Consider the following 72,089-nt stretch of genomic DNA (forward strand, 5'->3'; position numbering starts at 1 on the left):
GCATGAATAAACTCTTGGTTACACACAAGTTCTTTTACCCTTGTTTACTTTGAACAACTTTTTATGATATTTAGTATATGCCACAGACCATTCTATGTTTACTGGGCTTGAAGATTATCATTATTTGTTTTAAAAAAGTGAAGTTATTAATGAAATTTTTTATTTTATTCATTTATTGTTAAATATTTATATTATTAATTATCAATATCATTTTTGTGGATTAAATTTTGTATTACAAATTGTTACATCACCTAATCTAAATTTTGTTTTGACAACAGATAAAAGCCTGATATTAATGCTATTTCAATTACAGAACCGACAAAGCAAAAATCATCAGGTACATCAAATTACAACAGGCAAAATGCTGCTATGTGATATACTTACCAGTACTTTTAAAGTCCATACTGAGTGAATAAAGACAGTAAGATAGTTATATCCCAGAATTTTAAAGCCTTCCTAAAGAATATAAACAAGATCTTCCTTTACAGCCAATAGTTTCAGCTCATGAATCTCCTGTAGAAGTACCGTTTTGATTAGAGACTGACTCATAGTTTCCATTTCATCTTAGTTGTACTGAGAATTTCCAAAAGCAAATCTAACCTACATAAAAGCCACTGTGTGTGTCACATCGTATCATGCTTGATTTTTCAAAATAGTAGAAGTCATACAGGTCAAAATACTTTTATTCAGATAGAATAACATGGTTATTGTCTACCCATTACGATTTTAGTGACTGGGGTACAAGAGGACCCATGACACCTTACAAGTGTAGCAAGTGTTCATATAATAAACTAAAGTAAAAGGTTAGTGTGGCATCACCTGGCTTAGCTTCAGGTATATACAATTTATTATGAAAGTGAAAGTATTGATTCAATTTTAAATTCAAATAGTTTCTGAATTAAGGTATTTTATGTTATATCAAAACATTTTTAACAATACACAAATGTCTTTAATCAATGGTGACTCTATATTAAGAAATAAATATTTTTTACAGTTTTATTGTCTTACACTTTTGGTACACAGACTAACAACAATATCAGGATATACCTTTGTTAAGTAACATGACATAAAATCCACTGTTGGAACCCCGTGCTACCAAAATGTACTGGCTTTTCTATATATTAAAAGTTGTTAATCTAACTACTGTTTATGAATAATTAATCTATGAATACACTACAAATTCATTTTGTGAACAATATTAATTTTGATTGGTTCACAAAGAAATTAGAGGATATATTTTTCACTAAGCATAATGTCAAGTGTAATTATATCCATTTATAACAATTGAAGAAGTCATACATGCTGTCTTGGAACCAATTAGCAATGATTTGATTATAGTGGAAGCATATGATCCATCATTTAACCTATAAGACTTTCTTTTCAGATGAGCCATATAAAATGGTTGTTTAAATTTTGAGAGGCATGATATGGGCAAAAACAATTGTTGTATATTTGTTGTTATTTTTATGCACTCACTATAAAGGAAACTTTTAACTTAGGGGGGATGGGAGAACAGTTTGATAACTCCTTTGGTAAGGAAGGCTTAGTTACATCAATGATATTTTTGCCAGCTGGAATGCTGACCTTAAAACCTTTATCAACAGACAAAATGACAACATCTCACCATTAAACTAGCAACAGAAATATCAATTAGTGACAATACACTGTTGTTATAAAAATGGTCTAATATACACTAGCCTATCCAAAGCACATTTCAAGAAACCAATCACATTTTGCCATACCTCACACCATCTACAAGACAAAAAAAGGGACACTGGACAGTTAAATTGGATTAAAAAATCTGCAGTGACAAGGACAATGAAGAATAGCCCACCAGAAACCCATACCTAACACTTTGACAAAGTGGTTAACCTACATCATTAATAATACAGTTGAAAAATGGAGAGTCAACTACAGTTTTCAAACCCAAAGCTTAACAGGGGAGAAAAAGCCCATGTAAAGATTAACTGACAGCTGCAAGAGAAACTGATGTTTTAAAAATAAAATACAAATTATGTGGTGCTCTATACATAATGAAGCAGGAAGGAAACTACACAATATTCAGAAAGCATATGAAACATGTATTCAACTTGAATGTAAGTAAAAATATCATAGCCAAATACTTCTTGGGAAAACAATCTACCATGCCAGAAAAATCTTTGAACATTAACATATTGTTGAAAACCAAGCAACCAAGAATTGGTTCATTGGGTGGCTTATTTAAAGGCTAAATGTAGATAATCATTCAATTTACTCTATTTTTGTAATAACTTGGTTTGGCTCAAACATGTATGTGGATATAGATACAAGTATAGTCATTTTAAATCCTTTAGTTCTTTGTTCTCTCATTTTATAAAACTCAAAATAATTTATCTCAGTTTTACAGAAACATTTATCTGTATATTTATATATCATCACCTTTATATGCAAAAACGACTCGTTTGGGTTGATAAAATATTTTACATAGAAGAGCGAACAACGTTTCGACCTTCTATGTAAAATATTTTCTCAACCCAAACGAGCCGTTTTTGCATACAAGTTTCTCAACAAGTGGGTTTCTCGACATCACTGATATCATCACCTTAGTTTCTGTATTCACAAGATGAACTCAATGGTTATTTACTTTTTTCAGGAAACTGAAAAAGATAAAAATATTGAAATACATTTATAATAGTATGATATATAAACATTAGAAATTTAGTGTCACGTGCAACATAATCTGAAGTCCTATTACTGAAATAGTTTTCTCCTGAGACTTATCACATCCATCTTAAATTTAAAATGTCAATCAGTATTGTGAGATGTTTTTACCAGTGGTACAATTTATTAAGGAATTAATCTAAAATGTATACCAAAATACAAGATACTACAATACTTCATTTATACATGTACTCCTGTTGTATTCAGAGTAGAAGCAAAATTATAAATTTTAGGAGTTATGAATGTTTGAAGCCTTCAATCTTTTGAGTTGCTTGTTGAAAAGTACATGATTTTAATTAGTTTTCTCCACTGATTTTCATAAACACTGCTCAAATACATGCTGTCCATAACCTATTAAAAAGCCTTTATCATATAACCCCCGAAACTTGTTCACTTTGGAAGTTTTGCATATGCAATCATAGTAAAATGTTTTCCTGTGTATTAAACACATGTATATACAGGACAATATTTATCAAGATTCAATTATGATCTTCTTTAAGCTTGTAAATTGCTATATTGTGAGTATTTCGTAAATGAATCTGCATGTTACCAAACTCTATGAAACCTTTTCCACATTCTGTGCATTTCAAAGGATATTCATGGGTATGTTGAGCAATTTCATGGCCTTGAAGAGCACTGCTACGTTTAAAAGTTTTACTACAGTAGGTACATTTGTATGGTCTATCTTCTGTATGTGTCTTGAGGTGACGTGTTAAGACATTATGATAAGCAAACGTTTTTTCACAGTAAGGGCAGCGGTATGGTTTCTCTTTGTTGTGAATCCTCATGTGAATGTTTGTGTGTCCACGCTGTGTGAATTTTTTTCCACATACCTCACACGCATAAGGTTTTTCTCCTGTGTGAGTAAGCATGTGTTTACGTAAGCTGCTTTGTTCAGTAAATCCTTTTCCACAAAGGTTACACTGATGTGGTCGTTCATTCGTGTGGATCGCAACATGATTACGTAGATCTGTTGATTTGTTTGTAGAATATTTACAATATGGGCATCTAAAACGTCGGTTTTCTGTTTCATTTCTATGTATTTTTCTATGTCCTTCCAATGTTTTCAAAGATGTAAACAGTCTTCCACACTTTTCACATGGGTACGAATCTGTAGATGAAACTTTTTCAATCTCATTATCTTTCTCTGGTGTTTCAAAAGATGTAGAAGGAATGTTTGGGTTGTTAGGATCATGTTTTGCTATGTAATGTTTCATAACATTATTTGTGCAAGAAAATCCTTTATCACACACAGAGCAGTGAAAACGCTTATCACCTGTGTTAGTGATCTTTCTTACAATTATTTCCTGGCTATTAAGTTTAACATTTTCACAAGACTGTGAAGAAGGATTTTTTCTTAGATGTACTCTCATGTGAGTAGCTAGACCAGAGCCTTTTCTGAACAAATTGTTACAAAGGCTGCATTTTACGAGCTCAAACTGAGCATGAGCTTCCTGATGTTGCCGAAGATGTCCTTCGGCTTTGAATTTTTTCCCACATTCCAGGCATCTGAAGGGTCGTTTATCTTCTTGGTAATCTTGGTGAGTGGCTGAGTGAGTTAAAAGCTTGAGATAGCTTTTAGAAGAAAAAACACATTGAGTACAATGATGCTCATCAGAACTTGAAGACCTGTTTTGTTCCTTATAAGTTGCTGAAGAATCCTCTGCATTAAATTCTCTTTCACAAAATTCATTTTTGCTTATTTCAATACCAGTTTCAGGCTGTACATCTAAATTCCTAGTTTCTTCATCCTCATGGTGCTCATTTAGTCCAAAAAACATATTTTCACAATCAGCATTTTTGTCCTTGTGAATATCATTGTGAGACTGATCTTCCATTAATTCCTCAAGTAGTATTTCACAATTAATATTACTGTTACAGCTGTTACCAAAATTCATGTGGTTCTCAACTTCATCTCCACTCAGGTATTCTTCATTAAAACTTTTTTCTTCCACCAAAAGCTCTTCATTACATGAAACACCAACAACTTCATCATCTTCCTTTCTGCCTACCCCTTTCTTATCTATAAGGCAGTATGAGAAGAAAGTGTATATATATATTTATATATTTACTTAAGTAGTCTATATATAATTCACAGAAGAAATACACATACTCTTATATTAAACAATTTTTAGTAATAAAAATTCAAACAGTATAATGAAGCTCCTCAGAACTTGAAGTACTATTCTGTTTAATACTAGTTACTAAAGATTCCTTTGTAATTGAACTTTCATACAACTCACTTTTTTGCATTTCAATATTGGTTGTAGACTGTTCACCTAAATCCCTAGTCTGTTCATTCTTCTCTTGATTCTCATCTAACTCAGAAAACTGACCTTCAACACAAGCATTTTTGTCAATGTGAATATGGTTCTGAGTCTGATCTTCCATTGGTTCCTCAAGCAGTATTTTACAGTTTACACTGTTGGTACAGCTGTTACTACAAATCACATGGTTCTCATCCTCATCTTCGCTGATGTCTTCTCCATTAAAACTTTTTGTTTCCAACAAAAGCTCTTCATTACACAAAACATCAAGAGCTTCACCATTTTTCTTCCTGTTCACTTGTTTCTCACCTGTAAGGCAGTACAAAAATACATATACATTGAAATAATCCATAAGTAATTCATAAAAAGAATACACCAACGAAAGTTTAGTAATAACATACAATAATTACAGGTAATATTACTGATGGGTTTGAACCTAAAATAACTAAGAAACATTTATAACATAAATTTTAGAGTTAACTAATATAGTGAGATCAGGGTTGTTACAAATAATAAAACTGACTGAACTCTCAAAAACTTGAATTGTAGACACACTGATGTGGACTATATATTGAGAAAAGTTGTTTTGTGTGTATATGAGAGAGAAAGAGAGTGGTCAGCAAGCCAATGAGAGAAAGTTCCATTTTAAATTTAATGTTATTCAATGAGAAGATCATTCCAAAAGTTGAAGTTGGTGAACACTGGGAAGAGGATTCATCACTGTATTATTAGGTTTGATGCTTTGCTACATGCTGAGATTGTAAAAAAATTCAGTTACTAATTTTTAGATAACCTAATTTTGTAGCCATAAGATAAGATTTACCATTGGTAAATTCTAATAGTGAAAGTAAACTGTGATGCAAGAAAGATTTGGTAAATTGAAATATAACAAAAACAACAACATTGCTCTTAATTCTTAATAAATACATTTCTAAAATGAAAAGGAAAATCAAGGAAGATGAAGTCTAATTAGTTTATTAAGAATATAATTGAGAAAATCTGAGATAAATAACCTAAATTTAAGAAATTTAAATTGACAAATAGGATGGAAGACTGACAGAACAGTGGAAATAATAGGAATTATGTTAAGGAAAGAAAAATTACAAAATGAAAAGAAGGATTTATGAGAACCAGCTGGCTGATGTTAAAACTAACAGCAAGGTAAACAAAATTTTAAAGTGGAAATTACACCTTTAAAAGAAGATGTTGTAAACTGTGAGATGGCTTTCTTTTTAACCATTTTATTATAATTAAGCTGAAACAAGTAGATATGATTCCTCTGAGGGTATGTAAAAATGACAGAGATGAAAAACATATAAAGGATTGAGACCAAATAAATGCCTTTGCAGGAGTTTTTGGGGAAGAAAAAGATGAAACATGTAAGTGACAAAACCTATTTCTTTTGTTTTTGGATAGATTAAAAAAGTGACAGTTGTCTGAAGATTGGGACAATTACCAAATTTAGAGTTCAGGCTGCCATAAATTCCATACATACTAACTTTGGGCTAGTGCAGTTCTACATTATTAAAATTTTTTTTAGATGCTACATGTGTTATTTGTTCTTTCAACTTGTTAAATATCTATTGTCACTGAATTTTTATTTAAGATTAGTAGCCTATCTCTCATGAATCTGATATTAAAATTAACTATTAATACTCATAATACTGTTTAAAACTCATTAATACTTCTCTTTTACATACTTATTTTTGTGCTGGGATTGAAATAATTACTTTTTAATGCAAGATTTTATGAAAATTGAAACAGTTTTGTTTGGGCAAAATGGCTTGGACTACTCACTGAGACCTTTTTCCTATGTACAACAGAAAAGTGTGAAGTGTTCTACATGTCAGACCTTTATGTAGTTCTGGTTTTGTTAGGTAGAGATTTTACTTTTTATATGTTTTAAGTTAAGTCATTATTTTCAACTAAATACATTAAAAATGCTAATCTATCACCCATGCAGAATGGTTAAGTTGCCCATGCATCATAAATGCTCTAGTAAATCAAATTATTTTTAATGTTGCAGTCTTTTATTTTCTTTCAATGGAATAATATAAAACAAAAAACACATACATCTGAAGTGTTTCCACAGCTACATTTTTAAACTTGAAGTCATGTCAGTTGTTCCTGGTGATAGCTCTACATTTACCTTTAACAATAAAGTACTAAAAACATAATCATAATGAAAATACAATTATAAGTGATATAGTTTTATTTTTGTAATACTGTAAACTCACTGAAATAAATATAGTATTTATATATTTACAATGTGTAATGGTTCAGTCTCGATAATGTAAAAATAATCAAAAACAAATTGGAATAGTACATTTCTCATGCTCTGGTTTGGGACCAGAACATAAAACATTTTTTATAACCCTGCAGAGTTGCTTAAATTATTTCTGTATTAAATAGGCTGATAAGAGTTGCCCTTGGAATTATAGACTAGTTAAACTTATAGAAAAAATTCTACAGTGTCAAATTCAATAAAGGGGGAACCGTGTCTTACTAATCTTCTAACCTTTTCTGAGAATGTTACTTGTTACATGGGTGATGGAAAAGATATGGTTTTTGGTATAATTAGGTTTTCAAACAGCTTTTACAAATTTATATTATGGCATTTCATATATAGCATTATCAAACAAAGCATAACCACTTGAGGCCTACAACCTCCAAAGTGGTAATGGGAACTTTGGAATTTATAGCACAGAAAGTTTACACCACACCCAAGTACAGAAAAGCAACTTCAATGAATTATTAAAAACAAATATAATAACCAACTTCAAAAAATCAAATGAAGTTAAAAATTAATTATCTCGGGCATAAAACAAAGTCACACACAAAGCTATAAAAAACAAAAGAGCACATAAAAACTCAACCATTATCATACAACAAGTGATGGTTAAGTACTGAAGTGTAGAGGAAGCATGCATCCTGTGAGCATTTCATGCTCGTATTGGTTAAGAGGTGACATAGGATGATTTGCAAGAGAAACATGTTGAAGTCTTCCAATTCCAATGACGAGGGATGGAAGGCTTGTGGCATGTGTAAAGAAAACGTTCACATATAGAAGGTAGGACTGACTGAGAATAGCTAATCTTGTGTTATGTATACAAGTTATCTCACATGAGTCTACAATTTATAATACACTATGTATTACTACTTCACATTTAGTAATCTGTTAAATGTTAATAATCATTAAATCTATGATATTTGCCAACAAGATTGATAGATATAAGTTTCTTTTCCATACAAATACAACTCGATGTACAAACAAACAAAAAATACAATTTATAAGAAGTTATTACAAATGATGTTTTATATACAAGAGTTTTACAAACTTACAGACAATACTTAGCTTTATACCTGGTCTAGAACTAAATATTTTATCAATGATCCAGGTCAACAACTAGCAAATTATTTCTAAGTTGGTACTGTCACACACCTCACTTAAGCTAATGCTGTCTCTTTGTTGGCTGGCCTAACACCAGGTACAAGCTGACTCCTTCCAGGAAAGATATTTAATGTCTTCATAGAAATAATAATGTCTGAAGTAATTCACTAAAACTGAATGGTTTGTAATGTTGAAAATCTATAATTTTTCTGGTCAAATTCGGTACTTTTCCAGTTAATAATTGCCAATCACAAAAATAGCTTCCTAGACCTATAGCACAGTGAATGTAGCTGTTACATGATAATACTCCTATTTCTCTTGGCTCGTAGGTTTTTACATACCACTTATGGAAGTTTCTAGAATTTTCAATAGTGATTAAGCATGTTTTCATAAACAACTACTGTTGATTGTTTCACAAATTCTCTACAAGTTTTGAGAACAGGTGGGACCTTCACAATACACAGTCCAGAATATACATCACATGCACAAAAAAAGAAAACTATACAGAAACAAGCATAGGCACTAAAATAAACATACAACAATAATTTGTTACACTTATGAGATGAGATAAGTACGGTACTGGAAGAAACCTGGTTAATCTGAATAAACACGAAAATAGATATAGAGGTAGCACTTAATAATGAATTTGATTGTGCAACAAAGAATATATCCTAAGTAGTCATTCAAACTTCTTCTAATGACTAGGTAAAAAAAAAAGAAAAAAGAGGAGTCCAAGCAGATAATATCTATAAAATCAGAAATTAGAAGTTATTAGTGTAGTTATCACAAAAACAGCCAAAGGTAACAAGGCTGTTGTACTCAAAAAACAAGATTATCACAGTTTCACACTCTTAAACATAAACTCTACCAAAAACTTTAATCATACTGTTAAATCTTTGTTGAACAACAACAAAAAAAACTACTTAATGAGCTTAAAGCTAAGTCATTAAGCATTATAAGTCCTCACTTAGCATAACTACACAACATGAATATCCATATTAGACCTGTTGCTACTTATATTAATGCTTCCACTTATAAAATAACACAAAGCTAGAAATATGTTAAAAATGTTATTGGTTTTAAACACAAGTTTGGTATAAAACCTTTTTGGAGCTCATTCAAAAAACAAAAATGTAGTGATACTGAATAACACCAAAATTATTTCTTTTGATGTTCATCAGTATAACTGTTATTGAATGTAAACAAATTGTATTTGATTTAATGAATATAGAAAAAGTAAACTATGTTCAAGCCCAGGAGCTACTTCAAATTTAATGACCAAATATATAAACAAAACTACGAGTTATGGCCCCCCCCTTACCTTTGTTTGCAGAAGTTTTCATTAATAATTCACAGAAGAAATTTTTAGCAATAACAATAATACAAAACATTAAATATTGGTACAGATATGTCAATGATATGAATTGTCTTTGGATGGGATCTACATGTTAAGTCGACAATTTTGTAACTTTTCTAAATTCTCAAAACAAATTTATTCAACTTACTATGAAATTTGGTGAAAACAGAAACATTAATTCTTTTCAAATCTTCAGAAAACTGATAACAAAAGTAAAGAAAAACAAATGGTTTAAGGTAAGCTATATTGGAAAACTTCCTCACACAATGACAAAGAAATCTAAGAACCAACCTTCTACTGTACAAATAATATAGAATAAATGCTGTGCAACACCAAAGACAGAACTGAAAAGCATAGCACTAATGTATTTACCAATTAATGTGTTAAACTGCAAAAGTGTATAAATAAGTCAAACAGAACATTCCACAGAAACAAGAATTCAAGAACACTCTTAAAGTTAGAAATTAAAGAAAATGGATTCATTCTTTGCATCATAAATTATCAAAACTAAACACCAAAATTTTACATATCTGTGAAAAAAGTAAAAACTATACACTAGAAATTTTAGAAATAAACAAGTCTAAAAACAAACCCAGACACAATTTTAAATGACAAAACCAACTCAAGTTTCTTTCTACTCCTGGTTCTTTGTTTAAACATATATGTAAACCTTGCTACAAGACATTTCGGTCTGTAACTGATGATGCCTTTACTGGCAAAACAATGTTCGTAATAAATTATGCATTTCTGAAATCTTCAATTGTCTTGTTTTTCTTCAATTCTGTAATTATGGAGTTTCACCAAGTACCAATGGTTTCAGGCAACAATTCTACATTACTGTTACATTTGTTTATCTTTAAGCACAAAGCTATATAATGATGGGTGGGGGAGGTGCGTCATGAATTGAGGATTTTGGGTTTAATTCCTGTTACCAATAAAATTGCTTCTTCTGTCTTTGTTATTGCAAAGCAACTAAGACTATCCACCACTGTCACTAATTTTGAACTGCTAGCTAGAGGGAAAACAAATGGCTGGCACACTCCTCCATCACTCTAGCTACTTAAGTTTTAAATAAAACATAGATTTCTTTTAAATTATATTTCATTTATAATTTACAGTTACCTAATTGCATTATTTGACACTTATGGGTTGAGTTATTTTAAGCTTACCAAATTGTAACCTATAATAAGTTAGATGTGTGAATAATACTGTGGCATTGCACCAAATTTCTTATTAGATATTCATGATTATGCTGCAGACCAAAGGCAAAAACTGAAAATATTGGTTTGCTGATCCACACTATGCTGATGAGTTTTGAAGAAGAGAAGCTACAGAAAACGGTACAGCAAATCAAATAATGCCTTATATCTCCACATTATGGATACCATCTATCATATGAAATCAAGGGTAATTTGAAAATTACTTATGAAATGTGAAAATAACAAATGAAAATAGGAAGATTAATAGCATGTTAAAATGATTCAACAGTTTAAAAATGGCTGAGAAGTAAAAAATTAATAAGATAAATATTAGATAATATACAAATTAGATTTATAAGTTTACTGACATACACTGATAAAAAATAATTAAATTTTGAATGACACACTGTGAAAGAAACTGTTACATATGTAAAAGAGTCAGACTTGCATGTGAAGAAGTAAAAGGCTAGTATAAAGCAACTGTGCTCTACTGAAGGGTTTTGAACCACAATTTCTTCTGTAGGTACCATAATAAGGGGGCTGCATTCTCCCTCCCAACCAAAAAACCACCTGTTTGTGTTACCTGAGCACCTGAGCTAAAGATTAGTCCCCTTAACGTGTAAATGGATATGAACACAGTTCAAAACATGGCATTCACTGTATCTATGAGCACAAAATCTGATGACAGAACCAAATTGCTAAACTCCCATCATATACGAGTGACACAATGGAAGCAATAGTGGTGCTATGTTACATATACATATGACCCCAGATGTTCTTGAGTACACCTGTCAAATTTGATTGTTGTTTCACTAACCTTTTGAAATGTGGGTGTGTTTTCTTATAGCAAAGCCACATTGGGCTATCTGCTGAGTCCACCAAGGGGAATCGAACCCCTGATTTTAGCATTGTAAATCCGTAGACTTACTGCTGTACTATCGGGGAACGCTTTTGAAATAGTTCAAATCTTTATTCTCAAGATTTGCATGTTTAGTGATTAGATGTCTTTTCAATTTGCTAGGAATCATGGTGTCCTTCGAAAGTTTTTTGCTGCAAACAACACACAGTGGTAGAGGACAGTCTCTCCCTAGTCCAAGACTCAGTAACTGTCCATATGCTTTCGACAAGCCTTTTGCTTAGAAATCTTACAAGGTGGTGGTATAAAATTGCTCAAATAGTATTAGCAAAATTGTCACTGTTGCTACTTACAAAGACATGTTTCTTGAAATGAATCTGTCTATTTTAACTTTAGAGATGCTATTAAAAAAGTACTAATAAGGCAACTGGCACTTTGGCACAGGTGAAAACATGGTTTTATAAATCAAACACATGTTCAAAACACCACTACATCAATCACTGTGTCAAAAAAACAAAAACTAAAGCCATACCAGAGGGACCATGCATGCACAAAATCAATAAAAGGTTGAATTGAGAACTGTATTAAAACAAGAGAAAAAGCTGAAGCCATGCTAGTGTCACTGGGCATATGGGAATTACCCACTTACTCTACTTTGTCATCTTGTGTTAAGATAATAAGACCACAATGGCCTAAATAAAATTGATTACTTTCTACAGTTATGCAGTGACAAATTTGGGAACCACTGATCTAAGCAATGCTTTGGTGATAGTAGCTAACAGAATTTTAGGGTGTATTGAATGTTTAAAATGTCACTTCTGCTGTTCATAAAACCATATTCAGGAAACCAACAGATAATTTGAAACTCTACAAAGATTTATTTGACCACGTGGAAGACAGTGTACACTTTGCAGTAATAACTTGTTCAAAACTGCTTAAAGGTGATTTTGGACAATGGATGTTATACCCATTCTGTATATATCATGTAGTGTGATTACGAAGTTCATTAGCAACACTAGAGAAAGAAATGTTGACAAAGTGGTAAATAAAGTACTCAAGATATCTAGGCAATGCTCTGGTAATAGTAGTTAAGCCAACAGAATTTTAGGATGATGAGTATGCAAAAAAGTCACTTACTACTGTTGTTTACAAAATTGCATTCAGGAAACCAATGGATATTATGAAGTTGTGTAAAACAATTTGACCATGTGTGTCACTTGTTCAAAACTACTTGGATATAATTTTGGACAATGTCTTTTATACCTATGTTATAGGTATCAAATTGTGTGATCATTGAACCATCAAAACATATCATATGTACCTTATTTTTTGCATGGTAAAATTGGTGTATATACAGATTTAAAACATTGTGTCTACCTGTTTCCTGAATGTGATTACCTTAATAGCAGAAGTGACTTTTGAAATATTTTTTAAAATAGATATATTGATCAAGTCGAGAAATTTAAGAATTTATTTACACATCTCACTAGTTGAGGTTGCTCACAGAGATTCCATCATATAACTTTGACCTCTATCTTAGTTTACCAGGTTATACAAAGAACCAATAAGATAAAAACCTGGGGATAGGTTAAGATCTCTTAACTTTACTATGTTGAGAAAAAAGATATGATCTAACTCAATTTTACATTTTTATTTAAGTATAAATAAGGTTGATTGGAGTTTTATAGCACAAAGCAACTAGACTATCTGCACCAAACCTGTAAAAAAAATTAAAAGTAAAGTAAAACTACTAAAATTTGTAAAAAGGAATCATGTTAAAACAAAATAAAGTTTAATTTTGAATTAAAAATTTAAATAGCATTAAATTCAATTTTTAAATCTAGTTTACAGCAGTAAGAGAGAAAGTAAAGTAATACAACTTTTAAAAGACTTTCTGTTGATATAATTTTAATTATTATAACTTGTCAAGATGACTAACGGGTAAGTTCAAACATCAGCGTTAGTCACCTGAAGTTGGCCTTTCCAGTCCTGGTTTTGAGTTATTTTATATCACGGCCATTTTCTAATTTCATGTTGAACTAATTTTTCTTTAATTCATAAAAAGAAATCACGTTAAAAAACAAAATAAAGTATAATTTATGAATTAAGCTCAGATAGCATTAAAAAGGCCAATGGCCTTTGAAAAAGTAAAAACATCTATAAGGTGGACAGTGCCACCATTGCCAATGACACCATCCAACGTCAGGGATAAACCCTGGGACAAAATATGTCTAAAACGGTGCTGTCGTTGAGAGTTATAACCTTGACATGACAGTAAAAAGTGAGCTAATTGTAACCTGAGTCACACAGACCACACATTGGTGCATCAGTCGCAGATAAAAGAAAACAATGAGTGAAAAAACTGTGACCAATGTATAGTCTAGTTAGGACAACTTCCTCTTTCTGATCCTTATGGCAACAAGATAGCCAAAGTTCAATAGAGGGTTTTATCGATAAAAACTTTTCACATTGCTCACTCCAAGTGAACTGCCAACTGGCATGTAGCCAAGCCTTGAATACAGGACTATAGTCCATGTATGGAAGAGGCACAGCTGTGATAGCGCCAGAGCAGACAGACTTAGTTGTGGTGTTGGCAAGCTCGTTCCGGCAAATGTCAATATAGCCTGGTATCCAGAAGAACTGTATATAAGTAGATGTCAAAGAGAAATGGGCCAGTCGATTTTGAATATCAGCAAGAACAGGGTGAGAACTAACGTGAAGTGATTCCAGGGCCGATAGGGAGCTAAACAAGTCAGTATAAATAGTACAGTTCATGTACTGCATAGCTTCTATGTGATCCAGGGCAAAAGAAATGGCATACAATTCAGCAGTCAATACAGAAACTGTAGAGGGGATTCTGTGTGCAACAACCAAACCACAACAAACTATGGCAGAACCCACAGAGCCACCTGATTTCAAACCACCCGTATAAGTGGAACGAAGTGTAGCACCATACCTATGGGGTGAAGTGGTGGATAGTAACTTTTGAGCCTCAGGGTTAGAAATGTTTTTAATTATTTTCAAATGCTGTACCTCCCTTTCATCCACTAACTTAGGGCAAGAACGAAAGTAGGATGGGTGAGAGCCATGACAATTAATGCAATGGTCTGTTTCACACTCATAGGCATCATGGTCTTTGCTACTATAATGAGCCCATGTTGAGGAATTACGGTATGATGTCTTTGAGCATCCAAACCACTGACACTGGAAAACATTTGAGAGGGTTTAAAATATATGACCATACATTGCAGTTAAGATAACCTGCCTTGATGGTCACAGATGGATGTGGGGATGTAAACCTCAAAATTAAGACATTCCTTGGCATCATAATTCCATCTTTGTGTGTGGAAATGTGTCATTGAAAAAACTCCTTGAGTGAAGAAACCAGCAACGATCTCTGACATGGGGATGTTCTTCAAATCCCTCTCAACAATAACCCCCCCCTGATGAATTCAAAGTAGCATAGGGAGTAACCTCAATGAGTATATCCCCAATGGTCTTTAAATGCAAGAGGAGTTCACTGTGTTTAGAAGTGAATGTTTCCACCAATATGCCACCTGAGCAAAACTTTCTGACTGGCTTAAGAGAGCCAGTAAGCCCTTCTAGTTTTTTCTGAATAAAAAAGGGAGACATATGCCCTAAATATCTGTCTGAAAGATAATGTTATATATTAAAATGAGGTACGGGTGTTACAGAGGTCGAAGATTGCTGTTCAGAATCTTTAAGATGTAGTTGTGAACCTATGGACTGTTTTTTCACTATTTTATTTAAATTTTTATTTGAGGGATCCATAATAAAGAAAGAATACTTTGGTGCCCACAGAGCCAAGCAAGGCCACTGTAGCAACGTCAGGGCTTTGTGAACACTATACCCAAACACCAACATCAGATACAATATCCACAACACCTGTTGAGAACATACACCACTGGTACTTGGTTGACCCTAACCCAAGTGGACCACCTGATTAACCCTGGGGGCCATCCAAGGTCGTCTCTTTAAAGAAATTCAAGGCCAAAGTGGTGTGTTGGGGTTGGACCCTCAACCACCAGGATCCTCTCCTCCCCTTTATGGGTTGCAATGCATGACAAACACGTGGGTGAATGTTTAGATCCCAGAGGAGGTAAACTGAAAGAACAGAACCTTCTCTTGGAGGTCCCCCCCCTCGCCACCTATAGGAATCCACACTGAGAGGATAAATAAGATGCCTTCAATTTTTCAATCCAAATTCTGAAGACAACAGTATGAATGGACACAAATTTAAAATAAAAAATAAAAAAAGGTTTTAGTCAGCCAGTTTAATTTTTCTAACAGGATGATTAATATATGGAGTGGTTTCTCATTAAAAGTAGTATAGTCAAGAACTTGAAGAGATTCAAAGGGGAATCAATGATTTCCAGAAATATAAATGTAGAGTTTAATTATATTTCTTTGTGTGGGAATATCTTGGGACATCCTTGAAGGACTAAATGGTTCCTTTTTGTTTGTATATTGTTTTTCTGTTGTATGCACATATAATAGTTGATTTGAATTATTGCTGGTAATACATTCAGATTTAAATTTAAACAACAGTTGGTACATAAAATAATTTTGTACAAAAATCTCATTTACCTTTGTGATAGATTCCCATGTGGCAAATGAGAAAACTTGATGAAATAAACACTTTGCTACATATTTCGCACTTGAGAAGCACTGAAGGATTCCCCAACAAATCTCTGTTTGTATCCTTGTCTTCAGAAACTGGCTCATTAGTAGATGAAGTTTCTGTTTCACTTGATGGGAATTCTTCCACTAGAGTGGTCATTTTCAAAAAACTTAGTGAACAGTTTTCATTTCCACATTAACTCATACAGCAAGTATTGTATATGTCAGCGAGGATGTGCTCTTTGGACGTCTCGAGTTTTCCTAAAAAGTGTTAAAATATATTTGTGGGAAATAGGTATTTTATAGTTGATACACATAATGATATTATTAACTGAATTTTATTGTTACACAGTAAATCCATTATAATTGAAGTATATTACTATAAACATTTGTTTATAAACTTTAGTGTTAAGCCTACAAAGATAGTGTTTCTAGATTGTTATCTAGATTATGTTCATTTCTGTGCTAAAATCAGCACACTGCAAAATGAGTTGACAAACAATTCAATAATTGTACATTCTTACTGTTCATTTACTTAAGGCATAACATATTTAGAGTAATTCTAATGTAACTTACTACTACCTGTTGTGTTCAAATACAGCAAGTTTAACAATTTTATTATCATGAATAAACATATTTCAAAATTTATTCAAAGCACCTGATATTTACATATTTATAGAAGTTAGTTGTATAATCTTTTTGAAATGGCAGACCTGTTACACTGCCATACCAACTTGGCACAGATAGATGCACATGCACAGGAATTTTTGTCACTGTGTCAGATAGATGTACATATTGGTAAATCTTAGATCATTATGTTTTTATTTTGTGAACTTTTAATGCAAGGCTATTTGACAGCTATTTCCATTATTATGTTTTTACAAACTTTTGTGTATTAACTCCTTCTTGAATATAGTAATAACTGTTTCCCCTTTCTTATAATACTGAGATATGAAATGATGTGATTGAAATAATATTAAAATAAATGCAAGTTAGATATTAAATAAAAACCCTATAACCCAAGTGCTTTTGAAGGTGGATCTTTCTTCTTTATGGACAGACTATCACGACTTTTTGAACCTATGTGTTTTCCTAACATCATGAATATAAGTAAGATAGTACTCATAGTAGTAGTACTAGATTAGCTAATCTATGCAAGGTATAATTTTCTTAAGCTAAAAATATACTTCCCATAGGTGCTTCCCTCTCATCATAAGACTAGTTGTTCCTATTTTGTGCCACTATCTATATGCAAACTTTTTTTTTTTTTTTACAATGTATGCCATAAGCCTTCCACATACTTTCCTACTGAAATTAAAGATTCCAAGATGTCTCTCATGCAAATCAACATGCTTCATCTCTCACTAAGAGGAGAACACCACCATCATGTGATGCATGTGACTCCCTCTTTGTGGCATTACCAAACTGTCACTTTGATCTTTGGCAGATGACAAGCACCAGAAGATTTTGGGGAGGATGGTAAGTGTGAGAAGTATCTATCAAGAAATTTTCAGTTTAGGAAAATCATAACTTCCAATATGGTACCTTCCTTTTCTCACAAAATTAGCTAAAATCCCACATTGAAAAGGAGGGGCTGGTGTGAAGGAAAAACAGATGTACTATTCAAAGTGTCCAAAGGATAACCATTTATATGAGAGAAACAGGTCAAATGATCTGAGAAGGAGCATTATACCATTCCTGAATAAAGTATCTTCTAATCGTTAACAGGTATGAACAAACGTGGTGGAAAAGGAAGGGTACAAATTTGAGTATAAGAGGCAGGTCAGGAGAGTGATCTCAATCACATAAATAAAGAAATCAAGGAAGGAAAATGTGTAAAACTTGAGTGAGTGAACTATATCAAAAAACCTTGCTATTGGGTAATGACATCCAGATAGGGGTAGGAAGAGGATCATATCCTTATCTCAAGCCCTAAAACTGTGGATATGAGGAAATTACCGACTATAAGGAATCTGAGAAATGGGATGACAAAACCTTCTGACAATTCTTTATGAACCAAAACACACACATAAAAATGCTCAAATGATGAACAAAGGCTATCACACTGAGAAAGGGAAGGTTGAGAGACAGGAATTGGTGAAATGCTTTGCTCCAAATGGACCATTGATTGATTGATTGATTTAGTGTTTTATGGCACAAAGCAGCGAGGCTATCTGTGCCAAACATCCGGTAAAAATGTAAAAATAAAGTAAATGTAGTAAAAGACATAAATGGAAATGAAGGTAAAACAAAAAAGTATAAAACCAATGTTGAACCTAGTCTACAATGTTAAGAGAGACAGCAGAGTATAAGAAGTTGTAAGGTATTTACTCTAGCAAAATGGTAATGATCATAACCTGCCAGGAAGACTAACAGATACGTTCAAGAACCACTGTCAGTCACCTGAAGTTGGCCTTTCCAGTCCTGGTTCCGGGTTATGTGTCATAGCAGCCAGTATCAAAATGTAAAAGAATAGAAGTTTTAAAAGACACATAGCAAAATCGTAATAATGAGTAGCCAAATGTCCAGTAAAAAAGATAAAAGTCAAGTAAATGGAGTAAAATTTGTAAAAGTAATTGAAGATAAAAGCAAAACGGCAATTAAAACAGAAAACGGCACAAAAACCAATGTTGACATCCAGTCAACAAAGTTGTAAAGGACTACCTGTAGTAGAATGGTAATGATCATAACCCGCCAGGAAGACTAACAGGTAAGTATAAAAACCACCGTCAGTCACCTGAAGTTGATCTTTCCAGTCCTGGTTCCAGGTTATGAGTCAATATGGCCAGTACTAAAAGGTAAAGTAGTAAAAGTGTGAAATGATATGCAGCAAAATTATAATAACAACTCGCCAGGACGACTAACGAGTAGTTCAAACGAATAGTTCAAACAGTAGCGTCAGTCACCTGAAGTTGGCCTTTCCAGTCCTGGTGTTGAGTTATTTAATATTCTGGCCATTGTCCAATGTCAAATTGAATGAGAGAGATTAAAACTGTAAAAAAGGAACCACAATTAAAAAGGTGTAATAAATAAATATCCAAGACTTAAATGAGATTAAAAAGATTAATGGCCATTAAAAAATTAAAAACGTTATCAAGGTGGACAGAGTCACCATTACCAATAACACTGTCCAATGTTACAGACTGACCCTGGAAAAAAATATGTTCAAAATATTGCCGTCGTTGAGAATTGTAACGATGGCAAGAAAGTAAAACGTGGCTGATAGTGTTTTGAGTGTTACACAAACTACACATTGGTGCATCAGTTCCAGATAAAAGAAAATGATGAGTTAAAAAATTGTGACCAATGCGTAGCCTAGTGAGAACAACTTCCTCCTTCCGAACTTTACGGAAGCTAGATGACCAAAGTCCAATATAGGGTTTGATTTGATAAAGTTTGTTGTCGCGTTGCTCACTCCAAGTGGACTGCCAGCTGGCACGGAGCCGAGCCTTGAAGACAAGACCATAGTCCATGTACGGAATAGGCATAGGGGTGATGGTGCTGGAGCACACAGATTTAGTTGCCATGTCTGCAAGCTCGTTCCCGTGAATACCAACATGGCCTGGTATCCAGAAAAACTGGATTGAAGTAGCTGTTAATGAGAAATGGACCAGTCGGTTTTGAATATCAGCGAGAATAGGATGTGAGCCACAGTGTAGCGATTCCAAGGCATATATAGAACAAAGCGAATCAGTATAAATAGTGCAGTTGGAGTACTGCTCAGCTGCAATATGATCCAGGGCAAGAGGTATGGCATACAGTTCAGCAGTGAACACAGAAGCTGTAGAGAGGATTCTGCGCGCAACTACTGAACCACAGCAAACCATAGCAGAGCCCACTGAATTACCTGATTTGGAACCATCTGTATAAATGGGAACTGAATGATTGTTTGAAAGATATTCATTGAATAAAAGACGGTACTTCCAATCTGGAGTATCTGCCTTTTTTAGGTGACTGAAAGAAAAGTCACATTTGGGGGCTGTAATAAGCCATGGTGGGAAGGGCTGACCTGCAGAATCTGCAATGTTATCCAAGGACAGACCCAATTCATCCAATTGCACCCGGATGCGAAGGCCAAATGGAGCAATGACAGATCGTCTGTTCTGAAAACGTACTGCCCACCAAGGAAGAAAAACACATTCCCAGGTGAGATGTTTTGGTAAGGAACGAAGTTTCGAAGTATATTGTAAAGATAGTTGCAAACGGCGAAGGTGTAGAGAAGGTTCATGAGATTCAATGTATATGCTTTGAACTGGAGAGGTACGGAAAGCCCCAGTGCAGAGTCGAAGTCCTTGGTGATGGATGGGGTCCAGCATCTTTAAGGCCAAGGGTCTGGCAGAGCCATAGACCATTGATCCATAGTCGAGTTTCGATCGAATAAGAGCACAATATACCTTTAACATTCAACAGCGATCTGCCCCCCAACTGGTAGAAGAGAGGACACGGAGGATGTTCAGTGCTCTTGTGCTTTCGACCCGAAGATGCTTTAAGTGTGGTATAAAGGTCAGTTTACGATCAAAGATAAGCCCCAAGAACTTGGTCTCCGGGACCACTGGCAGCAAAACTTCACCGATATGAAGTTCAGGATCAGGGTGAATACCTCGTCGACGGCATAAGTGCATGCATATGGTTTTAGAGAGAGAGAAATTAAAGCCGTTCGCCAGAGTCCACTTCCGTACACGATTGAGGGCAGTTTGTAGTTGCCTCTCAATATATCTCATGTTTGACGACTGACATGAGATGTGAAAGTCGTAGACATACAGCCCATTCGCAACAGTGAGAGAGAGTTGTTCAGTGATGGCATTTATCTTTATACTGAAAAGTGTGACACTCAATACACAGCCTTGAGGGACTCCAAGTTCCTGTACAAAAGAACGGGAAAGTGTCAAACCCACACGAACTTGGAATCTCCTGTCCATTAAAGAATTTTTAATAAATATGGGTAGATGGCCACGAAACCCATATGTATGGAGGTCTCGCAAAACGCCATACCTCCATGTTGTGTCGTAAGCCTTCTCTATGTCAAAGAATATTGATACAAGATGTTGGCAGTGGAGAAAGGCTTCTCTGATAGATGTTTCAAGACGAATTAGGTGGTCTGTGGTGGAGTGCTGTCGACGGAACCCACACTGGGTGGGCGAGAGGAGGTTGTTTGATTCAAGGAACCAAACAAGACGAGCATTAACCATCCTTTCTAAGGTCTTACAGAGACAGCTCGTCAAAGCAATTGGACAGTAGTTTGAAGGAATCTTGGGATCTTTCCCTGGCTTAGAGAAAGGTAATATAATAGCCTGGTGCCAGGCATCAGGAAAAACATTCTCCTGCCAGATCCGGTTGAAGACAATCAGAAGGACATCAAGAGAAGCAGGAGATAGATGGTGCAGCATGTCATAATGAATATCATCAGATCCAACAGATGTACTGGCAGACCAATGAAGGGCCATTTTCAGTTCCACCAGGGTAAAGGGACAATTATAGTCAAAGAAACAGTCAATTCGAAAGGAAAGAGGTGATTGCTCTGCCTGAGTCTTGATTGATGGCCAGGAAGGTGGAGGAACAAGCAGAAGTGCAAGATACCCGGCAAAAGCTTTCACCTAGAGTGTCGGCGATGCTCCGGACATCAGTCACCTCCTGACCATCAGAGAGTAAGATTGAAAGGGGGACAGAATTGTAGTGCCCATTAACCTTTCGAATCCTGTCCCATATGATCTTGGAACTGGTGGTAGAAGATATGCTAGTTGTGAACTTAATCCAAGATTCCTTCTGGCTTTGACGTCTTACCCACCTAGCATGTGCACGGGCCCGTTGGAAAGCAACATGGTTTGAAAGTGTGGGATATCTATGAAAAGTATCCCAGGCCCGTTTTTGAGCCTCCCGTGCTAAGTGGCAAGCAGGATTCCACCACGGACGAGGATATCGTGGAAAACATGTCGAGGTTTTAGGAATACACTGAGCAGCTGCTTGTATAATACAGTTAGTTACCGCTGCTACACAGTCGTCTATTGATGGCTGATTTACGATGGCAGGATCAAGTTCTGCGAGAGCAGTGAAAGTGGACCAGTCTGCCCGATTTAGCTTCCACTGGGGCACGCGGGTAAGGTGGCATCGACCACGGCCAGTCTCTCTCAAAAAGATCGGAAAATGATCACTGCCTATTGGATTACTGTCAACCCTTCATGAAAAATGGGAGAATAATGAAGGGGAGCAAACCGAGAGATCAATAGCGGTAAAGGACTGACTAGGTGCATGAAGTAAGTGGAAGAACCAGTATTGAAAAGAGAAAGATTGTGATCAGAGAGCATCCGCTCTACAGATCGAACCCTCCCATCAATAACAGCACTTCCCCAGAGGGGATGATGTCCATTAAAATCCCCCGGGATTAGAAATGGAGACAACAACTGTTCAACGAGAGCATCAAGGTCTGATTGATCATATGTCTCTCCAGGGGACAGGTACAGAGAACAAACAGTGATGGTATGACCCAAGGAAACACGGATGGCTACGGCCTCCAAGGTTGTGTCAAGTGACAAAGACAGGGTGGACACATGCTGATCAACCAAAAGTGCCACCCCTCCATGTACTCAACCATCACACAACCTGTCATTTCTGTACAGAGAAAACTGCCGAATGGAGACTGTATCAGCAGATTTGAGAAATGTTTCTTGTAAAGAAAGACAAACAGGATGGTAGGAAGCAATCAGCGCTTTGATATCATCCAGATTAGAACGTAAACCTTGACAGATCCATTGTATCAAGGTGGTTATTTTTAAGAACGGGTGGGTGAAGTGGCTGGGGAACCCTTCAGTTTACGACCACATCTTTTTTCTTTACTGTCTTTAGTCAGAGGAGGTCTATCAACCTCCATGGATCCTGCCCTGGGTTGAGTGGGCAGGTTTTTGTTATTGGAAGGGGAATCCAGTGACTGAGGACGCGAACGAATAATTGTTTTGTCTCTTGTGGTGGGAGAAAAAGATGTATCAGAAGAAATGCCTGTATTTGAAACTGAAGGACGTGGATCTTGAGGTTTGTTGGAAGGTATGGGAGGAACAGAGATGGGTGTGGAAGTCGATTCATCAACATTTTTAACCACGGAGGTCAAAAGGCTTTTCATTTTTTTTGAAAACGATTCTCTTGGAGGCACAGAGATCTGTCTGCACTCCCACTGTAGTTGTGGAATGAAGTGCAGCAGCATATGTCCGAGATGGAGTGGTGGACTGCAATTTCTGAGCAATTTAATGTTATGTATCGTTTTCAAATGCTGCACCTCTTTTTCCTCCAACCATTTTGGGCAAGAATGAAAGTAAGAGGGGTGAGAACCATTGCAGTTGACGCAATGTGGGTTCATGTCACAGTCATAGGCATCGTGGTCCTTGCCTCCACAATGAGCACGTCAGGGAACCACGACAAGATGTCTTTGAGTGGCCGAATCTCTGACATTGGAAACATCGAAGAGGGTTTGGAATGTATGGCCGAACACTGCAAATGAGATAACCTACCTTGATGGTGGCAGGTGCAAGTGGTGAAGTAAATGTTAAAACGAGGGTATTTGTTGGCAGTGTAACTCCATCTTTGTGAGTGGAGATGTGCCTCACTGCAGAAACTCCTTGAGTGGAGAGACTAGCGAGAATCTCTGACTCGGGAACGTTCTTCAAATCCCTTTCAACAATAACTCCTCGTGAAGAATTCAAAGTAGCATGAGGTGTAACCTCAATTGGTATATCCCCAATTGCCTTTGAATTCAAGAGGAGTTCACTGTGTTGGGATGTGGATGTTTCAACCAATATGTCACCAGATCGAAGCTTCTTTACTGACTTTGGAGAGCCAGCAAGTCCCTCTAGTCCCTTCTGAATAAAAAAAAAGGGGACATTTGCCCTAAAGGTTTTTCCGAAAGAGAATGTAATATAAGAAAATGAGGTACATGTGTTACTGATGTTGAAGATTGCTGTTCAGAGTCTTCAAGACGTGGTCGCTTACCCATTGACTGTTTTTTTACAATTTTATTTAAATTTTTTGGAGGATCCATAGGAAAAAGGAAAAGTTTCGGTACCCACTGACCCCACCCACCATGGAGCCCTACAAGGGGACGCACTACAAAGTCATGCAAGGACAATGCAGCAACGCCAGGGTTTCGTGAGCACTATACCCAAACACCAGCATCAGGTACAATGTCCACAACACCCATTGAGAACTTCCAACACTGGTACTTGGTTGACTCTAGCCCAAGTGGACCAGCCGATTGACCCAAGGGGGGCCACCCAAACGCCGCCCGTCTACAGGAATTCGAGGCCAAAGTGGAGTGTTAGGGTTGGACCCCTCAACCACCAGGATCCTCTCCTCCCCTTCACGGGTCGCCACGCACGGCAAACACGTGGGTGGATGTTTAGATCCCAGAGAAGGTAACCAGACAGAACAGAACCTTTCCTGGGAGGTCCCCTCACCACATACAGGAATCCACACCGAGGGGACCAAATGGACCAACAGAAGAGAAAGGATTGACTGTTGTTGAACCAAAGCAAACTTCTATTCCAAAGGCTCCAGAACTGTATCAAAAACATAACATTTTAAAAATGAGACAACATGAAGGCCCCATTGATAAAGAACCAGGTATGTGAAAATTTGGCATCATGATGCGAAAGGTCCCAACGACAAAGAAACCATGTCTGCAGGGCCAGAGCCAAAGATGACAGGTGGGCCAATATGAAAGTGAGGAGGAAGAGAACATTTCTAGAAAATTCCTTAGTGTATAGTGAAGAGCCTTGAATAGGAGGTGGATCAAGAAAAGGGACTGCAACATAGTTGTCATGGTAAGATGAAAAAAGGAATACCAGGCACCTGCTAGCTGAATGACAGATTTACAAAAAGGCAGAACTGAACCCCACAACTGTTGGTCAGGATAAGGACAGTCCACCCTATGATAACAAAACAGAGTGATCTGAGGCCTGAGTAGGCCAAATGCCATTACTGGAAGCAAAATGCTCAGCATGAACCCAAACATGAAGGGACAGGGAAAATTAAATAAGGTTGGTAGAAAGAATAATGTCAAATGGCAAGACTTGGGTAATAAAAATAAGAGCAACAGACAAAACATCATATACCATAAAAATAAAATCCAGGTTATGGGAAGGTACGAAAATTTCAGGGGAAGAAACAATTGAAATCCTCAGGAGGAAGAGAAACAATAAGAGAAGACAAAGTTTGTCCCATATAATGCTCAGTCTCCCTGTGAATAAATGTTAATAAATCCCTCTACAAGTCACCTACAGCTATGGCCTGTACAATGGCATCAGACAAATGAGATAGACACAAAGCCATATCATTAATTTCAAAATTCATGGTTGACACTGAACAAATAAGCAAAAGATTTGGTGGCAAAACATGGGTAAATAAACGCTTTCAAAATGAAAGTTAAAATTTCTTGAAAATAAATAAAGTAGAAGTTAAATTATGGTAAACTACTCCATAGCAGAACTGGAACAAAAGAAAGATGTCTGAATTTAAGCACTGTCAAACAAGAAGTGATGGTTCATCACTGGTACACAGAGGGAATCATGGCGTCATATGATGGTGTTGCTTTCCCATTGGCGGGAAGATGATTTGCAAGAGAGGAGTGGGGATGCAAAAGGCTTGTGGCACATAGAAGGCAGCACAAAATCAGAAAATGTAATCTTATGAGCAGAAGGAAGTACTGTATATGGGAAGTCTATGCACTACTTGTATAGATGTTGTTGGGTAGGTTTACAAAGGTGAAGCAGCCAGTCTAACTAGTATTTTGAATAGCAATCTACTTAATGAGAATTTGGAGTGTAATAATAAACAAAAAATATTTATTTCAGGTATTTTTGTAGAACAAAAAATGAGATGTGAAAATACTGAACTAGTATCTAGTTTACTAAGTGCTGGGGAAAATGATGATAATTTGGATAATTTGATTTTCACACAGCAGAAAATTAAGAAAATTTTGAAATTTTGTGATGTGAAATGGACTTATTTATATTAATTACTAGTGGAAAAACTTGTTGAATGAAAATGACAGAAAACCCAAAGCCAACTAATTCTGAATCCTTCAATATGCATTTATAACTCTGCCACCCATAAACAAGACATAAGAAAAATAAAGGGCCTACCATGAGCAATATCTCCTTTATATAGTGTTTCTTCCCAGCATTATTCCTTGTCCTGGTATTCAGTAATCACAGTTATTTTCTAATATCATCAACTGCATTATTGCAATAGTTCTTTAAAACCATAATTCTTTTACATACTTGATCATTGTTCAAAAACTTCTGTTCACAATAAACAGCAAATTAATTTCACTTGGTGCTAAATAAGTCTTTGAAAAAAAACTCCCTCATTCATAGGCTTTTACATAAGAGAAATTCAAATTTTGAAGCTATTTATGATTATGTTAGTGATTGAATCCAACTAGAGTGGGAACAGGCAATGAAAAAAAAGTATTAAAGGTGAAGAAAGTACAATTAGACTCATGTAACACACAAAATTCAGAGAAATCAAGCATGATTGACTGGAAGACTAACTAAATGACCAACATTTGGCTTTTTATGATTATATTTTACATACAGTCATACCTTTTCTTATGCATTTAATTGACCTGTCTTTAAGCTTGTTTAGGCATGATGCCAGCTTCTCATGCTGTTATTTTAAATTAAATGTGACAATATTCCCACAGTGAGACAAAATAAATGGTATTGGGTGGTGCTAAGTCTTGGTTATGGTAACAAAGGTTACATGTAAATCACAGAATTGTAATCTTGTTATACAACAGTAAATGAAAATGGACTGGAGAATGATAAGCTAAATGCTTAAGAATGTTGAGTTTTAGATGTAATATTATTCAAAACTTGATTAGAGCTTGTAAGAATCATCATAGTTTGAAAGTAGTATGTTATGTATATTTTTAGCTATGGAGTTAAGTGTTTCATTTTGATTAATTTCCTATGGGTTATATTATGAATATATTCTATACATCTTGTGAACTTCTAATAAATACTCCTTGTAGTTCCAGATAACTTTTCAGTTACTTTTAGTACAGAGTAGAAGATTCACAACAGCAGGTTTTCTCATATGTGTTTTGGAATCTTTGTTGTTTATTATCCTTGTCAATGAAAAAGAGGTACTGAATAAACACTCAGATTTTTAAATTTGATGATGAATAAGATTAATTCTTTGGAATATGCTTACTTAATAAGAAGGAATCACTCTTGCTTAATGGTCTAATTTGAGATGATGACTTTTAACACTAAAATACATAATGATGCATTTAGGTTAAAAGAAATTGGAAATACCTTATTTGTGTATGATAAATATTAGAAACTTGGATAATGAAAATGATTTTTGTCTGATGGCTTATAAAAGCCTAAAGTTTTTTTAACTGAATTTCTTAAATTAATGAAAATGGAAAATTGGGTTCTGGAATTTGGTAACAGAAATTTGAATTCTATGTGAACAATAAAATTTTAAAGTAAAATTTAAGCCAAAAAAAAAAAACCAGTAAACTTGATACAAATGTTTACAAGATAAATAAAAAAAATTCAAAATTTTAAAAACCTACAGGTAGAATTTATAAAAAAATGCAAGGAAACCAGACTGGACACACCACAGGAATTATATACTCAAACAACAGATCCACAGTTTGGCTCCATGCTGTTATTCAGAATTATATTTGGTGAAATCAAAAGATGAATTTGCAATTTGAGTATACATAATATCTACAGTATCTTCAGTCTTGTTTCCTACTTCCTTTTCATGATCCCTACTTGCTGGTTTTTAAATTCCCAATTTTTTATTTATTTTGTTTGACAGCTTTTTTTTTTTTTTTTTACATGGGCAAAGAATTATTTAATATAACTTTATACATTGTAAACACAGCTAGAAGCTAGATGATACATTTCATGATGATTTACTGTAACTACTGACTATTAAAATGTTAAGAGATTGTCATGGAGATTTGTTTCATAATACAATAAGCATTTACAGTTTCTGTGTGACCAAATTCTCTCTATATACAATGCATAGCAATAGCCAGATATATGCCTAGACTAAGAAAAAAAGGACTTTCTGTAACATAATTGTAATTATCATAACTTGCCAGGAAGACTAACATGTAGGTACAAAAACCACCATCAGTCACCTGAAGTTGGCCTTTCCCAGTTATTTGATGTTATGGCCATTTTCTAGTCACCTGAAGTTGGCCTTTCCCAGTTATTTGATGTTATGGCCATTTTCTAAAAGTAATAAAAGTTTTAAAAGACTTGTTGCAAAATTTTAATAATAACTTGCCAGAATGACTAACAGGTAGTTCAAACAGCAGTGTTAGTAACCTAAAGTTCACCTTTCCAGTCCTGGTTTCGGGTATTTTGACATTACGGCCATTTTCTAATTTCAAATCAAACTAGATAGAATATGATTCTTAAAAGAGAATCACATTAAAAAGGTCTAACATATACAAATTAAAATACTTAAATGGCATTAAAAAGATTAATGGCATTTAAAAAACTAAAAACATTTCCAAGGTGGACAGCGTCACCATCAATCATACTGTCTAATGTTATGGACAAACCTTGGGACAGAACATGTTTAAAATGGTGCCGTTGTTGAGAGTCATAACAATGGCAAGAAAGTAGAATGTGGCTCATTGTGATCTGAGTGTTACACAAACTACACACTGGAGCATCAGTTCCAGATAAAAGAAAACAATGAGTTAGAAAACTGTGACCAGTGCGTAGTCTAGTTAGAACAAGTTCTTCTTTCTGATCCTTATGGAAGCAAGACAACCAAAGTCTAATATAGGGTTTTATTTGGAAAAGATTTTTTTCACGTTGCTCACTTCAAGTCCACTGCCAACTGGCACGAAGCCGAGCCTTGAATAAAGGATCATAGTCCATGTATGGAACAGGCACAGTGGAACATGGAATAGTGATAGTGCCAGAGCAGTGTCAGTGAGCTCGTTCCCACGAATATCAATGTGGCCTGGTACCTAGAAAAACTGTATAGAAGTATATGTTAAAGAGAAATGGGCCAGTCAATTTTGAACATTGGTGAGAACAGGGTGTGAACTAGCATGAAGCAATTCCAGGGCCAGCAGAGGACAAAGTGAGTCAGTATAAATAGTGCACTTTGAATACTGTTTAGCTTCTATGTGATCCATGGCAAGAGAAATGGCATACAGTTCAGCAGTAAACACAGAAGCTATAGAGGGGATTCTGTGCTCAACTACAGAACCACAGCAAACCATGGCAGAGCCCACACAGTTACCTGATTTTGAAACATCTGTATAAATAGGAATGGAAGGGTGGTTCGAAAGATGTTCAGCAAATAACAGACAGTATTTCCAATTGGGAGTGTCTGCTATTCTCAAATGACTTAAAGATAGGTCAGATTTAGGGACTGTAATAAGCCATGGTGGGATGGGCTGACCAATGGATACAGCAATGTTATCCAAGGACAGACCCAATTCATCCAACTATGCCTGGATATGAAAGCCAAAAGGAGCAATGGCAGATCATCTGTTCTGGAAAAGTATGGCCCACCAAGCAAGGAAAACACAACCCCAGGTGGGATGTTTTGTTAAGGAACAAAGTTCCAAAGCATATAGTAAAGACAGTTGCAAACGACAGAGATGCAAAGAACGTTCATGAGACTATGTATAAGCTTTGAACTGGAGAAGTGTGGAAAGCCCCAGTGCAGAGCCAAATTCCTTGATGATGAATAGGGTCCAGCATCTTTAAGGCTGAGGTTCTAGCAGAGCCATAGACCAGTGATCCATAGTTGGGTTTCGACTGAAAAAGAGCACGATATATCTTTAGCATAGAACATAGATCTGCTCCCCAAGTGGTGGAAGAGAGGAAGCAAAGGATGTTCTGTGCTCTTGCATGCAAATGGTTTTAGAAAGAGAGAAGTTAAAGCCGTTTGCTGTGGTCCACATCAGTAAAGGATTGAGTGCCGTCTGTACCTGCTGCTCAATTTACTTCATGTTCGACGACTGACATGAGATGTGAAAGCCGTCGACATAGAGCCTGTTTACAACAGTGAGAGGGAGTTGTTCAGTAATGGCATTAATCTTTATACTGAAAAGTGTGACACTCAAAACACAGCCCTGAGGGACTCCAAGTTCCTGTAGAAAAGAATGGGAAAGTGTTGAATCTTTATGAACAAGGAATTGCCTGTCCATTAAAAAATGTTAAATAAAAATGGGCAAATGGCCATGTATGTTGTATCATAAGCCTTCTCAATGTCAAAGAATATTGATAAAAGATGTTATCGTTTGAGAAAGGCTTCTCTGATTGGCATTTCAAATCAAATCAGTTGGACAATGGTGGAGTGCTGTTGTCAGAACTCACACTGGGTGGACTAAAGGAGGTTGTTTAATTTGAGGAACCAAACAGGACAAGCATTAACCATCCTCTCTAAGGCCTTACAGAGACATCTCATCAAAGCAAATGAATGGTAGTTTGAAGAAATCTTGTGATCCTTCCCAGGCTCAGAGAATGGTAAGACAATAGCCTGGCACCAGGCATCAGGAAAAACATTCTCTTGCCAGATCCAGTTAAAAACAATCAGAAGAATAGCAAGAGAAGCAGGAGACAAATGATGCAGCATTTCATAGTTTACATCATCATGTCCAACCGATGTACTGCCAGATCGATGAAGGGCCAGTTTGAGTTCCACCAGTGTAAAGGAATGATTTTAGTCATAGAGATTTGATGGATAAGAAGGTGGAGGAAGAAGCAGAAGTACTAGATACCTGGCAAAAGCTTTCACCTAGAGTATGGACAATATGCCAGGTATGAGTTACTTTCTGACCATCAGAGATCAAGATCAAGAAGGGGACAGAATTATATTGCCCACTGACCTTTCAAATCTTGTCCCGTATGACATTGGTACTGGTGGTAGAAGATATGCTGGTTGTGAAGTGAATCCAAAATTCCTTCTGGCTTTGACGTCTTATCCACTGAGAACATGCATGGGCCTGTTGGAAAGTGACGAGGTTCTAGAGTGTGGGATATCTACGGAAACTATCCTAGGCCCGTTTTTGAGCCTTCAGTGCCACGTGGTAGGCAGGACTCCACCATGGACGAGGATATCGTAGAAAACATGTTGAGGTTTTAGGAGCTGCTTGTATAATAAGTCAGCTACTGCTGCCATGCAGTTGTCTACTGATGGCAGGATCAAGTTTTGAAAGAGCAGCAAAAGAGGGCTAGTTTGTGTGATCCAGCTTCCACCTGAGCATACGGGTTAGGTTGCATCGACCACAGCCAGTCTCTCTCAAAATTATAAGAAAATGATCGCTGCCTCATGAAATATTGTCAACCCTCCATGAAAAATAGTGAAGGGGAGCAGATTGAGAGATCAATAACAGTAAAGGACTGACTAGTTGTGATCAGAGAGCATATGCTCTACAGAGCAACCCCTCCTATCAATATCAGCATCTTCCCAAAGGGGATGATGCCCATTAAAGTCCCCAAGGTTTAAAAGGGGAGACAACAACTGTTTGATGAGAGCATCAAGGTCTGATTGATCATAGGTGACAGGTAGAGAGAACAAACAGTGATGGTATGACCCAGGTCAACATGGATGGCTGGGCCTCCAAGGGCATGTCGAGTGGCAAAGACACACCAGGGGGTGGCACATGCTGATCAACCAACAGTGCCACCCCTCCATGCACTTGTCCATCACACAACCTGTTATTTCTTTACAATGAAAACTGAGGGAAAGTGACTGTATAGGCAGGTTTCAGCAATGTTTCCTGTAAGCAAAGACATGATAGGAAGCAATTAGTGTTTTGATTTCATCCAGATTAGAACGTAAACATTGACGGTTCCATTGTATCAAGGTAATCATTTCTATTTACAACTATGATTTTTTTCTTTATTGTCTTTATTCGAGGGAGGTCTATAGACCTCCATAGATCCTGCTCTGGGTCGACTGGGCAGGTCTTTGCTGTTGGAAGAGGATTCCACTGAATAAGAATGGATGATTGTTATGACTCTTGGGGTGGGAAAAGACGATATATCCGGGGAAATGCCTGTACATGGAACCAAAGGAAGTGAATCTTGGGATTTGATGGAATGTATGTAAGGGACAGAGATGGGTGTTGAAGTTGATTCATTAACTTGTTTAACCATAAAGATCAAAAGACTTTTCATTTGTTTTGAGAACAATTCTTTTGTAGGCACAGAGAGCTCCATCTGCATTCTCACTGTAGTAGTGGAATGAAGTGCAGTAGCATACGTCCGAGATGAAGTGGTGGACAGCAACTTTCATCCCTCAGGATAAGTAATGTTATGAATCGTTTTCAAATGCTGCACCTCATTTTCTTCCAACCATTTAGGGTAAGAATGACAGTAGAATGGGTGAGAGCCATTGCAATTGATGCAATGAGGGTCTGTTTCACACTCACAGGCATCATGGTCCTTGCCACCACAAGGAGCACACGTCAAAGGAACCATTACATGATGTCTTAGAGTGATGAAACTGCTGACACTGGAGACATCGGAGAGGGTTTGGAATATATGGCTTTATCCTGCAATTAAAATAACCTGCCTTGATGGTGGCATGTGGACGTGGCGATGTAAATGTCAGAATGAAGATAATGGTTGGCATTGTAATTCCATCTTTGAGAGTGGAGATATGCTTCACTGCAAAAACTCCTTGACTGGAGAAACCAGCAAGAATCTCTGACTCGGGGATGTTCTTCAAGTCTCTCTCAACAATAACTCCTTGTGATGAATTCAAAGTAGCATGAGGGGTAAACTCAATAGGTATATCCCCAATTGCCTTTGAATGCAAGAGAAGCTTCACTGTGTTGAGATGTGGATGTTTCCATCAATATGTCACCAAAGCAAAGCTTCTTTACTGACTTTGGAGAGCCAGCAAGTCCCTCTAGTCCCTTCTGAATGAAAAAGGGAGACATTTGCCCTAAAGATTTGTTTGATATAGTATAAGGAAATGAGGTACTGACCCAAGGGGGCCACCCCAAGGCAGCCCGTGTACAGGAAATCAAAGCCAGTGGTGTATTAGGGTTGGACCCCTCAACCACCAGAACCCTCTCCTCCCCTTCATGGGTTGCCACACATGGCAAACACATGGGTGGATGTTTAGATCCCAGAAGAGGTAAACTGAAAGAACAGAACCTTCCTTGGGAGGTCCCCTCATCACGTACAGGAATTCACACTGAGTGGCATAAGTGGAGTGATAAAGAGTACCATGTACATCTTGTAAAAAACTCCCACCTAAGATACCTAGATGTCAGCAGCAGCAAAAAACTCTTTGTAGGAAAGGTGGCACACAAGTCTAAAGGCTTGAAAGGATGTTGAGACAAAGCATGTAAAGCTGCCTCAATATTCTATCTGAGTAATTGAAAAGGGCTATTTGAGACAAAGGAATTTAAACAATTTCAGAAGACTGGATAGCACAGGGGGATTTCAAACACCTTCCAAGTTTAGAAAAATGAAAAGTTTCTGATAAAGCCTGAAATAAAATATAGTGACAGTAGAAGAAGCTAGATCTTTATCAAAAAGAAACGTCAAAAACAAGAAATAGTGGGGGCTTTTAGATGAGGAAGCTAAAACTTCCACATGAGATACCAGTTGAATAAATGTTCCACTTTTGCTAATAAATGGCCATTGTGGGTCTACAAGCAGACTGAGACAAATACAAGGCAACTTTGGATGTTAGTCATAGATGTTGTGTAAAGAACCACATAATTTCCATATATGAAATTTAAGTTTGAGAATATCAGACTGAGGATGCCTCAACAGAGATGACCAGAGAAGAAGTAACACAGGTGTATAGCTCTGGAAGATACTGTAGAAGTGGAAACCACAAATGGCTGGCCAACAGTACTCAAGTTTCAGATAGAATCATAGACCAATTTTTGGGTAACAAAATGAATTGGGGGAAGCATAGTGATGGAATCCCAACCAATTCTGATCAAATGCATCAACTGCCAAAGCCTAAGAATGAAGTGCTATGTCTTTGGGAGAAGGAGACACAAGAGTGATTGTCCTTTCTGTTGCCTGCAGCTGAATGGGAGTCAGTTAGGCTCATCTTAAATATGTGTTGAAAAATAACCCCAAATATACAACATATTGAGTTGGCAAGATAATGGACTTCATAATATTAGTAGGATGACTTTGCTACGGAAGTGTGGAGATGGGCATCAGTGACATTTAATGTGGTCAACCATAGATCTGGTTTAAAATGCAAAGGTAAATTAAGAAAGGACTCTATCATATTTATTATTTAACTTGGGAAGATATAAGGATTGGCAGAGATGAAATAGATTGGTGACTGGCTGCAAGTCTTCCATCTATTTTAGACATAACAAATAACTGAGAGTAAAATCTGAGAAGAATGGGATTGATTCTCTCTCAATGGATCTGCTGAAGGTGGAAATACCAGAGGTAGGAAGGATAGTGAAGGAGATGAACTGAATAATCAGACCTGTTGCCAGAGCCTCAAGAACACATGAATCTGTTGTGAAGAAATTCCAGGTGGCCAGCATCTGATAAACTTTGTCTCCACAGAACCCCCTCAGATATGGTAGTTAGTGTCACTAATGGCATCATTCATCCCAAGTGTAGGAGCCATGTAGACAAGGAACAGTTTTGAAGTTCAATAGCTTGAAGAGCAGAAGTCAGGGGTCAGGACACATGATCAGCACTTGTATCTTGACCACAAGCAGGTGCTGAAGAAAGCAAGAGGCCAAAGACAAAAGAGAAAATGTAAACACGCAACATCAATTTCAGATTATAATGCCTCAAAGACACCTGCAAATCTCAAGGAGGTGAAGAAAAAAAGCCTTGCATAATACACAGAGAGCTACAGCAAGTAGATGAACACCCTCCAACAAGGCAACTTCACCCAAGAAATTCCAACAGAATACAAGCTAGGAAACAAAAAGAGCAGAAGCCAATAAATGTAATAATGTAAAAGTCAACAAAGGACCCAATTCATCCTCCAATTATCAGTATTACTAAGGGGAATACTGATAAGGTAATAGAAGGGTTATGCTTTTGTGGGGAAGATAAATATTTCTAAACATTAGTGGAGTTGAAACAAATCTGAGAAAACTGTGATCTGTTCAAAGTGGTCAAAGAGTCCAGTCTAGAATCCCACATGGTTAAAAGGGGATCAAGTTTTTGAGATTTTAAATATACCTCCTCCTGGTAGTGGTAAGCCAAAGCATGCTGTTCAGACAAACACAGTGGACAAGACATTGCTCTCTGATTACACAATAGAGCAGCATATCTCTCAAAATAAACAGCAATATCAGACAAAGGTAAAATAGAGGAGGGCCAATCAGCCTCCTTGCTGGAAATATTAACTTAAAACAGTACATCACAATTAAAAAAAAAAAAAAATTAAGATAAAATATTATTTATAATGAAAACCACTAGATGACACTGAAATCTCAGCCATGTACATTAATTATGGCAGCATGTGGCTGTACAGAAACTCTTATCTAATGGCTTTATCAAGAAAAAGTAATAACATTTTCTGAATGAGGTGCCTATATAAAATGCCAGGATAGAGGGCACACTGACACAGGTGAAGAAGATATCACCCAAGGCATTTGAGTAGGATATAAAAACTGGAGCAACTGAGAAAAACAAATCCAATGTTTAACACTCCTACGAAAAGTAGGCCCTAATAGGCCCCAGAGCAACTTGAAAGGTTATTAATATTAGGCTAATAATTTTGTATTTAAATGAAATTAAAAATGTATCACATTTTTCACATGTATCACATGTAAAAAAGATCACATCATTAGGCCCCACTTTTCGTAGAAGTGTTAAATGGGGAAAGTTGAAACTCTAATAAAAGTCGAAGAATAGCAATCTAGCAGCAGGTAGTAAGTAATGTTTGGAATGATTACAACTTAGACTAGTAGGTAAATTTTGGTATTAGGCTATAATATCAGGTCATCCCATAAGTAATGTCTGAAAATTTAATACAGAAAGTGCATCATCATTTCTGTATTTGTAAAAGGTTTTAATGACTAAAATATGCTGTAGGATATGTATAAAAATGTTCAGACAAATAAAAGAAACTAACCCAACTCCACTTTTTCAAATAATTAATCAAATAAACCCTTATGAAGATGGATGTGTCTGAGGAGCATGCTAGACATATAATGCTTTATGCATTTAAAAAAGGCAATAGTGCAGCAGACTCTACATGAAATATTCAAGGTGTTTATGATGCAGAGCCTCTCAATGAAAGAAAATGTTGAAAGTGGTTTCAGAAGTTTAGATCAAATCGCTACAGCTTAAGTGATGTGCCACATTCAGGACATCCTGTTGAGTTTAATGATGACTTGCTGCTGGCTCCACTTGATAAATATTCTGCTCTAACAGTTGAAGAATTAGCAAAGAAGCTTAATTCAACCCATTCAACAGTTCGCCATAATTTGCAACAGCTTAGAAAGGTGTCAAGACTTTGAAAATAGGTGCTCATGATTTAACATAAGCCAACCTTAGAGTAAGAGTGGACATTTGCACTTCTCTGCACTCTCGTGAATGTAACTCACCTTTTTTGGACAGGTTAGTGACTGGAAATGAAAAATGGATATTTTATCAAAATGTTCAACTCTGCAAACAATGGCTCAGTGCAAGTAAACTGGATAAAGCTCAGCCCAAAATGGACCTCCACTCTTTGAATGTCTTGTTAGGTGCTTGGTGGGATATTGTTGGTGTGTTCCACTTTGAGTTGCTGCCACTCATTGTAATGATTACATCAGACTTCTACTGTCAACAGTTAGAGCACTTGAATCTTGCACTGAAAGAAAAGAGGCCTGCTTTGATCAGTGGTAAAGTTGTTGTGTTATACCATGGCCCCATACAGCAAAGATCACATCTGCAAAGACTGAAGAACTAGACTGGGAAAAACTTTCAGATCTGCATTCTCCAGACCTTGCCCCACCTAATTATTGCCTATTCCATAGTTTGCAGAACTATCTTAATAGAAAAGAACTTGAAACACACAAAGATGTCAAAACTACCCTCTATACATTCTTTTCCTCCAAACCCCAAGAATTTTATAAAAGTGGCATTCAGAAGCTTGTGAATCATTGGCAGGAAGTAATTAATAATAATGGAACATACATTATTGATTAAATAACATTAAAAGCATTTGAAAATTTTTATTGAATCTAACAATCAGACATTATCTAAGGCATGACCTGCTACTTAATTTCACAAATAAACACTAGTTTATAATGTAATAACATAATGCTTTGGAACAACAAGAAATGTATTGGACCATCTCAGCTGTTCCATCCTACAAACTAAACTTCAGCCCTTGTCATTATCAAACCTTCACTTCAATTTACTACCTCCACAACACCTGAAAGCAATCCATTCCAAAGGCCAAACATGATAAGAAAAATAAAACTGTTTTAGCCGAAAATAACTCTTACCCTGCCAAAATTTGTGTGTGTCTTACAGCCCTACAATTCTCATTATTAAGTATGAAAAAAGATGGTAAATCAACACCATCAATTCTCTTTACAATCTTAAACACCTCAACCAGATATCTCACAACTTTTTTTTTTAGAGAAAAGAGTTTGATAGATTACGTCTCCTCATGCTACAACTTCTCCATTCCAGGTACCATTCTAGTAACCCTTCTCTGAACCCCTTCCAACAATACATTGTCTTTCCTAAGGTAAGGAACCAAAGACTGAAAACAGTACAAGATACCCCACTTGTAACATTAATCTAGTTTAACTGGACTCTATTTGTAACAACCCTCTGCTTTCTTCCATCTAGCTACTCATTTAATGAATTTGCTACCTCATTTCCCCATCTACTGAAATATTTTCTTTATACAAGCCTTTTATGTAGCACTGCATGAAATGTTTTCTAAAGATCCAGATATACCAAATCTATACCTGTACCCTAATCTAAAAACAAGTGACCTTTTCAAAGAATGTTAAAAGGATTGCAATAAAATATTTTTTTAAAATCAAACTACATTATCCATCTAATAAAATTCTGAACTTTGTTAAATAGCTTTGCAAGGCATCTTTTATCAGATATTTAAAACTCTTTCTATGACTAGTAAAACTAATGGGCCTATAATTGAAAAAGAGTAGTTGACATATCCGATTTCCAACCGCAACGACTAGTGGCTGACATATCAAATGCTTAACCTCCTTCAAATCCCTTGGGGTATAACTATCTGGCCCAGAAGACTTATGGTTCTTTAAACTTCCCAATCTTTTCGTAAATACTACAAATGTAAGTTTAAATTAAATGTAATGCTGCCAATGTATCAAGGAAATTATGCTCACTACTTTGGCGTTATATATCACTGTTGGTTTAAATTTTTCTTTTAATTATTAAACGTACGAACATATAAATTGATACAGTCGAATACGTCTACAAAGGTTAAAACCTGACTCATTTTAGTGCATAGGTTAGCATATATTATACATATATTATAATATCACTAACATAACTTGCTACAACACAACTTGATGTTTCACAACCCTCAAGCTAAACCTATTGACAAGTATTACCATTTCCGAGCTTTATCTTTGTTCAGGTTTTCATACCGACTTCACACACAGTAGTAACATGTATAATAAAGCTTATGGTCTTTATACTGGGGCCTTTAGATGTACACAAATATTAATCAATAAACTGACTTCATCAGTAATATTATTCAGAATCTTCTGAACTGACCCTTTTTCTTACTTAAAATAAATAATATAACTTACGAAAACGACTCTTATAAGAACCCGTATAACACTAACCCTAAAGTACTTCTTCAGCTCAAAGTTAGGATAAATACATGCATCATGGTGAATAGATACACGAGTGAATCCCCCTTTGAACAAAAAAAAAAAAAAGAAAAAATCGAAACGTTTTTATTTTTTTATGTTTAGACATAACGTATTAATAATAATTGACAGTATTTTACGAAATTTGCTCATTAAACAAAAATTCGAAAATTAAAACTTTCAGCTGTGGGGGCGTTATAACGTTACGTTCAATGCCACTATTCGTTGGTAAAAGAGTAGCCCAAGAGTTGGCGGTAGGTGGTGACGACTAGCTGCCTTCCTTCTAGTCTTACGCTGCTAAATTAGGGACGGCTGGCGCAGACAGCCCCCGAGTAGCTTTGCGCGAAATTCAAAACAAACAAACAAAACTTTTCTTCGAACATTGATATATTTATATTATTAATTAAAATAATCAATGAAATTAACATATGAAAACGAATATTTATAAATTTTGTTTTCAAAAACAAATACCGCTTTTTTGACCATTCACTGAGAAAGTTGTAATAAGGGATTTAATTTTGTAGCAAATAAAGTTTTTAGTATTTATGATGTTTTTATAACATGGTAAAATATTAGACGATACTTCTGTTTGTTTCTGTTATTTTTTGTTAAGTATAGAAAATCATTTAAGTATTTAGAAACACTATTTAGAAACAAAAATTCCGTCTGCAATTTACCTCCATTTAACAATCGTGTATTGTATGTAAAGTATATTAAAGTTTAAAAACATTTATGTAGTAAAGACGTTTATATTTATTTTGTGAAGCATAGTACGTGTTTATTTTATATTTAATTCAGACTGATGGACAAGAAACATTCACCAAAATCTTTCAAAAGTGTTCACATATGTGAGTAAAATTCCGTGTTTATAGGATTTTGTTTAATTTAGAATATTTTTGTGCAAAGCCACGAAAAGAGGCATTTTCTCAAAGCGTCTATAAGACTGAATTGACAGATTAGTCAAAAGCAACTTCTCTCAGAAAATCTTGGGTTGCGTTTGGCTTACTGAATAGTGGGATTTGAATTTAACTTTTATAGCGCAACCAATGCCTTAAAGTGAGATGATCATCTTTGCGACAACGGGCCGCCAACCGTAAACCCTCTGATTCACAGTCCGAGTACTCTACCATTTCGGTCACATTTATCCCTGCAAATAGGTACATCAATGGATATCAATTCTGGGATTTGGTTATCTTACACTTGTGTTAGTTATATATTGTTATAAGTCTTTCCACTTTGACGTAAGTTAATGTTTTGGAAAAGGTCGTTATCAAACTTATTATTACAGTTTGTAATTTCTTTAGTGGCTTCAACTATATAACAGGTTTACAAATCCGTAAACTTTTATTTATTTGACATTCTTTTTGCTTTTTTAGAAATTCAGCCAGTGTAATAAAATCAGCTAATTTCACGTTATGTTTCTGCTGTTCCTCCTGTTAGCTGCAGTTACCATCTTTATTTTTATCTATAAGTTTATTTTAAGCACTTTAGAATAGCACAGAGTAAGGCAGTAGAATTATATTTTGTGTCGGGACTACAGGATTTGTTTGAAGTTGTTTTTTTCGCAGGTGCTGTTTTCTGCCTTCTCCTAAATTCTTGTGTGATTTTAAGTTAGAACTTTGCACGATATTAAAAGGCATTTCCACAAGTTGAAGGACCTATAAGCATGGGGCCGAGTTCATTGTTTGGGGTAGAAGTTTGTCTAAAGTAGTTGTAAACTCTAGGAGAAGTCTTCTGATGTAAGACTTATTTTCCTATACTGTCAAAGGAGATGACTTTCATTTTGTTACATTTACAAACTTAGGAAGAAGAACAACAACCTGAAAGCTCCAGATATGTTGAATAGGTTCTACTCATAAAATTAGGTTTCAGTGTCCAGAATTCATGAATGAGTGACTTCCAGGCTGGTGGTCTTGAGACTAAGTTGATTGGTCTCTAAAGGACCCGTTATAATGCCAGAAATTAAGACATCTAATTACAGTCCATTGGTATTTGTAGCCAGCATTCCTGTTTCTAGAAGGAACAGTAAACGCTTTTTGGTAAACACGCTGAGTATAGGCGTAGGCTTCTCAATATGAGAAATATGCTGCAGTCACAATGGGTCAGGGAGACCCCTGGGGTTACGATGAGGTACCAATGGCGATTTGTCCTTCTTCCACCCAGTAGTAAGGATAAAACATTTATTCAAATATAAAGGTTCCTGAGTATAATTATATAACGCTGTGTATCGATTACTTTGGGTGTCTAAGCTAGGTGTTAGAAAACTAGGGAATGGATTTACCATTGTTACTGTGGTTGGTGAGCGATATGAAACATATTTTTCTTCTTACTTAAAGATAATAGATATGAAGAGCTGGACCAATTCCTTAAGCATTTCAAGCTGCTCATGATGAGTTTGAACTTTCAAGGAATCGATTTGATCAATCACATAAGTGAAAAGCTAGACAGTGACTTTGGTAGATATGTGGCTGAGTATCACCATTGTTTCAACCAAATGAAGATCGGGTTATCCATTAAGGATCAAACGAGAGGACTCATAGAAAACTTGGTCACTTATGTGGATGATTTGCATACCTACCTACCTCACTATTAATTGCATTTTGCTCGAAAAACAAAAATTTAATTCAGTGTTTAGAAACCGATGTAATATTCTTAGGTACACTGATTTATTTTATAGTTAATAAGTTTCTGACTTTGACTGAGTTTAAGAAAACTAAACATAGTTAAAAGTGACCGTTATTCACTTACTGCAAAATGAAAAAGTACGAGAAGAGTACTTGCTTACTACTAACAGATTTTGACATGAGAAAATCTGAATGAGGAATGATGTTTTCTTTCCATGACTGAGAGAACTAACCACTTACACAAAATATACGTCCCCCGCTGGTACAACTGCAAGTCTAAGAATTTGCAACGCTGAAGTCAGAAGTTCGATTCCTCTCAGTGGACTCAGCAGATAGCCCGATGTGGCTTTGCTATAAGAAAACACACACACATATAATTTAGATATATATAATAAATAAATACCGGGCAAGCAGTAGCACTGCCTATGTAGGGATTATTCATCGAAATGCTATTTTAGATGTCTCCTCAATATGTCATCCCAGCTTTACAATAATAAATAATGTTATCTTTTATAACAATATCTATATAATGATTTGGTCAGAAGTTCTTGAAATATAGGTAACTATCATATTAAAAAGTTTGAATTTCTTGTTATTCTTTTTTGTTTCTTTTTTATTACACGATAATTCAAAAACTAAAACAATGATATCAACCTGTTTCACTGAGATAATATAGTTTCATATAGAGTATCAGCTTTTATAAGTATTATTAATAAAAAATATAATTCTAGTATTCGTTTCAGAACATTATTAAAATGATATAAGTGGAAAAGAACTAGATATTAGAAACTAATAACTAATAAACGACTGATAAACGTAGTTTCAAGAATACATTTTGTATTCTTTACTTACTTGAGACAACGATAACTCTTCGGATTTACATCGTTAAATTCAGGGGGTTGATTCCGCTCGTTGGGCGCAACAGATATCTCATTGTGGCTTTGTTATAAGAGAATACACGCTTGTTACTTAGCCAACCAACCAAATGAGTTCATTGCATCAAGTAAAAATCACAACAGATAAAATGTAATTAAAATATTGTTATATCCTCAACTTGCTGAAAACTAGTACTGAGTAGTAAAAATGATTGTGATTTAAATTATTTTCAGCGTTATTGTTATGTTGTATCATGCACACTACTAATTAGATCACTGTTATCTTATGGAACTGACAATATTCCTTGAGGCAGTTAAAATAAACCACATTTAGTGACATGGCATCTTGTTGATAAGGTTATTCATGTAATCCACCACGATTTTATTCAAACTTCTCACTAGAAGGCGCTGTAACTCAGTTACAGTGGTGGTTAAAGGTGGTGTTTAGCCATTTTTTCGGCTCAATTCCACCCAACAGTTCTCAATGGGATTACAGTGTGAATACTTTGCTAGTTATGACAACCTTACAACATTTTCTTAGTCGAGATAATCCTGTACAATACGTCATCCCGGTACACAAAGTTATTGAAAAACCCTGCCCAGCGTGTGGCAAAAATATTGTCTTCATGTGATACTTGTATGAGGCACCATTGATACTTCCCTGGAGGATGTGAAGAGCAGTTTTTCCATCACGCTGAATATCTTCCCAAACATATACTGTACCACCTTCTGATTGTTTCCTGCGAGAAAGACAGTCTTCCATCATCTGTTCTCCAAGAAAATGAAGAACACAAATCCTACTATCAGTTTTAACAATCTGAACTTGAATTCATCTGAAAAAATGTCATGTCGCCAATGTCTTAACTGAACGTTGGCATGCTGCTTGCCCATTTAAACAGTAACAGAGTAAATTTTGATTAATATCGGTTTGCAGGTAGCACTTCTTGCAAACTAACTTTATTTGGTGAGCCTCCTACTCTCTCTTCTTCTGGTTAAACTAGAATGAATGTGTTCATGCCATTGCTATAGTAAGATGTTAGAAGACTTCTTTCAATCTCCTAAAACATTAGCACAGTACTGTATACAAAAGTATTTATTTATATTCGTGACTGTTTATAACTTCATATAAAAATGTCTGAAATTTAGAGACATAAATATATCAACTTAAATCTTAAGGTAACGAGGTTGCACACAGTAACAATAAAGTTTAAAAATTAATTATTTTAGTTCGACGGCAAACTTAGGAACTGTGATAACCTCGTTTAAATCCCATTTTCTCAACGCATTTTTTATTATAGTTGTTATTAGTTTGCCTTCTGTGGGTAAGCAGTAAGCTTACAGACTTAAAACATTAAAATCCGGGGTCTGATTTTTTGCGTGGATAGCTCGGAGATAGCTCGTTGTGTAATTTAACGCCAAAAATAAGACAAATCTGTAGTTTGATTTCGATTTTTTTCATTAATCTATAGAACAAGGATCTGGTTTTCTATTGAGAAAAATAAATAAATTACTCAAGGTTAAATCAAATTGTTTTTATATTTTTAGTAAATGTGATGTTTTCAAAGGTGAATTTTTAAAAGCATAACAATAAAGTGACTGAATTAAACGAGCTTCGAAGTTAATTTATTGTTGTGACTCTAAAAAGCCATTTCCATTATTTACTACCCTGAATACAATGCTTTGGTCGTGGTGTGATTAAAAGTTTATAATGCGAAAAGTTTATTTATGGTCGTAGTTGTCATGATTTTAATATATTTACTACCTGAATACAATGCTTTGGTCGTGGTGTGATTAAAAGTTTATAATGCAAAAAGTTTATTTATGGTCATGATTTTAACACTTGGTAGTTTTTTATTATTGTATTTTTCTTCTTTTTGGGATGGTACAATGTGGCCACACTTGTAAAATTTTCCTAGGTTGACTCAATGTAATTCTATCTAACATTTAGTTTTTTACTGGGTTATGATAAAAACGCATATGTCTATATACAAAACAAAAACAACATTATAATGAAACCAAAATTCAAAATCATTCTTCTATTTCCAGTTCTTTTTATCATATTTATGTCATAATGGATAATTTTTGTGGTCATAGCATTCAAGCGAGTTGGGTATATTCTATCTGTCAAAGATTTCTAAGCCGATGTAAAACTTGCTAGCAACTAAGAAGAATGAATTAAGGGTTTGGAGTTGAGTGTTTAAGCCCACAACTTCTCTGTTCCTACTGGCTTTCGCTGTCTGCAGTCAGGTGAGAGAGAACAGTTATCTTTAATATTTAGAAATAACTTTAAAGTAAAAATAAACACCCTAAAATTCTATAAGTTAAAATTCCCATCCTCCACCCTAGAATTTTAGGCAGACTGCGTGTGTTTCTGGCATAATCACATCTGCAAAGCTTTCTTATACTTCTAGATTCAAAGGATTGACTGAAATACTAAATTCTTATTTCATTAAAAGCAACAAACTAGTTTTCGTTTGACTCAACGTGCCTCCAGTTGCTCAGCAATAAGTCTGAAGGCTTATAACGGTAAAAACTGAGTTTCGATACCCGTAGTGGGTAAAATACGGCTAGCTCTCTGTGTAGCTTTGTGGCTAACAACAGCAAATAAACAAACATCAGCAAGGGTTAACTCAACGTTAATTAAATTGTAAATATAAGGATGAAAGTTTTTAAAGTGATTGTACAATAACGAGGAGTGGGTTAAATTACTAAGTGTTTAAAAATGTAAAATATATTATCTTGGTGTAGGTTTTCGAGATTTTGATCTCATGTTTATTATTTTTGTATTTCTATATTTTATTGCTAAATAAAGTGAAGAAACCATCTCTTGACCTTTATTATGACTGATCCCTGTAACACCTGACAATATGTTAATCCCCACTCTTTATTGAAGTGTTTTTCATTTATCCTTTAACCTTACGAATATACCAGTTACACGAATCAACGTTATTCAACAGTATATATTTAAAAAATAAATAAAACACTTCATTTTACATCAGATCAAAGAAAAGCATTAAAAATAACACTTCCAAACAATAAAAGAAAAACAAAAATCAAAAACAAACCCGTAAGGTATAAAATAATCTCTTTTTTTTTGTGAAAAATATATAAAAACATGGAAAGTTTTGAAATTTTAATACTGCGGACTAGAAAATAAACTTTGTAATTAAAAACAGATGCATTACCTATTTGTTTGGTTTGGTTTTTGAATTTGGTGCAAAGCTACACGAGGGCTATCTGCGCTAGCCGTCCCTAATTTAGCAGTGTAAGACTAGAGGAAAGGCAGCTAGTCATTACCACCCACCGCCATCTCTTGGACTACCCTTTTACCAACGAATAGTGGGATTAACCGTCGCATTACATTATTGGCGTCACTGGTAGAAAGTTTAAGTTTCTTTCCTTCATTGTTATTAAAATCACCATTTTCCCGAACCTGCAAAACGTTTTTCATGCAACGGTGGCTATAGCATGTTTCCCATAAAGTACTTTCTTGATGGAGGTCGTGTTTTTGAACACATATGCTGTGGCAACAGTATTGATGGTTATGTTTCTACAATCAGCAAACTGGTGGGGAACTCTTTGAAAAATTGCAATGCAGTTCACTACAAAGTATCCCAACAATATAATTTTCTAATACACAGTTAGCAGCTGTACCCTCTTTAAGCTAAGTGGTATTTGCTGTACATGCTTTATAGTGTTTTGCGCGCAATTTCTATATTTATTTTCATCAGGTTAAATCAAATCAAGTCGAATGCTTGGTATTTTCCATAAAATTATTTTGATACAAATAAAGAAACAAATTAGCAATAGATATAGAATAATTCTCAGCCATTATAATTCCTATTAAATTTGTGCGTTACTGATAATGCTATAAATAATAAAACACTTAGAACACGAATAAGATGGTTTAGCGGAATTTAAATGAATTTGACAGTAATGTCAAAGCTTGAATTGTTTAGTTCACTAGCCTATCTAAAATAATTCAACTATTATTCGCAATCCATAAATTATGTTTATCATTATTTTTTCATTAGCCCTTTTAAACTGTGGTGTTATAATGTTAAAATCCGGGTTTCGATAATCATTATGTAGTTTTGCACCTAACAGCAAACAAACTTTTCCTTTCTTGATGACGAGAAACCCACTTGAAATAAAAATGTATCTGAGAACGGCTGGTATGGGTATTAACACTTTTATTCATAAGGAGAGAACAAACTTTTCGACCTTCTTAGGCCATCTTAAGGTTAAGAAAGAGAGTTTGCAAGTGACCGTTGCTGGACACATCTCTTAAAAACGAGAGTATAAACGGGTACGGGATTGTACCTTTCTCGGGATTTTTCTTTAAATTTAACCGAACAACACGTTAATTGTTTTATTTAACATCATTTGAAATTCTTCAATCATCCTTTTAATATAGCCAGAAATAAATCTTAATTTTAGAGGACATGTAAGTTGTTTCAGAAAGAGTTCACAAATAAAGTGATTCAAAGTAGAGATTTATCCTAGGAAAAAAATTTCTTTGGAGATTTAATGATATTATCAGTAGCATTTTTTTACTCTTATTTATTAATTGGAAAGTGTCTGTAGAGTTAAATTCATTATCAGCAGTATGAAAATAAAATTGTTTACAAATAAATCATAACATACAACTTGCTATATGAACTGGTATTATTACAGGTTTGTTTTACATTTGTTTAATTAGAATTTTAAATTGATAAATCGCTAAATCAAATTAAAGCTTCTTTAAAATTAACTGACAAAGATTAAGCCTTAATTGTTAAGAACAAAACAACTATACTGTAAGGAAAGCCTGTGGAGGGGTAGCCAGTAATATGACTAAATATATTTTACATAGTTTTAAAACAGATTTTATAAATTCGTACTAATTGCGTTTTTTTGCTTCTCTTACTATTTTAAATAAGTAGCATTAAACTTAAAGTTATAAAGTAAATTTGATTGAAATTCGAATATATTAACTTATAAATATCTTCATCAAGATGTAAAAAAACAACTGTTGAAATTATAGTGTAAAATCGTTTGAAGAACTGACGTAAATTTTTGAAAGTTTATTTTTATATACCATATAGCTGGAGTACTCGTCCCATGGACGGAAGATATGTAAATTCATGATTCATAAAAGGTTATTATAGGACATGAAAAGTGTCTTCTTGTTTGTTTGTTTTGAATTTTGCACAAAGCTACTCGAGGGCTATTTGCGCTAGCCGTCCCTAATTTAGCAGTGTAAGACAGTGTAAGGGAAGGCAGCTAATCATCACCACCCACCGCCAACTCTTGGGCTACTCTTTTACCAACGAATAGTGGGATTGACCGTCACATTATAACGCCCCCACGGCTGAAAGGGTGAGCATGTTTGGCGCGACGGGGATGCGAACCCGCGACCCTCAGATTATGAGTCGCACGCCTTAACACGCTTGGCTATGCCCGGCCGAAAAGTGTCTTTCGTTATATGTTAGTGTAAGAAAACAAAAACGCCCATACAAAATGCAATACATAAAATATGAAAACTCAAGTTTCCCTGTACCTCCGTATGGACTAAGCAAATCTCCATGCAAATTTGGTGAAGGTCCATCAATAGGGGGCAAAGTATTCCTCATAAAACCTACAAAACGGATAACTGAAAATGTGTATGTACCCTCGCATAGACCTAATAAATTTCTATACCAATTGTGATAATGATTCATTCACATCCTGCCTAGTAGTTATATACATGGACATACAATAACAATCTGACAATAATACCACATTTATATAGATTCCTCACAGAAAGTTGGTAATATGTGTAAGGAACAGTACAGTGAGTAATAAATTTTTAAGAAAAGAGCCTGATGCTAAATAGAATAAGCTCTATTAATCTAGTAACAGTCTATGTATAATAAATAGGATATTTTCATGAGCATTTATCACATATAACTGTTAAACTCAAACGTTTCGGTGCAGAGGATGTAAGGAAAAATGAACCATAAATAAAGGAGCTCTCGAAGATTATCACTTATCTCTGGTAAAAATTTACTTAATTTAACTGGAAAAATTTATGAATTTATAGATCCTCCTTTGCTGTTTGCTCAGGCAGATTTTTCAGCAATCGATTATTGTCTAAACGTTGTTTCAGAACTTTTTCAGTGTTTTTCTTGTTTAAAAGCAAATTTACGCAACGGGCTGTATATGCTGTGCTCATTACAGGTGTCGAACTTCGATTCCACGATTAATAGTTTCTCTTATAGCACGAAGAGAAATAAGCAACTGCTGTAACCAATATTGTTGAAAGTGCTCATGGGTATATGAACAACTTTATTTTTATTTTAGTTTACATATAAGTGGATTTCATCACTCTAGATTAACTTTGGCCTTGTCTTCACTCTAAAAAAATATAAACAATATTAACGTAGGCGCTTCCTGGATATTCTATCCGCAGGAAGTTTTCGCTCTCCTCTATGGCTGATAAGTTAGGGACGGCTAGCGGAGATAACTCACGAGTAGCTATACAGACAAGCCAAAAACGTTTAGAAACACGTTATTTTCAATCAATTTAAGCCTTGAAAGTCGTTCTTTCGTAGAATTTAAGGTGCGAAGGATCCAAGGACTCAGCGGTATGTCTGCGGACTTACAACGCTAAAAACCTGGTTTCGATACCCATGGTGAGCATAGCACAGATAGCTCCTTAAGTAGCTTTGTGCTAAATTCAAAACAACAAAAATTAATATTATTTATCCATTTTCTTAATCCCTACAAATAGATAGATGTTTAATAAGTTGTCTTATAATATTATTATGTATTGGCTTATAACTTTCAGGAAACTTCCTTTTCAAGTTTAAAAAAAAAAACTACAAAATTTTAATTCATATTTGGAAAAAGATATGCTAGCTACAAATTTATAGAATTTTGCAAAACATTACTTAGATTTTCCATTTTTTGTACTTAAGTACTGTTATTTAATTTTATTTATTTTTTTAAGTTTCATTAAACAAAGCATAACATTTTATAATTCATGATATTTGTTCAACCAGTTTCATATTATTGACAACAAATGTTTATCAATGAATGTTGTCGTGTAATGAATACTTTTTGTAGTTTTTTTAAGTTTTTGAACTCACGTGAGGTACGTTTTACAAAAATATTGTATCAAAAGTTAGATGTTTGTTGCTGGACATACGTACGTATAAGGAATTATTTTTACCTTCTTTTGAAAAAAACAAGCCCAAGAGAAAATGGATCAAATATTTATTACACTATGTATTACAATCCGTCAAACATTTTTTCATTAAAATTTTCATTTTAAATGATCTCTTTAAACATTAATGATATAATTCTATCATAGTTTTTCTATAATTTCTAAAATATATCAGTTCAAAGCTGACCATTATGATTAACTGAGAACGGAAATTCGCCCAAGAGATACCTTTCAATACCTTTAATTTTGCAATTTAAAGTTAAACCTGAGTTGTACAGAGATATTCCCACTTTCCCTTTGCTATTTTCACCGCCTCCAGCTACATCATTTCATTAAGTTGCATCTCGTATTCATTCTTGGGGCAAGGGAAAAATGATGATCGTCCTCAGGAAATGGGAGATAGTGAAAACGTAATCTGCTTATATACAACTAATTAGCATATATTCTGAAATGTATATATATATATATATATAAAACCACATATAAATTTGCTGGAAATTTAACTGAGCATTTTCTACGGATTTTAGCTTTTATCTTAGATTGTTACCTGCTGAAATGACATCGTTGGTACAGTAAACTGAGAATAAACAAATTTAATTGATGCAGGTGTTTACATCAAAAAGGCATTTGGAAATTACCACAATTACCTAGCAAACTGTACGTCATCATAAAAACTGCATTTGGTTTGTAATGAACCGATGTTTTGGCGATAATTATCCATTCTCTTCTGAGTTTAAAATCAACAGAATAAGTGTCAGGTGTGCAGCCATTGGAGAATACCAAAAACACATTTCTCATTATGTTATATAAATTTAGAAAGTATATGCATTACATTACTTACACGTAAAGTAAACCATTTTATCAGTGTTGTACATTCTGACAACGTCGATTCAATTTAAAAATTAAATGTTTTTGCAATTCCGTACGACTTTTTTAGCAGAAGAATAAATCATTCTATGACTTGAGTAAAGAAGAGGTTGTTTAGAAAGCGGACTTACATAATTACGATAAATTTAAAAGAACAAACATACATAAATATTGATTTTTATTCACTCGACTCGTAATTTGAGGGTCGCGGGTTCGAATCCCTGTCACACCTACCATGCTCTCCTCCTTGGAGGCGTTATAATGTGACGGTCAAGCCCACTATTCGTTGGTAAGACAACAGCTCAAGAGTTGCCTTGCCTCTAGTCTTACACTGCTAAATTAGGGACGGCTAGCGCAGATAGTCCTCGTGTAACTTTGCACCAAATTCAAAAACCAAACCAAACAAATAGGTAATGCATCTGTTTTTAATTACAAAGTTTATTTTCTAGCCTGCAGTATTAAAATTTGAAAACTTTCCATGTTTTTATATATTTTTTCACAAAAAAAGAGATTATTTTATACTTTACGGGTTTGTTTTTGATTTTTGTTTTTCTTTTATTCTTCGGAAGTGTTATTTTTAATGCTTTTCTTTGATCTGATGTAAAATGTAGTGTTTTATTTTTTTTAAAAATATACTATTAGAGTGGTAATTGAATAACGTTGATTCCTGTAACTGGTATATTCGTAAGGTTAAAGGATAAATGAAAAACACTTCAGTGAAGAGGGGGATTAATAAATTGTCAGGTGTCACATTGATCAGTCATAATAAAGGTCAAGAGATGGTTTCTTCACTTCATTTAGCATTAAAATATAGAAATACAAACATAAAAAAATAAGATCACAATCTCGAAAACCTACACCAAGATAATATATTTTACATTTTTAAATACTTAGAGCTGGTTATAAACAGTAACCCTAACTTTTCAGACATTCTAACTCCAATGATTAGATATTCACTAACATGTGCATCTTTATATGCAAACCTTTCATTTCCACAGATTTCAAAAAATAAATTAATATTGAAACTTAGAAGAGCATATCATTCATGAATTGAGTGAAAAAAGTCTGAGTATTGTAGATTTTGTACAATAAACATTTCCAACAATTACTTTTTTCACTTTTTTATGACTAACTGCGTATCATAGTTATGATTTTGGTTTTAACTTTGTTTACATGGTTACGTTTATATTCTCTTGGCTTCTGCAAAGAATTATTATTCAAAATAATATTTTCTATTGAAGTATTTAACCTTTGTAGTTGACCTCAACAAAACGAATTCTTTGGCACTTATAAACTTTTAATAATATTTTAGTTATATAGCAGATATATTAAAAGAAAATAATGAAACAAAAAAAAAACAGTTGTCTTTTCAAAGTCAATAAAACTCATTTGTGGGTAAATCAATGCAGACAAAAATAATACGCATTCTCAAAAGTCTCGATATATTTGTTTAAGAATATAATATTTTATAGCCAGAAATTTATTTTCTTTTATGTAGTAACCTATTTTGGAAAGAGGTACTTAGATTATTTAAAAATACTCATAAGCTTAAACAACATTAAGAAAAACTTTATCTACTTGTTTAACTTGTTCGTTAATTTTTTATTTTGCCTACAAACGAAGCTTCACTTTTTTGTATTTCAACTGACCATTAATTTCACGTAGGTAGTGGCACTTAGTTACAGAAAGGTTTTTTCAAGCGTAAGAAATGCTCCATTTTATGTTATTTAAGTCTCAAACTTAACGGCCAAAACTAAGTATTCTGTATTTTTTCAAGTGTTAAATATTGATATCCTAAATTTTTAATGCTTGTATTGATTAACTTATAAAGTTTGTTTTCTTTCTGTTTTTTTTTTTATCTGTAGAACACTACCCGAAAAGATAAAGCACAATATGCATAATTTAATTTTGTTCTTGGAATTCGGTGGCATTGTTACAAAGAATGATTGCCTTCCACGCAAGATTCACAACATTTGCCTCTGCTTATTTGTTTGCACTGAAGTAAAGCTACATAGTGTGTTATCTGTGCAATTTATATAAGTCGCATGTTAAACGTTTCTACCTGCATACCTTTGGTATGCACCAAATAAAAAAGATTATAGCACATAAATATTTTAGGATAATTTAAAATATAATATATATGGAAATATTAAACACTTTTATGTGTGTTTGCTAAATAACACACTGTCTTCAGTAAAAGCCTCTGCTGTCCAAATAAAGATAATTTTCATAAATCTGTTAGGTCTGGCATAGACAGATAGTTAGTGCTCTCGACTCGCAGTTTGGGTATTGGTGGTTCAAACCCTCACACATATTCGTCCTTTCTGTCGGGTTGGTGGTGGTTATAATGTAACGGGCAAACCCAATATTCCTTGGTGAAAGAGTAGCACAAGAGTTAGTGGTGAGTAGAGATGACTAGCTACATTCCTTCTAGTCTTACACTGCTAAATTAAGGATAGCTAGCGCAGATAGCCATCGTGTAGCTTTGCGTGAATTTAAAAAACAACAACAAACAAACTATAAACATATTAATCTCTAGAATTCTTTAATTAAACCTTACTAAATGCAAACATCTGAGCTGGAATGATTTATATAAGTTTTTTGATGAAATATTGTCTTCAATATATACAAAAGTTACGTACCGGTCGGTCACACTTAATTTCTATGAATTTTGTGAGTTACATGAGTCAATGACATTTTTTTTCCAATAATACTTCATCTTTTAATTGCTTGTTCCCATTTCAGTTGAATGTAATCGCCAACATAAGCGTAAATAGTTCCTAAATTTCGGTATTTCTTCTCTAATATAAAAGCTTGTTAAGAAGCAATTTCCCGGGACCAGATCGGGCATGATGTCATAATGACAGATTTCTGTGAAAATAATTTTAAAAATTATAGCAAATATATGCTTTTGAATTATTACAAAAAAAGTCTTTGTTAAAACACATAGAAGACACCGAGTATCTGTTAGGAAGAACAGGGATGTATGCAATCACATTATTATATTTAATCTTTTATTCGCAGGTACCAATATATCGATTGATTACACTTTTTAGGTAAGGGATTGTTTGGTTTGAATTTTGGGCAAAGCTACACGAGGGATCTCTGCACTAGCCGTTCTTAATTTATTAGGGTAAGACTCTTGGGCTTCTCTTTTACCAATGAATAGTGGGACTGACTGAAAGGGCGAGCATGTTGGTGTGACTGGGACTCGAACCCGAGACTCTTAGATTACGATTCAAGCGCCCTAACCGCCTGCCCATGCCTTACCTTTAGGATAAAGAGATATTGCTCATGATAGGTTTTTGTTTCGCGAAGATGGGAGATCCTTTATTTTTCTTATGTTTGTCTATGGGCAGTAAAGTTGCAAATGTATATTGGGGGGTTTAAATTTAGTAGGCTTTGGTTTCCCGTAATTTTTTACGGGATTCTATATTAGTTTTATTGATATTTTCTCAACGTAAATATATTTCTTTAATATTTCTTCACTTATTTATGATTAAAAAAATAAATATATCATTTCTTATAAAGCAATTCAAATAATTAATGATTTATATTTACAAATATTACCTCATGTTCCATAAGAAGTATCTGTCAATTACCCTCTCTGTGACTAAAGAGCTAAGTCTAAGGGCTCATAACACCAAAAATCAAGTTACGATGCCCGTGGTAGGCACAGTATTTATAGCCCATTGTGAAGCTTTGTGCTTAACGATGGAAAAACAAACAAACCATAACATATGCATTAATTCATGATTATTATAAATAGATATTATACTAACTATATTTATGTACTTGTACTTACGCTGCTTAAATTAGGATAGTAACATAAACAATTTCATCCCATTTCATAATGGAAATTTTGTATTTTCTTTTCATGTTTGTTTGAATAGAAGACACTTTCTTGTAGATAAACTATATATACACTAAGGAACCTCCACTGTAAAATTGTGAAGGTTGTCTGCTCTTTTTATTGGTCAAGTTTTTGTTAGTCTTTTGTTCTACTATTCATTTGCTTTCTTATAAGTGCTTGGACAGATTACAGAAACAAGTATAAGAGGAAAAGACTCTCACTTCCTGAAGCCGTCTCTGCAAGAAATCTATGACAAACTTGTTTACATATATAACGATGTATATATGTAAATATGTATGTTTGCGTGTGTGTTTTGTTATAGAAAAGCAACATCGGGCTATCTGCTTAGTCCACCGAGGGGAATCGAAACCCTGATTTTAGCGTTGTGAATCTGTAGACTTACCAGTGTACCAGCGAAGGACATATAAATATATATATATATATATATGGAGTATGTGAATGTGTTCCATTATTTTTTTTTCAAGACGTTTTTATTATGCTTACTACTCTCTCCATTGTATATTATTATAGATTTTTTTGCCTTCTAAGGCACACATTGTATCTTGGCATTTTTGTGTGAATTTCAACGTTTCTATGGAAGAGACATATTTGATGTTCCCTGTCTTCATTTCTAACCTTTACTAATATTAGCTTCCACACAAAGTTGGTGACACTTTTCAATTGGAAGTTCTTTTTTATTTTCGTTTTATTAAAGCTTTAGTCTCTGAAAAGAAATGCACACAAAAAGAAGAGAAGCAAGCTATATTTCATCAGCAGCGGACATCCTATTGAAGACTTCAAGAAATTGAAGTGAGAATACAAAAACGTTTCCAATCTAGCTAGCTTGTCAGAGATGACATTCGCTGAGCTTATCAGAACGATAGAAACGTGTGTGTTTGTCATCACTTTCTACATCATTATGTTTTAACAGTAAAGTGTGGCGAGTAATGATATTTGGATAGTTTTGGCCCGGCATGGCCAGGTGGTTAAGGCATTCGACTCGTAATCTGAGGGTCACGGGTTCGAATACCCGTCACACCAAACATGCTCGTCCTTTCAGCCATGGGGGCTTTATAATGTGACGGTCAATTCCACTATTCGTTGGTAAAAGAGTAGCCCAAGAGTTGGCGGTGGGTGGTGATAACTAGCTGCCTTCCCTCTAGTCTTACACTGCTAAATTAGGGACCGCTAGCACAGATAACCCTTGTGTAGCTTTGCGCAAAATTCAAAACAAACGAAATGAATGGATAGTTCTGGAGTATACTACATAGATGATTTTTATACTTCAAGCGAGATATGGGCAGAACCAAATAAAAATGTATTTCTATGTTTTCTTTTTCATTAGAAATTGGATTGAACAGTTGCATAAGTATATAGTATAGAAAACCCAAATAAAAATCATTTCAATAGAAGCATTTTTTACGTTTTTGTTATTGACACTTTAGAAATTCCACAAATTAAATAAACTTCAATATAAAACGAGACTTACGTTTCATTATTTTCTAATCACTATCTTGAGTGACAAATCAAATGAACAAAAATAGCTTGAAAAATTAAGCTTCAAAATCAACGAAGCGAAAATGATCTAAAAGTTTATTTCTAACAGTTTGAAATAATTAAAAACGAGAATAACTTAAGTGCATTTTTGCTAAGGTTTAAAAATTGGTTACAGTGCAATGTCTTCATATAAAAAAGAAAGAGAATAAAGGAGATTATCGCTTGTCGTAATTATGCTGATTTTTGCCATCGCGTTATACAATGAATTGTAAGCGATCTATCTCAATGTATATACATCAAAATGATTTTCAATTGGACTCTTATTTAAAAGAAAGTCCAGTACCAGGAATTTCCTTTATCGAGCCAAGATTTATGTTGATTCACTTTCCAAGTTTCTTTAAAATCTGAAATGAATATAAATCTCAAACTACAAATATATATGTATCGTGTCTTAACTTGGTTCCAAAATCATATTCATGCAAGAAACTTGTAGTAAAATTATTTTATTGAAGTATTGACATTAATGCTGAATACATTAATAGCAGCCAACTGTTAAAATACAGTTTTAATTCAGTAGGTTTTCCTTGAAAGGTGCTTAAATACGCAAATTTTAGGAAACACTGACCTCTTGCGCCTACTAATTAGATTATAAGCTTATTTTACTTGTCTTAAACAAGTAATTATTTAGCAAATAATCTCGATTAGATTTTTGGAAGATTTAATTTATATTTGATCATATCCTGTGAAATTTCCCGGATAATGTTCACTGAACAGTTTTGTTTTGTTAAGTACAATGCTACACTAAAGGGTATTTGTGCTTTTCCTACCAGGGGTATCGAAATCCGATTTTTAGCATACTTACCATTAAGCTACTAGAGAGTAACTAAGCAGGAGTGTGAAAATTATACATTAACATAAAAGCTAAATAGCCACCCTACGGTTATAATTACGGCTATTTCGACGTAACTGTATTTTTCTAAATGTTTTTCTTTGCAATATCAGAAAATCCATGTATTTTTCTGGTTTTGATTCTATTTAAAAAGTCCACTGTCGCCCATGTCAGGTTTGTCATCTCATTAAAGTTACCTTCAACCTAAACTGTTTCAATGTTCCTTTTTGTATATTTACCCTTAGTGAGTAGGATGTGAAACTTATGCGGAAATACAGAGTTTTGACTATCGAAGGCTGCCCGCTTGTGACTGGTGCAGATAGTCAATGTCATTAGCCACACCATTCACATCGTTGAATGTGTGTGTTTTTTTCTTAGAGGAAAGCCACATCGGGCTATCTGCTGAGTCCACCGAGAAGAATCGAGCCCCTGATTTTAGTTGTAAATCTGGAGACTTACCGCTGTACTAGCAGGGGGTCACATCGTTGAGATTAGACTGTAAAAATTTCTTAAGCAGATTTTGTGGAGAGAGCTACTTTTGTAAAAAAAAACATTTTTTAAATCTTAGCAAAAATGTACTTAGATCATTTTCGCTTTGTTAATTTTGGAGCATAATTTTGTGTTTTATCGCAATTATGAATTTACGGTATAATTTTATTACGGTTTTTTCTTCTTTGTATTCAGTATAAAATATTCTATAATATGTTGTTTCCTAAAATATTTTGCAGTCTGAATTACTTTCACTACATTAAACGGCTTGAAAATTCAACAAGTAAGTCCTTCCGTATTGTGAATTTTGTGGATTTATAAAAATAAAATTCGGCAGAAGAGATACTGTTTCCTTTTTAAGAACATCATCAGCCGTAACAAGATTATCCTTTGCGACTTTTATCAGCATGATCTTCACTTCTGAATAAAAATGAAGTTAATGACAGAATTCTATCAGTCTCTCTATAAAATACGGTATTGGTTTGAAACTTCCATGATTATTGATTAGGTTTGGCTTGTTTTGAATTTCGCGCAAAGCTACACGAGGGCTATCTCTAATTTAACAGTGTAAGACTAGGGAGAAGGCCACCCACCGCCTACTCTTGGGCTACTCTTTTATCAACGAATAGTGGGATTTATCGTACATTATAACGCCCCCAAGGTTTGGTGGTGATGACTATCTGTCTTCCTCTGGTCTTATACTGTTAAATTAAGGATCACAAACGCTGATTGCCCTCATGTAGCTTTGGGCAAAATTCAAAATAAACCGAGCTTTCATCACGAAGAAATGTGTAATCCAGTCTGTTTTTCCTATGGACTAATGACTCGGTGATGCATCCCAGGAAGGTGTGTATACAGAACAGGTGAGTGCTTACAAGACGGTCTAAGACTCTTGTGGTTGATCTGATCTTCTACTTTTTTGTCTGACTTTTCTTTGCAATTTTTTTTGTTCTGATGTCAGAAGTGATCCAAAATTTTTGTTCTAAAATGGTAGCATAGCAATTTAGTGTTTTCTCCAGAAAACACTTGAAGTTGTAAATACTTTTCAAGTTCATTATTATTCTTTGTTGAGGGAGCAGAATTATAGCCATCAATAACAATGATCACACTTCCATATTTCAATTTGAAGCAGTTGACACACTTTTGACATAGTACTTCATAAGTCGTGCCACTTAACGTGATGCAGGATGAAACCACTATCTATGGCATACTAAACTTCACCACTGGTAATTAACGCTTGGCCCTATTGGTTAAGTAAAACCAAACTTGCAATAGCAAATGTAGTTTTATTTCCTTGTTTCATAATATTAATATTATATTTTTAACTACCTAAAAACTGATTTTTTTGGCTTTTCTTACTATTATAGTATTGCATCTCAAGGTTATAATAAGTCAAAAATTACAACTGCTACAGCGTGTTTAAGATTAACCTACCAATGTACATAGATTGACTAAATTATTAGTTAACTTAGACAGTTTTGTTCTTTTATATAAGTTGAGGGAGATATCATGTCATTTAACGGAATACACAAACAGAATGTGGAGTCGATTTCTACTGACGTAACAATATTATCCATAATATTAAATAATCGAGAAAATGCTTTACAATAGTATTGAACAATGATGGGTAGAGTACAGATGGCCTACTGCATAACATTGTTCTTGACTACAAATTTTGAAATTCTGTCAGTTACAGTGTTTAAATAATTAGGAGTGAATTTTGGCGCTGATGTTTAATTATAACACTTTCTGCATGGGTACTTCTTTTCTATTTCTCTCGAAAGTAAGATGTCGAAATATTGCGAAATCTTTGGCAACTGATTGTCTTCATCATCTGGTTACCAGATAACATTTGTTTGTTTGTAGTTAAGCATAAAGCTACAAAAAGGGCTATTTATGCTCTGTCCACCACAGGTATCGAAACCCGATTTATAGCGTTTTAAGACCGTAGACATGCCACGTGAGGGCTCCAGAGGGTGTTGCAGTTGAAATAATTTTCCAGTTTATCTTTCCATGAACTAGAAAGTATTCATTTAGGTTTTTTCCGACATTTTTCTCTTCAACATATAATTAGTGATATTCTTGTAAATCGGTTATAAAGTTGCGGTTACCATCTAGGTTACACAAAGGTTACACACCACAATCATTATTAATATTACTTATATTTGCTTAGCCCTGTTTCTGTGGTGTCATACCTCTCTGGAGTAAAGTCATACTTATTTCTTGAGGTAACGGATAAGTTTGCGTGAGCTGGAGGTTTATCTCTCTTAAATCTGTACAATAGGAATAATCGTTGACTTAGTCTAGGGATTGTGGAATAAAGCACTATGACTTTTATCTAACTTATGAGTACAATATTATCATTCTTCTCGCTACTTGTACTCCGATATAGTATAAAAGATGGCCAGTAATAGGTGAAGCTTCCACGTATGTTATCATTATGCTAATAAAGATCGTTATTGTATTCTAAATAGGGCTGGTATAGGTATTAAAACTTTGACTAAAATAAAGTACTGAACGTCTCGACCTTCTTAGGTCATTTATACTTCAAATGGGTTTCTCGTCATCACGAATATTTTTATTCTATTCATTGGCTTGGGTGATTTTCTTTTGTTTTATGTGCTCATTTCATTTTACACTTGTAATAAGGGCTCTCGACTCGCAATCTGTGGGTCTCCACGTCGAAAATAAAATTGTAATTTATGTATAAAATTTTGACAACTTGTACTGAGAGTATTTAATACTTTTCACTCATGATTATATCTGTATATGACAGAAGTATAAAAGAGATTTAACACCAAAAGATATAAGAATATGTTTGAAAAAATGTTTGATGAATATAATGAGATCATTTTTAAAGTTTTGACATTCGCAAATATATTATTTACAGATTCAGTTGGTATTGAACATTTTTGAGTGATCTTTGTTTAAGAAGTCACGTATATTATGTATTAAATCCCCTCATTTTACTCTGGTAACATCACATTCATGCCTATCGTTTAACTATTTTAGTATTGACACTATTTATTTATTTCCAACATTTTATTGCAGCCAAAGTTGCAAAACTTACACAACACCCTCAGTTCTTTTTATATGTTTTTTCTTTAGTTTCTACTTCCTTGTACTTTAATAAGAGTATACAAATATATGTAGTTAATTGAACAAGTTTTTTAGAGAAAGTGTGATCAGTCGTAAAGGAATTCCGAACATTGAGGTATGATAGAAAGAAAAAGAAGATATAAATTAGATGGTATTCAAGTAACTTGGTATAATTATCAAAACCAAAGAAATCATTTTATCATTTTAATTATCCCAACTTTAATTTAACTTTAGTTATTCCGTTGAGAAATGACAACCATATTACAACCATTTTTAACACAATACTCAACTATATTTAACAAAAATAGATTGTAAATTATTTTATAACTACAATTAACACAATTTTGTAAGCATAGTTCTCATTCAATTAACACAATTTTGTAAGCATAGTTCTAATTCAATCAACATGTCTTCATTTTTCATGTGTAAATTTATTAGATGTTGTAGAGCAACAACCAAGTATAAAATGGCCTTTTCTTAGCTACCCAAGACTTTAGATTTCTAAAGCGTTTAGAGCAACGTGAGAAACAGCTTGATAAACAACATAAGCTGAAGAATTGATTACCAAAAAATTCGGAAAAATAAAAATTATATAATAATTTGTGCTGTTTGTTATAAATCAGAAGGGTAGGCGTTGGTCTGGTGCTCGAAGTTTCCGAATAAAAACTTTCAATAAGATTCCCGCGTCTGTTTTCCTTCTATTTAGATATAATACAAATCCTTTTCATGTTATAACATTGAAATGTTGGTGATAGAGAGAAAACATTACCATTTTCATATAATTTATTTCTGAAGATTGCGTTTGTTTTCATGGTAAAATTTCAAAGGAATATTACCTTCCCTATTTTCTGCTCAGAAACCGGTTTATCTTGATTGAGGTAGCCCACCAACTCGTTATATTACCTGTGACGTGTTGTTTTTGCTTGCTGTATATATGAGACAACAATCACAAAGCACAAACCACAAACTGTTTGTTAGAAGCTGAACATGTGAAAGATGATTTAACGTGCATTTTGCACGAGTGATTGGACAATTACCAATTACTGTTTGGCAACTCGACATAAATAACAATGATCTTCCAAGCTATCTAAATGTAATATTGTCCTGTAAGTCTATATGTATATAATAACATTTCCTCAGCCACTACTTAATGGAGGAGGTTACAAAAGTGTTTCTGACAACTTATTAGAAACCTCTCTCTGTAATATACATATATATATGTGTGTGTGTGTGTGTGTGAAATATATATAAATTCTTGACATTTAAAGACTACCAGCTAAAACAACAAGATTAATATTCTAGAGAAAATGTGCTGAAGTTTAATATCATATTTCTGAATGAAAACAAAATTTATTCCTGAATAAATGAGATGAAAAAGGAATTATTCTGAATTTTCATAACTATTATCGAGCACATACGATCATCTAATGTTTATATGATATTAGGCTCTACCATATACAATAACAGGTTACATATAGCTCATTTAGGAGTTAACGATCAGCAGAATGTAAATATTAAAGAAAAATGTCCGCATTTAGCTTCAGTCAATAAAGGTTGAGGTTTTCTCTTCAAAAACTACAACAAAACATTTATGAGTTAATTGCTGCTTTGTTTCATTGAAATTTAGTTTATTTTAAGAAGTTGAATGTTAAAGATTGAAAACACTAATTATCTAACAATTCTGCACTCTAATAACAGTCTATGATAATCACCGGTAAAGATCGAAGACGGTAACTACCTAACAATTCTGTACTCTAATAACAGTCTGTGATAATCACAGGTAAAGATCGAAGACGGTAACTACCTAACGATTCTGTACTCTAATAACAGTCTGTGATAATCACCGGTAAAGATCGAAGACGGTAACTACCTAATTATTCTGTACTCTAATAACAGTCTGTGATAATCACCGGTAAAGATCGAAGACGGTAACTACCTAACTATTCTGTACTCTAATAACAGTCTGTGATAATCACAGGTAAAGATCGAAGACGGTAACTACCTAACAATTCTGTACTCTAATAACAGTCTGTGATAATCACCGGTAAAGATCGAAGACGGTAACTACCTAACTATTCTGTACTCTAATAACAGTCTGTGATAATCACCGGTAAAGATCGAAGACGGTAACTACCTAACAATTCTGTACTCTAATAACAGTCTGTGATAATCACCGGTAAAGATCGAAGACGGTAACTACCTAACTATTCTGTACTCTAATAACAGTCTGTGATAATCACAGGTAAAGATCGAAGACGGTAACTACCTAACAATTCTGTACTCTAATAACAGTCTGTGATAATCACCGGTAAAGATCGAAGACGGTAACTACCTAACTATTCTGTACTCTAATAACAGTCTGTGATAATCACCGGTAAAGATCGAAGACGGTAACTACCTAACTATTCTGTACTCTAATAACAGTCTGTGATAATTACGCTTCTTTCTTAGAAGCCGAACGGATCAGTTACTTGAACAGATTCAAAAGGTGTCCAATAACGCTATTCCCTAGAATTCATTCAACATTAAAACGAATATAAATATATTATTAATGATTGATATTCATTTGAATGTACTTCACATTTTGTGTTAACTAGAATTAAAATTATTTTTAAACTTTAACAATGTCCGTCACTGGGTTACAACGCTAAAATCAGGGATTCGATTCCTCTCGGTTGACATAGCAGATAACCTGATGTGGCTTTGCTACAAGAAAATACACATACAAAACATACAATTTTGGCAATTACTTTTGAATATTAGTTACAAGGGTTTTTATGTTGAAATATTGTTAGAATATACATTAATAAGAAACATGATACAAAAATCAAGGAATAAATCAAATTTAAATTGCGAACACAACAAAGTGATTTAAAATTATTCGTAGTCTCTTCACGTAAGGCTTAGAATAAAACGGTCAGTGTTTAAAAACCTAATTGAGTCCCAGTAAAAAAGCTAAAACCCTATAAATTATACGATTTTAGCTTAAAATTTAATACTATTGAAAGTTACTCCTAACGATTTATTTGAATACTGTTTGTTAATTAGGTGTTACACTTACATTGATTTGAAATGTTTTTCTATTTATTCGATATTTATGCTTGTCGTCTAGCTCTATCAGTAGTCTCTAACCACCTCAAAGTTTTAAGATAAGCTTCATATTAGCAATAGTTGCTTTATAATTAAACCTTTGTATACAGACTTTGAAGAACAAGCAAACATTTAACACGAGATATAAAGCATGTTTTATGGTATTCTCAAATTATATATAACAAATGGTTTTTGTGAGTGTTTTGTCATTCTACACGGTGTTTGAAATGCGCAATTTCACATCCAGTAATATTTATTTCATCAACATTTCAGTCAATCGACCTAACTTTTCTCTTTTCAAAAACATTTGTATAGCAAATCTTGTTTTACTTATTGTGGGAAACACGTGATAAAACAGTAAGTTACTCGCTTCAAGTACACTTTATCAGGATAGAGTTTCATTAATGATTTATAGAAGTTTAATTTTTAGTTCAGTCAAGCAAAAACCAACACTTCTCAGTTCCCAGAACATACGGTGGATACAAAATACTACAGTTTTTACGCATGAGTAAGATATTGTATTAGTAGACAAAACACGACAGTAAAAAATTCAATAGAAATGAAACATAAAGAACAAAATTTACCTTATTTATTTCCCCGAAAGGGAGCCAAAGACCGCTTGAACGGGCTACTTGTTTTAACCATTCGCAATAGTGTGTTGTCTGTCAGTCAGTTAGTAGACTCTAAAATGACGTCATATAAGGGACTCTTCAAGTTGCAATTCGTACTTGGATGATGTCAATAAAACATGCGCATCTCATGAATAACAGGAAGAATCATGCGTTTTGTAGGCTACAACATAGTATGACAATATGAATTTCAAAAGATAGAAATAAAAATATTTGTTATTCTTAAATTTTGTTTTAATTACTCCTGAAAAAGAACACTTTTGGAGACCTTGCGGAAGCACATTTAGTATAAAAATAGTAAATGAATAAATATATTTACATATCTATACATACACGCATTTGTGTTTAGTTTTATGTCACAAATAACAAGAATATGTTAAAAGTTCTATCTGAAAGATATTTATGTTATAGTGAACTGCAAACACTTTTCCCTCTCACCGTCGAACCTTTCAGTGGCTAATCATGTCTCAATGAGACAAAAATGGTGCACCTGGATTCTCAACGGTAAGTCTGAGTTCTTGTAACACTAAAAATCAGGTAAGGCAGAGCACCAAACAAACAAACAAAGCAGAATTTTCTCTGCAAGTTGCAATGAGAAACAAGCAAAATTCAAGTTATCGTGCCTCAAAATTAAAAGTACTAGTATATTAGTAATGCGTATAAAACACATGTTCGGAAATCTTTTATTGCAATTTGTTTATCGATAATATTTATAAGAATAAATACAAAAATATTAAATTGTCTTTAAGATATGCCAATAAGTCAAGAAATAGATATGAGAATTTATAATTTATATAAATAAGAAATCCTCTCTAACTCTCTAGGAAGATTGCTTGGCACTGGAACGTCCTGGTAGGCAGGGTACTACTGACCTGAAAGAGATCTCGTGTTTCTATCTTTTACCATTTTTGTGCCCATTTATGAACGGAAACGTGTTAGTCACTACTGGTACAGATGTTGATGGATGCACAAACAACCTGTGTACTGTGAAGTTGAAACACTTAGGTTTTCGTTACAGAAGTCACGATCGTGCCTGTCTTCACTTGAGTCTCCCAACCAAGGCAAGAAATACTTGAAATGCTCTCGTCACTTCAATATTCCTCATCAGTTATTTCAAGGTGACGTAGATACTTCTTGATGGGCACTTTATTTTGTTGTTTACTTGAAATTCGCAATGTTGATGCTGGTTCAGATCGAGAGTTTGATAACTTATTAGACGCTCTTATAACCTTCTTTATATTTCAACCCACAATTTTGTAACTTCTTTTATATTTCAACCCACACTTTGTAACTTTCTTTAAATTTTCAACGTGCGCTTTTGTAACTTTCTTTATATTTGAATCTACACTTTGGTAATTTTCTTCTACTACGACAATCGTGGGGGTCTTTAGTACAATGCACAATTGCAATTTGATAATATTTTGTTCGTCAGCTTGTATGAAATTTTATGTAACTTTAACTGTGTATAAATAACTAACATTACTATAGAGAATAGCAGAAAAGCCAAGTTGCTTTCTATTTTCATAACGATGTAAATGAGTTGTGTGAAAATATAGAAACTTGTTAGTTCTTTATGATACGGTTTAACGCTATAAGTCTTGAGCTGTTCCGAATAGTAGAATTACACCGCAATTCTCATAGCGTACCCAAAGGGCGGAGCGCCATTTTTAGGGGCCATAATGGGATGCGATCCATGGTCCAGTTTGTCTAGGAGGAAAAGACTTGCTATGATTTCTAAATCAGAGACGGCTAGCACAGAAAAGATTCGTGTAGCTTGTAATTAGCAACCGCAAGGACTTTGTTCAGCTCTGTGATCTGAATAATGGGATTGCTTCTTAATTTTATAACAGCTGAAAATGTAGAGATTGTTCTGTAAAATCAAGTCTTAAACATTCGTCCATCCTTAGTCCCGATTCGCTAAACACTAGGCCAAGCACGAGCTTATCAGTTAGGGATACTAGCAAGTTATCAAAATTGATTTTATAAACAAATAAGACAAGATTTGTTACTATTGGTTTAAAATACAGTATTTAAGAATTACAAAATTTTATTCAGTTATATTTGTCGTAAGACTATTCTGTATCGTAGCAAACGAGTACATGTTTTTGTATATTAGCTGGCTTGATGACCTCTGGTATTGAGAGAAACGCATTTGTCAGGAATGGCTAAGTTTGGTTGAAATAATACAATACACTTTTTTTTTCCTCGATAAAAGCCCTAAGGGATCATATAAAATGTAGTGTTTAAACGTATAATAAAACCAATACTTTTATCTTATGATCATAATTCCACTTTTTCATCGAAAGGGAGCCTGGGTCTTTATCAAAGGGTTTTCATACCATAGCTGAAACCCAAACAAATGTGTACAATCTAAAATGTGAATATTAGAAATAGACACCCTTATTCTATTTCATATATAAGTTTAAACTAAATATTAGTACAATGCACAAAAAGAACAATATTTTAATTCAATGTTTAAATATTAGTACAACGTACCAAAATGAACAGTATTTTAACTGTTCCAAATGGACAAATACATTTTCATGCTTAATTCATGATAAAACTTACAATAGTAAGAAAAAAAGTATTTTAATGGTTATCGTTTAAAGAACTTGAAGTTAGCACAAGATGGAGAGTTAAGATTAACAGTATCTTGAGACAAAATTATAGATATTTTAAGGCCTGTGTGATTATAAATTACACAAGTATCTTTCAAAATTAACATATGAATGAAGACTTCGCTGTACTATTTACTGCGGAAATACACATCGTTTAGTGTCTTGTAAGACAAACTTTTAAAATCGTTAATTAAATTATATCTTCAACATTTTCACACCTTTATTTAAAAGGAAAGGATGACGTGTACAAAACGTATTTAAATGTTAGATATACTGTAAAAATACGAGGAACATATAAAATGTTAAACAAGAACAAATATATAAAAATAGCGACAAAATGTTGCAAGCATGGAAGATTTGGCTTTTGTTTGTATTGGTTTGTTTTGAATTTCGTGAAAAGCTATACGAGGTGCTGGTTGCACTAGCCATCCCTAATTTAGCAGTGTAAGACTAGAGGGAAAACAGCTCGTCTTGGGTTACCGTTTACTGATTAACCGTTACGTTATGTATAACGCCCCCACGACATAAAGGGCTGGCATGTTTGGTGTGACCCTGATATTGCGAGACAGTGCCCTAACCACATGGCCATGCCGGGTGTTTTTCTCTCCAATTAAGAACAAAGCAATCCCTACAACTGGAATCGGAAGTCGATTTCTATTCTTTTAAGTTTGCAGATATTCAGTTGTGCCACAGGGGAGCAAACATAGAAATTGTTTACAAATTTGATATTCAGATTTTTATGTTCTTATAATTCGAATACGTTTTTCTCTATAAACTAAAAAAATAATAGTAAAAACTATTTTTCTTCGGCAAGAAATTCAAGTAATTAATGATTTTTGGTATCATAGTTAGTTTACTAAGTAGCATTTTAACTTTCAAGATTTGCCCAAGTATCAAAATAAGTTCTATGTCTATCTTTGTTTAGGCCCGGCATGGCCAGGTGGTTAAGACACTCAACTAGTAATTCGAGGGTTGCTGTTTTGGATCTCCGTCACCCCAAACATTCTCGCACTTTCAGCCGTGGGGGTGTTATAATGTGACGGTCAACCCCATATTCGTTGGTAAAAGAGTAGCCCAAGAGTTGGCGGTGGGTGGCCTTCCCTCTAGTCTTACACTGCTAAATTAGGGCCGGCTAACGCAGATAGCCCTCGTGTTGCTTTGCGCAAATTTCAAAAACAAAACAAATTTTTGTTTAATGTCTAAGACTTCATAAGTAAACAGTGGGAAAAAAAAGATTTATATAAACGCAGGTGAATGACACTATTTTATTGTTTTACCTTGAGGAACAGTTTGCTGAACGTATAGATATGAAAGCTACCACAAATGGCTGTGGAAGCCAGTTAGTAGCTATAAGCCCCCTAGTAGCAATACCAGGTTTCGATACCCGTGGTGAGCAGAGCACAGATAACCTATTATGTTGCTTTGCGCTTAATTCCAAAAAGCATCGAACTAAACAAACAGTAAGTATAAAAAATATTTAATTAATTTTTTGTTGATAATTTGTTTAATTAAAACAATTTGGTTAGTGAATAGTGATTCAATGTATTTATTGCTGACAATTATTCTTGTTACAAAGTTTAAAAGACAGTATATATTCAAACATTTAAGCGCGCCTTCTACATTCAGACACTCAGTTATACAACCCCTTTCAAACATGTGGTCAGCTTCCGGTCAGTTACCTCTTTCTTTGTGAACCTGACGATGACCGAAGAAGGTCGAAACGTTGTTCGCTCTTCTATGTAAAATATTTTCTCAACCCAAACGAGCCGTTTTTTTGCATATAAACATTAAGCTTGTTTCTTTACTTTTTGCGATTACATTTTTACTTGTGCTACCAGTCTTGTTTCTACATTTTATGACGATCCCTATTTCCCTTTTTAATTAATCATTTTGAATGACCTTGTACAATTTGATCTGAATGCTGATTTAGTACATACGATATTATGATGAAGATAATAATAATCATTAAGCGTCAATAATCATTTCATTCTCTAGCTTTTGACGTATTCAATATTGAGCAGGACGTTGGACAAGTCTTGTCTTGGTAAATCCATACCTTATTGGCCTAGTTTTCAAACCAAGATTATTTTTGATTATGTTGTGGAGCAATAGTCGATATTTGTGTTCGTAGATTCACATCTGTTATAAGACCCTGCACGTTGTTTAACACGTCTGTAGTACAACATGTTGCAGATTACTTTTTGGATTGCTGTTTTAAATTGTGTATAGATTCTTGTAATTGTGAGGTTAAGAAATGACATTTGATTGCTTACTTCCTGTTCACATGTGAAGTTATTATTGGGATGTATAGAGTTAATGTGATTGAAAAAATTAAGTGTATGTTCTGTAGATGTGAATCATGCAATAGTGTCGTCTACATATCTGTATGAATATAGCGGTGGATGTAATGCTGTGTTAACTGCTTGTATTTCAACTTGTGTCATAAAAATATTGGTTAAAACTGGTGATACTGGATTGCCCATGCTTAGGCCATTTGTTTGTATATAATTGTGGTTGTTGAACGTGAAATTTGTCTTCATCGTGGTGAATTCTCTGAGGGTTGCTAATTGGTTGCTGGAAATGTCTATTGATGGGTTAGGGTCTCGGATATAGAGTTCTAAGGCTATCTTGCAGGCTTCAACGGTTAGGACTTCTGTTAAGAGGGATAATAACATCGAAACTGGCCGTTGAGGCTTTATGATTAAGTTCATTAAGATTAAATTCAAAATTAATAGATTCTTTGATGGATGAGCTGGCTGATGTTACATATTTGGAGAATACCCATGCTATGTATTTACCAAGATTATAATTAAACGATTCATATGTGGACATTATTGGTCATAGTGGACAATCTGGTTTATGAGGTTTGGGGATGCTATATATTTGTGGTGTGCGTGAGTCGGTCTTGCATAGGTAGGAATAAAGTGTTTGTGAAATGGTGTTGGTTTTTTTCATTTTGAGTAGTATTTTGTTCAGTTGCGTTTCGTGTGTCTTTTTTGGATTTGTGTGTATTGGTTTAAATTTGTTTGTGTCTCATAGGATGTAACTCATTTTTTGGATGTTTTCTTTCGTGTTCATTATGACTGTAGCGTTTCCTTTATCTGATTTTAGAATTTTAATGTTTTTGTCCTTTTATAGGTTTTTAATGGAATTGCTGTCTTTTTTTATAAAGTTGTTTTTTAGTTTTCTGTTTTGTGAAAAATTGTTTTGAAAAAAAAGAACGATCAATAATTGAAGGCATCGCTCTACTTACATATCTACACTTATTTGACAAAGGTCTTGGTGTAATTAAACCATATTATAACTACTCGTTTCCTTATAAAGGTCTTAGCATAATTAATCTACATTACAACTCCTCGTTTCTTTATTGTTAAATTTCTCTCTCTTCTCGTTGTATTTTTAAACTTTCAGACAATTCAAAACTGTGGTTAATGAAAACTAAAACAAGTTATTTTCCTGAACGAATAATGCCTTAAAATAAATAAAAAATCTTGTAACGTAGAAATACTGATAGAAGAATTATTGAAAAACAATACAAAATTACTATTGCACTTTATGCGACCCTTGATTTATGTTTTCCTACACGAATTGAATTGTCTGTACTTGTCGGCGCAGCTATCATCTTGTCTTCTTGACCTATACTTACTACTACTTGGTTAAAAAAAAGTTCATCGATTGATTTTTGAAACTATTCGAAATAATTTTCTCTAGGGTTATTGTTCGTTTTGAATTTCGCGCAAAGCTATACAGGAGCTATCTGCGCTAACCGTTCCTAATTTAGCAGTGTAAGACTAGATGGAAGACAGCTAGTTATCACCACCTACCACCAACAACTAGGCTACATTTTCACAAGTGAATAGTGGGATTAACCAAAAATTATAATATCTCCACGGCTGAAATGACTAGCATGTTTGAACTGACGAGGATTCGAACTCGCGAATATCTGATTGCGAGTCGAAGTAATGAATGAATATCTACTGTAAAGTTATTATTAATGCTACAAGTGTTGCTACTAGTTTGGCCGCTAATTTTGATTTCATTCCTTTTAGTTGCCCACTGAATCCTTTTTTGGCCGAACATTTGTTTTTATGTCTAAGGTGTTTATGATTAGGCAAGGTTTATGTTACTTTAATTTAGTAAAATTGAGCGAGCTAAAAAAAATCTAAACCTTAATATTGGCTAACTTTTATTTTCTGGACTTTTTTTAAACTGGTGATTTAATGACATTTAGGGGTAAAATGAACAAAACGTAATGACAACAGGGAATTGTTATGGCTGTTGAGAAAACATATATAAATGCCTTATAAAAGAAAATTAGTTTCGTCAATATATGGGAGTATTTTGTTGGAGAAGTACAAACATATCCTTGTATATATGTATGCATAGAAATATTTAGACAAGATAAAGTTTACCGTAGCTTTCAAACTATGCTTTTACAGATTTACTGTAACTTTTAAAAGCAGACTGAGCTGGCAAACAAAGTATTGGTTTTAACCTAAATAATTCCTTACAATAGCATAGGGTGCTGCTTCGTAGCCTAAGCAGAACACTCTGTTATTTATAATATATTGTTTAGGTTAAACAACACCATGTGCCACTGTAAAGTGTTATTTAGGTTAAAAACAACTCTCGATGTCTCTGCTCTCTCTACTTTTATCTGATGTCAAAGATATATAATACATACACTTGTTTAAAAATATGCTCTATGCATTTTATTTTTACGATCTATGTGAATAACAGTTTTTAACACTATTTTCAGTATAAAAGTAGATTTATTCAGCAAAACACGTCAACATAGTTTAATACAGAGACAGCTGTTCCTGTGGAATTACTTATCTTGGAGCCTTTCGTCTTATCACAAAAAGTTGTACGAATAAACTGTGTATACTGATTACGAAAATAGAACTTTCATACGTATGTCTCCTTTTGTATAAATAAGTTAGTGTAGTGCAATTGTCTTAATCCAAAAATAAATAATGGTATTTTACTGATAACAAATTAATGTTGATTTAAATAAACCAGTAAACTCTCGTAACATTACATTAATCTGAAGTGTTTTTTTTTCTAATTCAATATTAAGTAAAATACAACAGCTCCTCATTTATTAGATTACAACTAGCATATAACACTCTGTTGCTATTTTATAGCTCTG

General features: G+C 34.3%; 1 protein-coding gene across 9 annotated transcripts; it reads right to left on the bottom strand.

Annotated features, from left to right (window-relative positions):
- Positions 1 to 665: 665 nt before the first annotated feature.
- LOC143232843 (uncharacterized) lies at positions 666 to 39,336 on the bottom strand. 9 transcript variants are annotated; one of them, XM_076468789.1, is made up of 6 exons: positions 38,955 to 39,149; positions 26,536 to 26,587; positions 16,379 to 16,672; positions 9,864 to 9,915; positions 4,944 to 5,276; positions 666 to 4,723 (listed from the first exon to the last, which is right to left on the bottom strand). In XM_076468789.1, the coding sequence occupies exons 3-6, from the start codon at positions 16,514 to 16,516 to the stop codon at positions 3,180 to 3,182; spliced, it is 2,067 nt and encodes a 688-aa protein (XP_076324904.1). In that variant the 5' UTR covers positions 16,517 to 16,672; positions 26,536 to 26,587; positions 38,955 to 39,149; the 3' UTR covers positions 666 to 3,179. The 9 variants fall into 9 exon arrangements, with proteins under 9 accessions (XP_076324904.1, XP_076324899.1, XP_076324900.1 ...); XM_076468784.1 differs by lacking the exons at positions 9,864 to 9,915; positions 38,955 to 39,149 and adding an exon at positions 39,156 to 39,239; XM_076468785.1 differs by lacking the exons at positions 9,864 to 9,915; positions 38,955 to 39,149 and adding an exon at positions 39,192 to 39,210.
- Between the last annotated feature and the right edge of the window lie 32,753 nt (positions 39,337 to 72,089).

Source organism: Tachypleus tridentatus, chromosome 11, assembly GCF_004210375.1.
Source record: "Tachypleus tridentatus isolate NWPU-2018 chromosome 11, ASM421037v1, whole genome shotgun sequence".
Lineage (NCBI taxonomy): Eukaryota > Metazoa > Arthropoda > Merostomata > Xiphosura > Limulidae > Tachypleus > Tachypleus tridentatus.

What these genes read in the sequence shown, in the direction of transcription:
- LOC143232843 (XM_076468787.1), bottom strand. Translation starts at nt 16,571, where the DNA reads ATGACCACTCTAGTGGAAGAATTCCCATCAAGTGAAACAGAAACTTCA. An exon ending in CATGGGAATCTATCACAAAG is followed by an intron (nt 5,277 to 16,378) that starts GTAAATGAGATT and finishes ACTGCCTTACAG; the next exon opens with GTGAGAAACAAGTGAACAGG. An exon ending in CAATATTGAAATGCAAAAAA is followed by an intron (nt 4,724 to 4,943) that starts GTGAGTTGTATG and finishes ACTGCCTTATAG; the next exon opens with ATAAGAAAGGGGTAGGCAGA.